The 72,089-nt window shown below is 41.2% G+C and overlaps 1 protein-coding gene across 1 annotated transcript; it reads right to left on the bottom strand.

The window, feature by feature from the left end:
- Nucleotides 1–19,693: 19,693 nt before the first annotated feature.
- WDR1 (WD repeat domain 1) lies at nucleotides 19,694–38,964 on the bottom strand. Its single transcript, XM_054295712.1, has 15 exons — nucleotides 38,846–38,964; nucleotides 38,468–38,589; nucleotides 34,544–34,634; nucleotides 31,623–31,770; nucleotides 30,048–30,228; nucleotides 28,139–28,216; nucleotides 27,404–27,484; nucleotides 27,052–27,285; nucleotides 26,141–26,228; nucleotides 25,113–25,269; nucleotides 24,400–24,487; nucleotides 23,292–23,402; nucleotides 22,623–22,796; nucleotides 21,370–21,514; nucleotides 19,694–21,081 (listed from the first exon to the last, which is right to left on the bottom strand). The coding sequence occupies exons 1-15, from the start codon at nucleotides 38,859–38,861 to the stop codon at nucleotides 20,972–20,974; spliced, it is 1,824 nt and encodes a 607-aa protein (XP_054151687.1). The 5' UTR covers nucleotides 38,862–38,964; the 3' UTR covers nucleotides 19,694–20,971.
- Nucleotides 38,965–72,089: the final 33,125 nt, after the last annotated feature.

The raw sequence follows: 72,089 nt of genomic DNA, 5'->3' as shown, positions 1-72,089 counted from the left end.
TTGCCCAATAGAGCAGTCATGTAATAGACCTCAAGGAGAGAAAAGTAGGAAATGACATTTCTACATTGAAATATATACAAAAAGAGTTACTGTTTTGTTTTTATATAAATATTTCAGAAACATTTTATAGATTATAAAATCATAAACTTTGCTTGCAGTGTCATGACTTTCTTTTGTATGAAATTCTTCCCTTTGACATGAACAACCATACACTCAAATTACACCAGAGTTTTTACTTCATAAAAAGTGATTCCTCATTTGTACTTTTCCATGAGATGATAAATGCAGATTGCAAACCTATTTCATCTCCTATTTCCAGATTAAAACTAAGCACAGTCCTTCAGCTTTGGTGGAAGATACCAGGACTTTGTCTGGGAGTGTTTTGGAACTGGAACTTCATGGATGCCAGAGTTACCATCAAGGTCATACTAAATAACAAAAAATAGACTTTCTCACTAGATTTTGCAAATTACTGGTTAATAAAGTATCTAATTCATACTCACTGCGGTTTTATCAATGAAGGTCTGAAAAGGTCATTTGTGGAATAGCCTGCAAGTTGTGAAAGTTGGGTAGAGCATTTTAGCATGTCAGATTCTCTAGACTTATAATTTTCTATGGCTTAATACATTTCTATATTTTGTGTATGGTAAAAATTGACATATTTTAATATATAACTGTAATCATGTTTTGCAAGGCCAAACAATATAAAAATACACAATTCACTTATATATGACATTATATAGGTATATTTTATATATGCATTGTATTGTATTGTAGATATATGCACGTATTATATATAAATGTAAATATATATACATGTATACATGTAAATATACATGTACATTATATACATGTAAATATATGTATTTTATACATTTTTATATCGCAGCTCCCAGGCTGCAAGCACTTGTTTTACCAAATAATAGTCCTGTCTCCAGTTTCTACCTGAGACACAGGAGTCCTTGAGCCAATTACCCATCCCAAGGTCTAGTAATAACCCCTCAAACCAACACAGTCCTCTTTAAAATTTTAATTTTCTCATTTACTGATGGTCTTGGGTTCAGAGATGACTAACGTAAACAAGCAGATGAACAGACAGTCTTTGGATGGAGTTTTTAAGATTCTATTATTTTTATTCTAGGATAGGAACAAGAAAGTAAAGATCATTTAGAAATGGTCCCCTTTCAAAAATGCAATGATCTTTCTGTTCACCTTTCACATCTGATTCCTTTATAGAAGCCCAGAAAAGCCAGACCCCACTCCTTTATCAGGTTGCTGTAAGCACAGCTTAATTCTCTGCTAAACTTTTGTCTGGCTGAGAATCAACCTCTCTTTATTATTTTTATTCTCTCAGCAAATTCTTCCTCTGCAAGATATACTCCTTTCTTTGTTAACATCTACTTTCTTTGTCCGTATCTTGTTCTATTGCACTAAGGCCTCTTCCAAGGGGAAAAATAATTTTTTTCCTGATTAATGCCAACTCCTGACAATTCAGGTACTTTGTTTGTCATGATGCAATTGTTAGTAATTTTTTTCCTGTAGTAGGAGTATTGTTTCACTGTGACTGAGGCAGTATCACTGAATGGGGCTTTTATGGGGCTTGGGTCTGAAGGAAAACTCGGGGAGCAGGGGAAAGTACAAATGTAAACAGATATTACTGCAAACCAAGTGGCAACACTAGACTGCTCTGGGGACCAAGACAGCAGTAATCTGTGAGGTGCTTCGCCTGGCTCTGTATTCAAGCTCAGGTAGGAATATCCTTCCTAAGAACGGCTCTTCTTTTTCCCCAAATCCAACTTCTAGGCAAGGGAATGCAAAAAAGTTTTCCTAGCATATTCAGCTCCCAGCTAATGGAACAGGCCACAGCACAAGAACTAGCACTGGAGAATGGAGTTGCCATTTCTATCACTTTTTACTGCATGCAGACCCATGGACTTTTGTTGAAGAGCTGTCATCGACTCAGATCACAATCTTTTAAAAGCAGGTTCAGAAATGCGATCATTTAACACTGTGGGAAGGAAATAATGTGGTGTGAATTCTCATAGCCCACCTTAAAATAATATATATGTCAAATTAAGTGCTTCTTAGTTGTAGAGTAACTCCTTATAGAGTTTCTAGGAGCAAAACTATACTGTAAATAGGAGAGAAACCACTCCCATTGCTACTTGTTCAGCTTTTAATAGGTTTCAATGTTCAAGTGTTCCTGAAGATTTGTGGCAATAAACTGCCAAATAAATTATTTAAGAAAAAAAAGGGAACACAGCCCTTTACTCTATTTGCATTGAAAATACACTTTCAGAGACGCTGCAGTCAGCAAAGGGCTCATAGGTGCACGCCTGACACTGAAAAAATAGGACCAAGTGTAAAAGTTTATCTGCCTTAATAAAATAATTCTTCATCCTCTGTTTCAGCTGCTGAGTCTATTAGTCAGAATGATAATGTCAAGAATATTTTACTGCAATGTTTTTGGAAGAAAGCCCAGGTTAAGAGATTAGAGCTTTGTACAAGCCTTGGCCACACAATTTCTCCCTGAAATGAAATTCTCTCCATTAATATATCTTATCTCCCGCCCTTCTTATACTAACAAGAAACCACTTCAGTGGTTTCTGATATCCTAAAGAACACTTCAGTGACTGTGTTGTGGTCTGTCCTCTGCAAGCAAGGCAGAGAGAGTTACCTTCCTAATTTTCTCCTGATTCTCAATGAAAATTTAGTCCAAATGAACATATTTTCAGAAATTTTCAATTTAAAGAAAATCTATCAGAGTGTTCCTGCCAAATACTACCAAACAAATGAAGTAATCCAGAAAATTAAAATAACCAATATCTTTGGTAGTTAATAAAGGGGTAACATATACCTGTGGTGAACAGGTAGAATGAATCTGAATATCAGAAAATGAGGAAGAACTTTACTGTGAGGGCAGCTGAGCCCTCGTGGGAACAGGCTGCCCAGAGTGATTGTGGAGTCTCCTTCCCTGGAGATGTTAAAAAGCTGTTTCGACACAATTCTGGGCAAAATTCCCCCTTCTTGAGCAGGGAGGTTGGACAGGTGGTCCCTTCCAACCTTACCTATTCTGTGACTCAGATCTACATCCATGTCTGCTACTTTCCTTGGGGCATTTCCATCACATTACATGTCTTGAATTTCTTTCTTCTTACACAGAGTAAATGGCACAAAATAGCAAATACAAACATCAAGGAAACAGAAATACCCTCTCCTTTTTCCAAGGAGTAATACAAAGACTACATATTAGTTTCAGGAAGCAACTGCCTGGAGAAGACCTTTCTTTTACCTTATACAACTCTGAAACTCTTGTGGCTTTATAGCATGACGTCAAAATCCTCTGAGTGGCTTTGATCTATGAATTGTAATCCTACCAGCAAACAGATCTCATTTCATTGTCTTCTCTTGTTAAAGAGAAATCTGCTGATGCCAAAATGTCTGTGACAGCCAAGGGGCAGAGGCAGCAGGTTCCTGTCTAAATTATTACCATTTTTGACCATTAGAATATTTCAAAAATGCCAGAAAACACTGGAAACAAATAAAGTTAGTGAAATTGTCTTAATCTGGTCTGAGACAGTCTTTTCCTACCAAGTATTTAGTATATATTATAGTTAAAGTCCACTTCAAGCTGTCTTACAAGGATAAATATTTTGAATGAAAGTGAAGAGCACAGAATTACAATAAAAAGGCCAGGCAAAAATATAAAATTAGATATTTTTTTATTTATGAACAGGAAATACAAATCTTCTGAATTGCTCAAATGCTGCTGTTCAGCAAGGAGAAATTTCCATGAGTTCACATTTGGTTGATATTTGCGTGCTTCACTAGGTCTAATTTGTATAAATGAAAATTGCTCTTGAAATAGCAACAGTAAGGTTAAAAGAGGACAAGTTTCAACATAATAACATGTTGGTGTAGGGCTGTCCATATACTCTGTCAAGAGGAGGAATATTCTCTCTCCAGGTGCACCAAGTAGCTGCTGTGACAGACACAGCATCAGAGGCTGAGCAGCAACAGGAGTAGGAAATTTCCACAGAATTGGCAGGTCAGATTCAATCACAAGACCTCAAAAAGTGAGTGTTGCTGGACAGAAAGCGTGGATAGTGAAGCTGGGAATAAAATAATTCCACATACAGACTTCTAGTGAAGCCCCTGTTGATTCATTAGCAAGGATTAAATCAAATTCTCTCTGAAGGGTTTTCCTGACTTTTCTCCAAGTGCCCTAAGACTCAGATCTTCAAGGAAATACCCATGTCACAGTATCTGGCAGCTCAAAGGCTGAGTCTGGTTTTATGTCTCTTGTTAATTAATTGGAACAATTTTCTAGAAAATGAGGGCTTTTGATAGGTTTTACATTTCAAATTTACCCCTCAGAACAAGCTTTCTGTGGAGCATCACAGCATCATAGAATACCCTGATTTGGAAGTGACACACAAATATCATCAAATCCAGCTCCTCGCCCTGCACAGGAAAACCTTGAAGCTTAATGCAACTTTCTTTTTTACAAGAGAGAATATGGACAAAAGGGTTGCATGTGCTGTGTAGCACTGACGCCTCCCTGGGTACTCCTGCCACACAAAGCACAAAAATGATTAACTTTCAGCCTGCTTCTCCACCTTAGGGCAGCACTGAGCCATCGTGGCCTTTTTCCTTTTGGCACCTCAGGCAGCTCAGCTGTCCATGTTTGGCACTGCAAAGCTCTGGGCAGATTTGCATCAAGGCACAAGAAGAACAGCATTTTATTTGTTACACGCAGACTGCAGAGCAACTGGAGGTGGAGCCCATTTTTTACCTTGAATGAATTTGTGAGCGTTGTTAGCTACCCTGTAAATTTCCTAACAAGAAAGAATTTACCTGGCTATAAACATGGCCCCATCTGTCTCTTACAACTGAGTCACATGAAATGAGTTCTCTTTTAAGTAGATTTGTATCTTACATATAATTATGAAGTGCAGTTCTGGAGAGAGACAGAAAGTGAACAGATCTTTTGCATTTGTACAACATTGAAAACAGCAGGGCCTTGGGTTTGCGAGTCTATGGTTTATGATTAATAATGAAATACCTAAGAACAAAAATCAGACCACATATGAATCCTGGGCCTATTGAAACCAATGGACATTTTAGTACTGGCATCAGTTACATAATGTCTTCTGCATCTTTTCTCACATTTCAAACAAAATGCAATCTTTCAGCTCAGTTTAGGAAGTGGTGGGAAAAGAACTCAGTAAGTCGCCAATTTGGAGATTTCTTTTTCTGGTTCTTTGTTAAAGCCAGTTAAGTGGAACCTATTACATTCAGGATGGTATAAACAATGATGAAAACATTACCAGTGAGTTTTTCTAATTAGGATTAGGAACAAAAAGTTCAAAATACTTGATGTTTGCCCTCTTGTCTCAAAAGGCTTAGCATTTGTGATGACTTGTGCTGATTTTTGTTTAAAAAGGAAAACAGAAAATGGAGTAGGTATCCTTTAGTCAGCCTCAGCAGGATCTAGCAACAGCTAAGTTGTTGAAGCAAAAACTCTGCAGCGTCTGTGATTCATGTGCACAGTGAAGTGGCCTGTTCCAAACCTTTACATCTTGTCATGTAGCTTACTAGGGACAATCCTGGGTGGAACTCGGCAATAAGGAAAAATGTTATAACATATTAATTTACTAAAAAATGCGCAAGAATCCTAATTCTTGCTTACTGATAGAAAGTCCAATTATTTATAATTGTAACTCTTACTCATATTTTCAGTTTAAAGGTTCACTACTGTTATGAGGAAAACCACAATACTGAATCAAGTGGCTGATGGGTTAAGGCTAACATGTGACCTACACCCAAAGAGTACTTTTGTTGCAAAATCAATGACCCTTTTTAACCCATAACCTGGCTTGGCATTGCCAACACATATTTCACCTCAGTACTTGTCTTAACCTTGCTCTGCCATGGTTGCACAAACATGCTGCAGCTTTCCCTCACATCAGATTTCTGTTGCTGCTTGTTCACAGGTAAGACCTCAAAGTTGTGCTCTGCTGTTAAGTTTTTGAAGCAGCTGAAAAACAAATTGCGCACTTGGACAAGGAACCTGGTTTGCTCTCAAGATACATTTTTTGGTGTTATTTCTTGTCATATCTAGATTATTGTTTTTATTAAGCTGTGTTCATAGCAGTGACAACAGGACTCCAATTAGCTTTTTAAAACGGTGCTAAACTACAAAGTGCCAGGACTTGTAAGGAAGACAGACTGATCCCTCATACACTGAGTGGAGCATCAGGAACCAGTGAGCTGTCCTGTCCAGATGGGTCACCAGGCTGCAGAAGGAAGAAAATGCTCTGATTCTTTTGGGAAAAGATTCTAATATTCAAGTCCTTTCTCAAGTTCGATATTTAAGGTGAACTGTGAGAAACATTTGAGAATCTAAGACATGGCAAACTGGATTGAAATCTGCAGCAGAACCATAGAGCACAGTAAGGCCAGGGAAGGCTGTTGTACGCAGCAGCAAGGCTTTTAGAAGGAAAAATCCTCCCCTTTTAAATGAATAACATGTTCTCAGGCAGAACTCCAATTACTTACTTCAAGATTAAGTTCAATTGACTTGCTGCTTGTTCATGGTTTTGATTTGGTCACAGATGTTTTATGTTGAGTGCTGTCATGAATCAAACTGGAACTAAGTAAAAATTGGGGAATTTTGGACTCATTAGAAAAATAATAATCTTTAAAAATGATCAGAAAAGAACGAACAAACAGTATGGTAGGCTGTACTGCTAAGGATCCCAAAAGGCAGTTCACAGTCAGTGAAGAGCTCTTTAAAGAAATTGGTAGATTCAGGAGGACCAATCTAGACCATGAGACTCTTAGTCCATATTTCCAAAATTGTTTTCCCAAACAAAAGAATTGAAAATCTTTTCATGAACATAACTTTAAAAAGGAAATAACAGTCCACAAATGGCTAAATAATCTCTTTGGTATCTCTAACATGTAATCTTGGAGTATACAGATTCCCAAGGTCAGTGCTGCTGAAATTATTAGACTTCCTCATAGACACTCAAAGAGTTGTCTGGGGATGATGAAAAGCATAAGTTTGCTTTTCAAAGAGCCAATGATGAAATTATAATAAAAATTCACGCATGAGCATCAGAAGGAAATATCTCTGTTACTGTAATTATGTCTAGACATGATCTATTCACAGTCCTGGGCAATTGGTTGTAGGAGGCCATGCTTGAGTCTGGAGTGTAGACAAGATGATCTCCAGAGGTCCCTTCCAACATCAACCACTCTATGATTCTCTGAAATTATCATACATATTAAAGGAGAATTATAAATTTTAAAAATCAAGTAGCTTTAATGGCTGTGATGAAGTTACAGTGAAAAGAACAGTAATCAAAACAAGTAAAATATTGCCTTTCTGTTTTTACTTGATCAATGACCGTGTTGTTTCAGTACTTATGTCAGCATAACCCTACTGAAATCAGGTTTTCCTGACACCCTGGGGAATTCTACATCCAGCCATTTCCTTGTATGGCAGTTTGTTACAAAATCAAGGAATCTCCTGTGTTGTAAAAGTAGGTTCATCCTTCATGCAGTGTTGATGTTTTCAAGAGGAAAAGACAGAATTATTCTGTCATCAACCATTTTCATTATGGACGTTCAAAGAAAATACATCTTTAGTCAACAAAAAACTTGCACATGTGTCTGCCAGGAAGGCATGTGACTTCTACATGTGTTTGTGAGTTTTGGATGAAAAAACAGGCCAGAACTTCTAACTCTAGGTCCCATTTCTGTACTGGTATATATTCTAAGCTGGAATCACCTTCTCCCTATATCAGTCAGAAAGGCTGCATGACACAGTTACAAGATATGGGAATTCTGCTAACCTGCAGAATTCTGAAAGGTTATGGGCAGTAACCTTCAGGTCTTAGGTAAAACCAACCCTTAGGTGAAACAACACTGCAGCAGCCATCAGTATGTGACATGTTGTTCACCTGTCCCAGTTAACCCACTGTGAGAAGACAGTGGCCCAGTCCAGAAGACAGCAGATATCAAGGAGCATTCACAATAGGCATTATGGACAAAACTGTGTCACTTTGGCTCCTCCACCCCTCACAATCCTCCAATGTAATCCCAGCAGACTTTGTACCCTCAGGCAATTTCTCAAGGCATGCAACACACCCAGGTCATGTCATGTTATCAAACTATGCCCCTGATGGGTTGCAACACAGCACTTGTATAACTTCAGACTTGTTGAACTCATCAGAAAGTGTAGCGCTTGGGAGAGGTACAAATCCAAGCACAGTGTGGTGTGGACATGAGCAAGCTGTTCACGTTCACCCGGCTTTATCTTGCTGTGTGTAGCTGGCTCTGCTTGATTGCAGTCTGTATGCAGCCATGGGGTTTTTGGCCTACAGGCTTCTTGGTCCTGGTGGGAACAAGAACTATTTCTGCTGGGGTACAGGAAGGGATCAATCTTGTTAAATCATGGAGTTATAGAATATTCTGAATTGGAAGGATTCTGAAAGGATCATCAGGTCCAACTCCTGGCCCTGCACAGAATCACCCTAAAAGTCACACCACGTGTCTGAGAGCACTGTGCTTGAACTCTGCCAGGCTTGCTGCTGTGACCTCTTCCCTCAGGAGCCTGTTCCAGTGCCCAACCACCCTGTGGGTGAAGAACCTTTTCCTGATATCCAACCTAAACCTCCCCCAACACAATGTCAAGCCAATCCTTTGGATCCTGTCACTGGAGGGTCCTGTCAGAGTCTGCCCCCCCCCCCAAGGAAGTTGTAACTGCAATGAAGTTTCCCCTCAGTTCCCTCTTCTCCAGGCTGAACAAACTAAGTGACCTCAGCCCCTCCTAAGCACCAGACAATGGTGTAGATTTATCACCTGAAAACTTAATATGTAACAAACAAGACATTCCTGGGTGAAACTTGAATGCCTTTGATATGTATCAGACCAAATTTGATGATCTAATAGTTCCGTGTGACCTTAACTTGGGTGAGATATGCTGCGTGGGGAGGTGTCTCACCAGGGGGCACTGGGTAGCCAATTACAGCCCACAGAAAAGTGGCCAGAATTGTTTCCTTTAGCAATTTTTTTTGCATGATGCATTACCATCTTCTCAGGTAATAAGTGACAGGGAAAGCCTTTTCTTGCCTAAGAAAAGAAATGACACAATTTACGAGAAAAAAAAAAGTACTAAGAGAGCACTGTGTTAAATAAGGTAACAGGAACGTATGATCATGTCAAATATTCCTGTAAAATTTACTGGCATGCAGCAATGATTGTAGTGTAGGTGTTACCTTAGGTGTATTATGGTGTAATACCTTAGGTGTATGTGCTGCAAACGAAACAGGGAAACTGTGATCATAGCAAGCAGGAGATTGTTCCACTTACATCTTGCAAATGAAAAATCAAATAAACCTGACTCAGTTGTCAGGATGTCATCAGCTGCACTTGATGAATGGCCACTTAGAGCACACAGGACACAATTTTGGCACAGTATCACCCTGGCAGAGCACCAATCCTGCTGTGCTCCTGAGGCAGGCACGTGTGACTCAGCAGAGACATCCGTGCTGAGTGACTGCAGGCTCCTCTTCTACCAAAACCATTTGAAGTGAGACCTTTTGTGCTGTGAATGGGAGGTGGGCACACTGTCTGCACATCTCTAAAGGGCAATCTTCCCAAAATACTCATGATGTTGTTGTTGGTGGTCATCTGAGCTCTCTTTCTCCTTTGAAAGGGCAAGTGCTAATTATAAACAAGACAAATAATTGAGCAAAAGGAGGAGCTAAATGGACAAATTAAAAATGCAAACCACACATACCTTCAATATCACACACTGCACTGCGCTAGCATACTGCTGGCCATGAAAATGCATCATGGAAGTATTTGATACATCACATATCAGCCAATAATGGACAAACTCATCTAAAAATACAGGAGGAAGATTTTAAGGTATAGAATTCCAGTTTTAAAAGAGTTCAGTTCCAATCTACATACCAGTAAGTGCAGTGTGGTTATTAAAGGGCTTGCCTAGATGGTAAAGAACAAGGATTTTATGGTTGAAGAATTTTAAGCTGATTGACTTGGACATAAAAGAGCAGCCAAAATATAAATTAGTTGATCTCTTTAACAGCCTTTCTCTTTAAGATTGTAGGTTCCATGGAGAACTCAAACCACTGTGAATTGAATCAGGGCCATTATGATTTATATATTAATCCCTCTTCAAAGTAGAGCATTTTTATGGAGCCATCATAATTTAATAATGTAAAGCTTAATAATTTAAAGTGAACTTCACAACACAATGCCAAAACAGACAGATATGTCAATATTCAAAAATAGTATCTATTACATTTATCAGAACCTGGCACCATTTAGAAAACCCCTCATAGAAGATGTTATCTTTGACACTCAGTTTACATTATCCAAACTTCTTTCCTCTTCCTTAAAAATATTCAGAAACTTTAAAATTCTTGGCAGAACTTGTATCAGTTTTAGTAAGTGATTGGCACTCTTCCTTCCTAAAAGCCAGTGTTGCACCACTGCTTCTTCAATTGCAATGAAGGTGCTCCAGAGGTTAATACTTATAATAGCTTCATGTCAAGGTGATAGAGTGGCTTGAAAGCAATAACACCTGGGAAAGTGACTCACCTTTCTGTAAATAATCACTCAAAGCCAGTCTTACATTTTTATGTATCACCAGGTACAAGGAGGAGACATGGAAAAAAGGGATAAAAGCCCATAAATGGGATATCCAGCTCACAGTGCTGGCTGGATGCTGCATTCCAGTACACTCTCTATGGATCTGGGAAAAACTACCAGCAAGAGCACAGGATGTATTTTATCTCAAGTTTTCCTTTCATAAGCCAGGCAGCTTCAGAGGAGAAATTGAGTGGTCTCTGCTGACCATCTGTTGCCTTATGGAAGAGAGTGCATTGATCAGGTCTTTCAGAACCTACTCCAAGGGAACAGGAAGAGATGGAATTACCTAAAGCATTTAAATTAAGTAGCTTCTGTCTCAGAGCAGCATTACCAAAAGTCTAGCAGGACTTGGTGATGACACTCTGAGACCCTCTAGGAACCAGTGCCATCACGTTGGAGCTAGTGAGGGGTGATGGGTGAGATCTTCTCTCAGTGGAGGACATGGGATGGGAGAGCAGACACATGGACACCCAGCCATACACCTGATCCAAGCAAGGGATAAAACATGGGCCAAGCAGCAATGCTTTAGAAACAGGCTTGATTTTCTTTTTGTCTGGAGGGCTGATCTCACTGAGGTCCTCTTCAAAGATACAAAAAAGAAAAAGGCCTTCAAAAGCCATGATAGGGCTGGAGGCTGGCAAAAAGTAGCAACTTTTTATACTTGCATGCATTGGAAGCCTTATTAAATGAAATTCAGTAACTTCTCAGAGAGGACAGAGCTATCTGGCTGGCTGAGCTAGATGTGTTCTCCTACATGCCATTAAAAAACTCTCTTTTAGTCACTTGTCCATATGGGTGTGCCACAACATCTGTTCTCTGCAGGTGGGCCACAGTTGAGATGAGGTTAACTTCTTTAACTTCTTAACAGCTGAAATAGTAGAAGCTGATAGCAGCTGATGGTAAGTGTCCCCCAAGCTCCTAGTAAATTTTCTGGACAAACAGAAGTGCCAGGTAATGTACACAGAACAGATCATACAAAACCTGTACCCAATCCCAATTACTGCAACAGAAACCTAATTGAGAAATGCAACTGCCTGTGTTTCTTCCGTAAAATGCGTATTTCTGACTCATGGAAAGAGCTTTGACTCTAGGTTATAACACAAATTTGAACTACGAACTTTCAAATAATGAAATGCTTATCTTCCGGAAAAGGTGGAATGAAACAGTCTCTGAAAAAATCCAGCCATCTCTAAGCAGTCTCCTCTGTGTGCATGGGAAAACTGCCTGCCTCTGTCCCCATAAAACCTCCCTGCAGACCCTGCTGCCCCCCCTGTGTGGCTCCCAGGCCATGTGCCCAACTCCAGCTCTCCCAGTGCCTCCACTGAATCTGTCATCTCTGGTGAGGGCAGGCACAGCTTCCCATCCCACAGTGCTCTCTCAGCAGGGACCAGGCTGTCAGGGGCCGAGTAGGGCCAGTTGGCAGCTTTGTCCTTGCTGTCTGTCCAGCTGCTGGGACACTGCCTGCTCACACCAGGCACACAACTCAAGCAGCCACATGTCATGTCCAGCTGTGCTGTGCTCCCTTGGGCCTAACAAGACAACCCAACTCAGCTGAATTACTTTGTACCCAGTGTGAGCCTCGGTTTAATTTCTTTTTTGATATTCCATAACCAGGTCCAGAGCAATGAGGTCACCCCTGAGTTCTTCTTTTCCAGGCTAAACACCCCCAGCTGCCTCAGCTTCTCCTCACCAGACTTGTGCTCCAGACCCTGCACCAGTTTCGTTGCCCTTCTCTGGACTCACTCAGCACCTCAATGCCCTTCCTGAACTGCAGGGTCCAGAACAGGTCACAGAACTCAAGGAGTGGCCTCACCAGTGCTGAGTACAGGGACAGAGTCACTCTCCTGCTCTTGCTGGCCACAATATTCCTGATCCATGCCATATGCCATTGGCCTTCTTGGCCACCTGGGCACACTCTGGCTCATGTTCAGTTGCTGTCAAACAACACTCCCAGGTCCTTTTCCACTGGGCAGGTTTCCAGACACCCCGCCCTCAGCCTGTAGCACTTCCTGGGGGTGTTGAGAGCCAAGGGCAGGGCTCAGCATTTAATCTTGTTGAATTTCTTACCATTGGTCTTGGCCCATTGATGCAGCCTATCCAGATTCCTCTGCAAACAGTGACTGGAGAGATGGTGACTGGAATCATCAAGGGTGGTAAGCCTCTCTCCACTGCCCGGCCAGAAAAGCTCATCTGAGAGGATTAAATGATGTTATTATCAAGGAAGACTGCTGTGTATGTACCCTCAGGCACAGCTGCATCACCAAGAACTATGCTGCTGGGAGATCTAAGTTAGGTCAGGCACTGCCTTTTGGGTATGTACTGAAGGCACATCCCTCACAGCCCTTGAGACCTTGCCTACATTGCCAGTGCAGGGCTGGCTCTGCAGCTTGCTCAAACCTGTCAGCTGCACTAGGCTGCCCCAAAACCCAGCAGCATTCCCCTGCCAAGCAGTGTAATGTACCCACCTTGAAAGACCTTCCCCTCATATGAGTCCTCTGTTGGCTCAGCTGGTCACTGGCCCTTGCACAGTCCAGCTGTGACGTTTTCTGTGCATTCAATGTTATCAGAATAGAGGCAGCAAAGCTCCAGCTCCAGATCTTCGTACAACTGATTTTGCTGCCTTGTTATAAACTGCTGTCAATCACTTTGTTAACCTAGACATTAATAAATCAAGTTGTGCTGACCACCATAAAGGGGAGTTGATTTAACTTGTTTTGTTGGTAAGTCATAGATGATCTGGTCACCTGACAAAGGCTCATTTGTTCATACTTTGTTACAGTATCAAAACCATTATACAAACCTCTACTGTTTTCAGCTGTGAGGTTTTCCTAACTGATCAAGCACCAAAAATGATTCTTAGCACTGTTCAACTCCTACAGTGACCACTTTTACAAGTGCCAAACTTCCAGTGCACACATCTTTTTCCACCAGGTCCTCTGTCCTGCCTTGCAGATTGAGGACTCATCACCTTGTCTTTGATTCAAATCAGACCAGACATCACTTTCTCTGCTCTTGTAAGGAAATACTGTCACAAAATTGCCCTTAAACATAGGCATATAAATACAATAAACATTTGTTAATACATATTTTACACTGCTTACCTTTTCATCTATTTCAATGTGGTCTAACAGAAGGTGTCCCTGTCCACAGCGAGGGTGATTTTTTAAGTCCCTTCCATCTAAACCATTCTAGGATTTTATGATTCTTTTTGCCTGCTTAAGTTCAATCCCTCTCAGTGGCCCTTTTCTATGTGGTAAATAATAAAGAACGGTGTTCATCGTGATGGTGCTACGCTGATCTGGGACGAAGTAAACCCTTTGCCAAGCAGCCCTGTTCCCTTGAGACACCGCCTTCTGCTGCGGCACCTCCCTCCCTGGCAGCTCTGGCTGGGCGCCGTGTGGGGACACACGGGTATATGAGCGGGGCTGGGGCTGTGGGGATACACCGGTATATGAGCGGGGCCGGGGCCGTGGGCTTCCTGTGGGGACACACGGGTATATGAGCGGGGCTGGGGCCGTGTGGGGACACACGGGTATATGAGCGGGGCCGGGGCCGTGTGGGGACACACCGGTATATGAGCGGGGCCGGGGCCGTGTGGGGACACACGGGTATATGAGCGGGGCCGGGGCCGTGTGGGGACACACCGGTATATGAGCGGGGCTGGGGCCGTGGGCACGGTGTGGGGATACACCGGTATATGAGCGGGGCTGGCAGGGGCTGTGGGCTGCCATGCGGGGATACACCGATATATGAGCACCGATACACAAGCAGGGCTGGCCGGAGCCGTGGGCTGCCCTCCTTCCCGGGCGGGCTGCACGCTGCCGTTCCACGCAAGGACTGCTAAATCATTCCCGAAGCAGAAATAGCTTGGAAGAGTCGGTCTGGGCAGGACAGCAGCGGGAAGCGGAGCGGAGATGCTGTCGGCAGTGCTGCTCCGCCACCTGGCGCTGGAGCCCGGCCCCGGCCGGTCCCGCCGGACACCCGCCCCGGGGATCGCCCGCCCCGAGCCTCCCCCGCCACCGATGCGGGACACGCCCGCACCACGGAACTATGACATCGTTCTTTAGCCCTGGGTGATTAATAAATATCATTCCCCTTTGCACAGGGCTGTCCTGGTGACTAAATTGTGTCCCAGAATGTGATAACTACTGGTTGCAAAGATGTAACTGGTACTTACCCATCAATTACAGGCACGTGGTGCGATTCTTGGGGTTGTCCTGTGCAGGGCCGGGAGTTGGAATTTGATGATACTTGTGGGTGCCTTTGAACTCAGAAAATCCAACTATATTCCCTGATTCTATTTTCATTTTTAATGTCCAGCTCTAAGAAGTACAAAATATTTACATTTATTATCTGATTAGGTGTGTTCTTAACCCCTTCCTTACCTAACATTTCCCTTTAACATTTTAATGTAGTGCAGGTGTTTCTGTAGTTGTAAACTGAGGCACGGCTTAGTCTGCAGCATGCATTAAAGATTTGGGTTTCAACTGCTTGGAAATGGATTGCCCATGAAGATTGTTAAAAATACTCAGCAGAAAGGACTTTTTTCCACCTCCAAACAAATGCTGTTGCTCCCACTGTGTCTAAATACCTTATGCTTTAACTTGGCTGCAGCTTCTTCCCCACAGTTTCCTATTCCTGGAACCACTGTCCCTGCCTTGTGGGTTGTACCTGGGTGCAATGGGCACTTCTAGAGTCTCTGCACTAAGAATGATGCTGAGAACCCTAAGGAGATCAGCAGTAAGCCAGTGCTGCTTCCCTGCAGGTCAGTGGGCATTTGAAGGGCCTTCAAGGCAACACACGGGGCAAGCCCCTGTGCTCTGCACACGTCATGCACAGGCTGCAGCTGCATGCAGGCAACAGGGTCCAGGAAACAAAGACTAAATATGCCCACCCAGAAATCTGGCCTGCCTGCAGAGCATGAGAATCCTGGCATTGACATTTATCAATACTTATTTGATTGTAATATTCACATCTGGCTACCCTGAGAAGATTCCTCCCTCCCATTTTAATGCCTGCAAGCTTTATAGAGTAAAGCAAATCAACAGGGAAACTCTGAGGCCTGACTGACATGTTAACTCTCAGGAAGTCACATCATCTGACAATACAGCCTGAATGATGTTGATAAGCCATGTTTTCAGGGGCTGCTAAATACAGGTGACTCCCTTGCTCATGTGGGACAGATTTGCTGGCAGTCACACATCAGGCAATTGGGAATGTCAAGCAATTCTGGCTATCATAGAAGAAGCCTCTTTTGGCGTCAGGGGTAAATTGGACTTCAAACTTCTCTGTTTCTCTGCAGGAAGTCAGAACTGACTGATCTGACTCAGAGGTGGGCACAGGCTGACTGCTCACAGAACAGGCTGGCTGGTCTGGGCCAGCAGCCCCACTGCTCCCAGCTCCATGGGCAGCACAGCAGCTGCCAGCTCACCTCCAGAGTGGGAACAGGGAACAGCTAAGCCTGGCTTCTGGATTGAGTTTCTCTCAGATTGGCTCAGAGAGCTAATGAACCGTGATCTGTAGAACTTCATAAAGATACATCCATCTATGAAGCTCTTCTCATCAGGATGTAACTGTTATTACAGCTCCAGGACTGAACATCACAGAAATAATTTTAATCATTACAGAATGATTTTAAAGTGGCTCTTATTCCTCAGACATGATGTGCTTTCTGCAGGTCTCAAGCAACAAGGCAACAAAACATAAAGTTTCTTCTGCTGTCTCTGTTTTAACAGAGAAACAGAGCAATGCTGTAGATATTTAGAATTACAGATATTTACAGATTTAGATACTGTAGATATTTAGAACATACAAGCTTTTTTTGCTTGAATTTTTCAAGGAAAAATGGAGCTCTCTTCTTAAATAAAAGAAATAAACTGGCACAAGGTGATAGAAAAAGTTTAAGTACTCAACACTTTCTGACTTTGGTTTTCAGAGACAGGCCTGCTCCCACACCTCTGCATGTGCCAGTGTGCTCTGGAGAGGCACAACCATCAGGAGAAAACAATGTTAGGGTGGGTTTACCTAAAAACTGGATGTATTCAAGTCCATAGGGTGGTGATGGGACTAGAGCTGTAGAACTGGTTGGCCCACATGATTATGAGATACTTAAAATATCATACATGAAACAAACCAAGTTTATCATGAGAGGGCTCTGATCACTGGAAAAAGACCTCAATTCTGAATAAAAAGAAGACCCAAAGAACAGGGGCTTGTTTGCTTCCGCTGCAGTCTCCAGAACAATAAATGTATGCTCCCCTTGGAATTTAATCCTAAATATTTGCAGGACACAGGAATAACCAACATGGACTTGTCACAGGCAAATGAGACTTGACCACTTGATAATTCTGCATCTCACTGCTGACAGCAATGCTGAGGAGGTGAGGGATGTGAAGCAGCACATCTGGGCCTCAGACAATGCCTCCCACAACAGCTTTCCTTAGGAGCTGAGGTGTGTGGGCTGGAAGAAATCAACAATTTAACAATCCAGCTAGGGGCCAGCAGATAACAGAGAAAATACTACAAGGGCATAGTGTTCAACCTTCTCCTGCTAGTAACTGATAATATAAATGTGTGGTCATGCAATATAGCTTGGAGTCTCAGGATATTAGGAGAAATTTAAATGGAACAGATTACTCAAAGAGGCTGCATGATCTCCATCCTTTTCAGTTTCTTGAGACTTGATTAGAAAACAGAACAAAGCTGTCTAGTATTGCCCATAGCCTTACAACATACTTGAGATGAGGCCTTTAGGGTCCTTCCACCCTGTCTATTAATTGGTGTAACAGACTTCATTCCTGCCAGCGAAAATATTGGTACTTCAAACAAACTGCCTTTAGTATGCAAAACACACACATTTATTCATTGCAGTCTGATGATTGTTATGGGTCCCATCCAAACTGAGATATTCTGTGATTCTTTCCCTGCTTAGCTTCATTCCCAAGTCTCTCTGGGAAGCTTTGCACCTCCAGAACAAACATCTGCTGTATATATGTGAACTTGTGACTTGTTCTCAGCCCAGCCAGTTAACTGCATAATTCTGCTCCCAGACCCACTGAAAGGCACCTTTTTCTCCTTTGTATGCTTTCATCACAGACATAGGCATGGGTAAATTTACTGTAGGGAACAGTTTTTATCAGCAAATCCTTTCTTGTGACACAATCATAAAATAGTATCTGCAGTGACATACTGGGTTCTCTGCTTAGAAATGTACCTCCAAAAATAATCAGTTCCAGGTAAAAGGATTCTACATTTTTGGTATTTTGCTTCAGAAAAATATTCACGTAATTAAGATTTTAAGGCTGCTACCCTTGGTCTGAGGAATTCTAATTGTTAAGAGCAAAAGCATTTGGCAGAGGAACAGAGGTGTCAGAGCATCTATTCATAATTCTATTGTATGCAACAAAACAACCAACCTCCATCTCCAAATAGATCAGTGATGCCCTTTATCTTTCCCCTCTACCAATTTCCAATTAAAGAATTGCATTTAGGATTTGCTGATACTCCACACAACAGCTGCTGGTAAATTTCTGGCTGACTGTACAGAGCAGCTTCTTGGAAGGCCAATGTGCTGTACAAGCATGGCAGAAATGGAACAGGCAGCCAGGATTAAATCACAGTAAAGGGGGAGGGGAGAGGAATGCCTGCATTACAGCCTTGTGAGGAATTACTGGTCACATTAGTTCTCCAAATCTACCCCTGCCCTAATTAAGCTGCATTTTCACTGTAAAGCAGGCAAACTGCCAGCCATGGTGAAGTGAATCCAGCTTTCCAGCAACTGCCAGGAGGAGCTAAAAAGCATGTTCATGTTTAAAACAGAAACCTTCAAGAATAAGGGGGATTGAGGAGCTATGTTTCAACAGGGCTTGAGCTAACATTAAAATACAACTCTTAAGACAGCAACATTTAAGGTGCTTTGAGGTTTTTGTAAGGTGTGGGGTTGGCTGTTGAGCCTGATTTTATATTGATGTCAAGTACGACCACTTCCTTTTGAAGTCACTACAATCTGTACAGACCATCCTTGCTTTTTTTCCTGCTTCTCTGTTTGAGGGCAGGCCAAGGGGTCTGAGTTTAGCACAAGACATTTGCAGTCCAGGGCAAACACAAGTAATGTAGGGGCCTGATTCAGAGCAGTACAGCCAGACTCCTTAAATCAGTTTGTGGTGTGTGTACACTGGTGCAACAATGAACCTGTGCTAAGACATTTGGTCCAACAGCAGAATACATTTTCAGTTTTCTAGCGAGGATTTGCTAGCCAACTACAAAGACCACATTAGCTCTTAAGGAATTAGAAGCTCAGGCCATATGCCAATAAACAAATCCAGTGGAAGCTGAAGCACGAGCAGCCTCGTGGCATCCAAGGCAGAGTTTCTGGCTAACAGGCATTCCACAGGAGCAGTACTACAAGGTCTTCGAGGAATCAAAAAAACAGCTCATCCTACACAGCACCTTTCAGGCATAGTGCACAAGCTCTGGTAACTGCTTAACTCCTCCTCCCTTCCCCCTGATAATTACTCAAATGACAGGGATTCAACTACACAGGAACCCACCGGGCAGTTCAATAGCAACTCTTCCAGATCAGGCTCAGGAACAATGGAAGAATTGCCTCCTGTGCCAGTCCCTATGCAACAGCAGAACAAGTTTTACGGGCTAAACACTGAGAAAATCTTGCTTATTTGGATCTTAAACCAAATATCAAACACATCCTTTTTCAAGACTTCTCTTGTCCTTGCATTGTTAGTAAGAATAACGTGCAAAACTGCTAATAGAGAGACACAGTAACCACAAAGAAACTATGGTGCAGAATATCCCACTTCTTGAAAGAAGAAAAAAAAAATCTATGTCAACTGTTCCACTGTAGATGTTGGTTTGCAGGCCAGGAGACATTCTGATCACTACTCCTAAAAAGAAATCAACATTTTTTTCCTTTTCAGAAGATGTTTCACCAACATTTCATTTTTGTAAGGCAATTTTTTTTTCAGCAATTGAGCAATAGGCCACAGTATGAGAAGCAGCAAAAGCATTTTATTTGCTGTATAATTAGTGTCATTAGAAATATGATTGGTAAAAAAAACACGCGAATCCACACAGAAAGGAAAGCTTAATAAAATCCAAAGACAACTGGAAAGGTGGTGGTGGTGGTAGAGACTTAGCAGAGAAAATTTTTTAAGTCTTCCAAGGTTCTAGACAGCAACAACTCTTTTTGGCCATCAGAGATGGTAACAAATCTTCCTACTACTTTGCATCAGAGTGTCCTCCTCCACCCTTGTTGGACTGCTAGCTTCAAATCACTTAAACCTATTGTGGAGTGTGAGAAGGGAACTAAACACAACATCAGGATCTCTTCGCATGAGGTAATGCTTTCATGCAACTGGTCTGCACATGCAAAGGCATAAAACTCACTGAGTAAACACCATCTTCTCAAAAATCACTTCAAGTCATAACAACACTTCACTTTGTTTAATTCCTGTATTTCCCAAAAGGTGGTAGAAGTACTGCATTTTTTAAACAATAACATGCTTCTCCTTCAAACAGAAAATATCTTTAATCTTTAAAACAGAATGATTTCTTTTCTCTGACATTGAAATGACGACAGTCTTAATTCATGGAAGTAACAATTGTGTTTCTGAAGCAACAAGTTGCCACAATGATTATTTGTAAACATTATACCCACAACAGTAAGTACATTAAAATCCCACACTTCCACCTTAAAATAAACCACAAAGATTTGACATGAAATACATAGAAAGTTTATTATGTATGTACCCCATCTTCTTATCTGGAGGAGAAAATCTGAGGCAACAGTTTGGTGCAGTATAGAGAAGCAAAGCAATATACAGTAGCTGCACACAGCTTGATTGGTTTCAGACCACAACTAAATACTCCTACTATGACTGTTAGTACAGAAATGTTCTGTAATTAGAAAAAATGAGAAGTATTACTCTCATGCTGTACAGTCTTACATTTCTTGGTTAGAAAAGAACAACTGATTGAGTTTGAATCTTTCGCGCCTGAACCTTGCACACCAACTTGTTTGGCTGTTGCCTCTGGAATGTTCAGCACAAAGGTTAAGCTCCAGACATAATTTAAGTGCTTTTCATGTGCAAACTGTTATTCGCTAAAGCTTTCAAAGTACATTTTATTACAGATATGAACACCCTGTAAAGATATGAGGATATGACAGCAGACCCAGAGGCCAATACAGATTTTTTTAAAAGAAATGCTATGTTCCACTGCAGTAGTTCTAGTCCCTGATTAGGTCCTTCCAAAGAGGGGGCTTATTTCAATTGTAGGAGATAGACCACTCTTTAACAGAAGCATCGTGGGATGTTGTTACCAGAGTATGTTCATCCAGCCACGCCAAGCCGCTGACATGATGTAGTCTGTGAGCATCTGTATCACAGTGCAAAGCAACAGAAAAGAGTTAGGAAGGCTGGCTTGATAAGGTAACTTCAGCACATTGCAAATATGATTTTTAGCTGGATCAAATACTACTGCTGGATTTTAAAAGTAACTACAAAAATAACAGAAGAACTCCAGCTAGTGTGGCTAGATAGAGATCAAAAAAGGCTAAATTACATTTGGAACATTCAAAGCCTGCTTACTGTTAGTCTACAAAACAGTGCTGGATCTCAAGAACTACTAACAACTTTCCAAAGTAGCATGTTGAAGTAAACATACCTGGTATCTTGACTCTGGTCTCTGGATCACTCACAGTCCAAACATACACCATCATGTCCATGCCTCCAGAAGCAAAGTGTTCATTGTCTGGTGACCACGCAATGCAAACAACTTTTGCATGGTGTCCATAAAAGACATTATGCTCCTATTTGAAAATCAGAGAGACAAGGGTTATTCCAATAGTTAAATCTGCTTCAGGAAATCACTAGCTTTCAATGTGCAGCATCAGAACAAGCTACTGCAAGACTCCAGACAATGTACATCTCAGATGGAGATGGATGCACTAAGTAAACCAAGTGGTGACTTCATTTTATGTGATTTATTTAAATACTTAGTAGGCAAATAAAATAAAATAAAAATTACAAATAAAATTTGTAAAAAAAACAAAGCACTAAGACATTTTTCTACGAAAGCATGATATGTTAAGGGCAAATGCAATTTAGAGGCTTCTAAAGTAATCCCACAGATGTTTCACAAGGAAAAATTATTTCAATTTTTACTTGGAAAATGAAATGGTTTTTGTGGAATGCCATCCTGGGTTTTTACTTCAGTGTTGTTTAAGTCAAAGTTTAAGGAGTTTACAGGCTGATATGCATTGACTGTTTGGGCTGAAATAGTGGAAATTGCCCATGTTTTGGTTTTTAGTTAAAAGACAGTAGATTGGCAGATAAAGCAAGATTCCCTGTCCTAGCATGTCCCTTTCGTATCTTAGTCCTTCCCATGGAACTGTGTGCCTGAGCCAGCAGAATTTCATTGCCAAGTCTGCTTTATTTATGTAATTGAATTTGATTGTATTGCATGATTCTTATCAAACTGAACCTACATTCTTGTCCATTTTACAAAAATGCACACAAATTCTCTAACAGATATATTTTGTTATTTCCTTTAAAAATCCTAAACTAACCAACTATGGTTCGGCAGATCCAAAGGAACTTTTTGTATTCAATTATGTCTAGCCTGTGGAAATCCAGCTCCTTCCCTATCTTAACTATGCATTTGTTATTAGATGGATTTCAGTGCTTTCCCAGCAGCCAACCCATGCTGCACATTTCCTCAACTATTCTTACATCTGGAGGGTTCACATAGGCTGCTCTAAATACCACTACTAGCCCAAAATAGCAGGTAAACAGACAGTCACAGAAACATCAAATTTACATCAATGATTTACAATTAAGCAGCTACAACAGACTTAAGACATGGGCTGTCAGTCTATTTGTTTTTAAACAAAGACAACTCTCCACAACAGTTCTTACCGCGTAGCCATCAGCAACACTAAAGACAGTGACAACTTTGTTTGCATCACAGACTGCAAGAAAGGCACCATCGTGAGAATATGCCAGGTCAGTAACAGGACCTTTCGCTTCCAAAGTCTTATCATCGCTTTTTAAAGAGGTTCCTTGGATTGAATACAAATGGACATTCCCATCCTGCAAATCAACAGCAAAGAAGGAGAAAAGGTAGAAGAATCATTTTACAATAGAAAGAGGAGTTCCTTAAACATTTTGCATTAATTCTGTCTGGTAGTGCTTATGTTAAGAAAAGGTTTAGATAACCTGTCATTTATGCTGGTTACAATCCACCAAAGTGCGGAAATGAACCCATTTTCTATAATTTGCCAGCTTCAAGAACACACTGGATAAAAACAGTTTGGCAATTTCAAAACAGCAAATAAAGGAAAGAAGACTTAATTCAAGAAAAAGTGAAATAGACTTTAGGTGACAATTAGGCAGATTAGGTCACAATTGTGGCAGAACCTAGGGTATGAAAGCCCAGGAACACCAAATACACACATATTAACAATACTGATGTTGTTACAAATTGTCACCTACCATTTCTCAACACAACACACCTACTATTATTAAATGCTTCTGTTACTGGCTCCAGTGTTCACAGTAGCACAGATTTAGGAAATGCAACCTTACCGCTCCTCCCACTGCTGCTGTACTTCCTGTGGGGTGAATGGCTACAGCTTCTGGCTCATAGCCAAGGTCATCAATTGCAAAGCATTTTTTCTTATCTTTCATCAAGACAATCTGCAAGCAGAAAACCAGAAACTAAGACCCCTTTTCAAAGTACCTAATATAAAACTATTACTTTAGTAATAGTAAGTGACACAAATTCCCTCTAGTTACTCAGATGTTTATTGTAGTCTCATCTTAAGGGAACAGTTTCATTCTTAAAAAAAATTGAAGAAATGCCTACATGTGGTGACTAACTAATCTGCTGTACTGCAGTATTTGTGTGTTCTAAACTACACACAAGTGTAATTTAGTGTAGGGCATTCTCCACTGCCTTCAGCTTTGCTTCACTTAGTTTGAATGTGAAATAAGCATGGACAAACCAGTATTTTTAGCAATGCTTACTCCCTTCCTTGTTCATTGTTAAAGGGAGGGAGGCAGGACCAAATTAGTAGCAAGTTAATGCTGCAGTCTTAAACCTTAAAGGCTATTTCCTATCCAGTTCTATGCTATGGTATTAACTCACATGAAAACAGGTTTGGACAACACTATCAAATGTTACAAACACAAAACCAGCACCCATGCAGAAAGCATAAATTATTAGAAGTTAATAATGTTTTGATACAAGAGAGCCTCAGTGAAATGTCTCAGTTTTCTGTGATCTGCATACTAGTGGCACATGAGCTAAAGCTGCTTATGCTGTACAACAACACTAGTTAATTGGATTAATTGCAAAAAAATAAAATGCAGGATAAAAACATCCTTTTGCCAAAACTGTGTCACTGAACAGATCTGGCATGAGTGTGATTCTGAGGTTTAACCTTCCAGCACAAAGCTGTACTGATAACAAGTACAGATGCATCCACACAAGGGACTTTCTGAAATTTAAATGTGAAATAGGTCAGGATGCAGAGACAAGGGTTATCAAGTATCCTGCTGAATTATGTTCCCTATAGGTCCTATTAGGAAATTCTGCAGATGTGCAAGGTAATCCCACATGAAATAGCTAAGTGTAAGCATACATGGCATTATTAACACAGCAATAGCTCATAATCCAAATGTTAATACTCACTTGTCCAATGCATAAAACTACAGTATAGCCACCAGGACCCACAGCTAAACATTTTGGTTGAACATCCATTTTCACAGCATCCTGGCCACTGGATAAGGATGTGCCAAGGTGAAGAAGCAGGAAAGACAGAGCAGGAAGAAATTATTCCATGTCTACCATTATTTTAAATTGCCCGTTCAAATAATCATCCACTAATCATCAAGAACATGCATAACTTAATTTTCTTATCTTTTCTTATCTAATCAGCAAAGATTCCTATTGCTTTGTGTTTGAAACTTTACTATCTTGATCAGGTAGTATACCTTTGAAATGAAAGTCAGTGTTACTATACTACAGTTTAATTTTTAAACTAACTAAATTATCTTAACAGGATTCTTTAAATTCTGGTTTCCATGAAGAAACAGTGTCCCACTCCTCCTAAACACATTTATCTCCACTACCCCAAAGCAAATACCCTTCCAAAGCCCTTACATCACCCAATTCAAGACAAGTCTCCATTTAACCCATGGAAGGGATAAAACAAATTGAAAAGCCTGGGATGCATTTCTCATTGTCAGAAAAAAGCACAAGGTTGGTACAGTAATCATTTCTACAAGTTTCCATGGTAACATAAAACCTAAATAAACTCCAGCATTTCCATTTACCATATAAAATCAACAGCACTCTTGCTGTAAAACAATTCTAGTGCAATGAAAGGCCACATTTTAACTAACCTGTAATCTCTCTTGCTAAGGTTGGTGTAGCGCACAGTGTCATCCATACTGCAGGTGACCAGCTGGTCCATTTCATCCACTGCCATTCTAGAAACCTGATTTGTGTGGCCTTTCCCAGAAAAGCCATCATTCTCTCCAGTTTCAGAATCCCAATAATGTGCATAATGGAATTAAGGAACATTTGAAGATACTGGTGCAGTCAGATTCCACACCATTAAAAGTTACATAATTGAGAGAACAGCTAAGGTTAGAAGGGACCTCTTGAGATTTAGTCCAGCCTGCTGCTCTAATTGGTGTCAGCTACAATAGGCTGCAGGACTCTCTAAGGTTTTGGGATCTCTAAGGATGGACACTCTATAAGCTCCATGGGCAACCTTATAATATTTATCAAGTGAAACACTGATGTTCTGTAGCAAGCTAAATGACCTGCCACAGATGGCAGCAAATGCTGGAGTAATTAGCATTAGTTCTCAGACTAGAAAATACTTTTTAAAGAATTTTAGATAGAAGCCCTTGTAACACTGGCTTTCCCTCATGTTATATGGTAACATCATGTGAACTAGTCACACTGTATTACAGGTCTGAAAAGAAACAGGACCTATATTTATAGGAGCTTATCCCAACATGACACCATTTTAAAGGCAGGAAAAAGGACTGTAGCTTTAACTATAAGCTTCAGAATGCTGGAAATATAACTTTCTGCATATTTTGTCATAAGTTGAAAATATGTATTGCTGTTTCTTGATGTTCAAGAGGCTAATTTATATATTTACTTGCTTCTCCATACTATCAAGCTACCTTATCATGTAGAAGCAACAACTGAAAATTAAGAGCTGGCTTATATTTAGCAGGAAAGTGTGAAGGCAGGTATTAAAACGGGTATTAGGGGAAAGCAAAATAAACTTTAGACAAAGTATTCATTTGTGTCCAATAAACTTTGTCTTTGGCAAAGCTTTTTTTTTCACCTCTCCTAATGAGCTCTCTCAGACTAAGACTAGAAAAAAGTACCAGCATCAGTCAAAGGATATTAATATGACCATCATTACTTCCAGAGTAAATATAGGACTTCCCACCATTTTTGTGCACCGTAAGACACTGAATTGATTTACTATGACCCTGTGAATGGAACATAAATTATTACTGATGAGCAATTTTTAATACATACATACACCTATTCGAGAAGAATGACAGGTTATTCAGAAAACAACATGCTATTGACAAGCATAAAAAGTCACCCAGTACAAAAACCACTATTCCACAGTCATTTAACTGTTCTAGCACTGCTATTGCTATGTCCTTGATGAGAAACAATAAGCACCATGGATGTCCTTATTAACCTGATGAGCCAAAATACTTTCATAGCCTTTTCATCACTGCTTTTCAGGCACTTTATGATTCAGGGAAGAGGACTAAATATGGTCATGTACCCACACCAACTTCCAGAATTATAGCAGTGATGGCAAAAATCTGGGACATTGTTTCTAGTTCATGTAAAAATGTAAGTTCCCATGAGAGAGAGAGTCTAGTGTCAGTGAACTCTTTAAATCCTAAAATTAAAGTTCAATTGAAAGGTAACCCTAATCACCTTGTCCACAATACACTAGTTCTGGGAGAATAAGACATCTCTGGTAGTTTTCTATCTATGCTGCATTTCTTTTCTCATCTCAAGAATGCTTAAAAGCTGCAACAAAAGGTAAGTCGATAGCATAAATTAAAATGAAATAATCAGTCTGAGTATATGCATAAAGCACAGTGCCACCCATGTAAAGAGTAACTTCTTGATTCAAGAAACAGTCACATACAGCTCATTTGGCAATGCTAATTAAACAAAGCTACTTTTCAATAGCTACTTCACAATAGCTTACAATTCCATCTTTACAACTTCAATCACTGAGTCATTTATTGCAGAAACTCATGCAGTAAGAGAACTTTAACCTACCTTTATGACACGTAAAGGCTTATTTGGATTGTTCTTGTCCAAGTAATTGATATAGCCAGACAGGGAGATAGTCAGTAAATGGTCTTTCTGCCACAAGCAACCCAGCTGCTGATCCAACACGTTTGATCCCATGTTAAAAGTATTTACAATAGAATTAGCACCAACATCCCAGATTTTAGCAGTTTTATCTCCAGAAGCAGAAAGCAACTGACTGCTGTCAGGGCTCCAACTAATCTGTAAAAACAAATGTCACCACAAGACAGTAAATGCATTTCTTAATCCAAGACTTTGCAGTTCATTAACTGGGTAATGAAACACTATGCATCATCTGCACAAATTAAGTGATACTTACAGCATAAATACCTCCATCATGTGCTTTGCCTCCACCAAGAGCACACACTTTCTCTCCAGTCTTCCCATCATAGACGAAAATCTTAAAAGAGCACAAAGACATACAACTTAAAGGGAAAAGCAGTAATAGATAAAACCCCAAGACAGTATCTGATATTTTGATACACTAGAGTCCTTCAGGAGAGGCAAAAGCTATGCTGCACTGAATAATTAAGACTAAATAATTGAGATGAAAATTGTAAATAATCACAGCAAGTCCCCTGTACTTTGGATCCAGACATTTGAAATTCTGGAAAATGTTACAGTTTTGACTCCTACTGTGATGGCAGCTGCTTAGCACTTCTGTCATGGGAGTCCATCCTCTGAGAAGGACAAGCTACCTACGGTAAGAATCATTGTCAACCTGCCCTTATCAGTAGGGAGTACACATGGAGCTGGGTTGCTAGCTATGAATTCACCATTTCAGCTAGACCTCTCAGGACCATAACATACATATTCCAGAAGTCCAACATATTCCTGCCAAAATAACTTGTAAGAGGATACTAGGGAGATGGACTGGGGAAAAAACCCAACTAAGAATAGTCTGGTTATTACCATTTATAGGATAGTTAAAAGTTTCAACTTGTGGCATAAAAAAGAAGCAACACGGGTTTTACAATACTAATCTTATTCCCAAAATGCACAAGAAAATCTTCTCATGCTAAAATCAGTTCTAATGGAGTTCCTTGTGTTTTACCTGCCCATCTGCACTAGCTGTAGCAAATCTGTTCCCATCAGGAGAAAATCTCACACAGTTCACAAACCGTGTATGGTCCTGTAGAAAAAAAGTAAGAATCAGCAAACAAAGAGAGAAGAGACCATTTTTAAATAGAAGACAATCTACTAACAATAAAGTTCTCTTACATGTGAACCATAAATTAGCTGTGTAGGAAATGTTTGCTGTAGAGAATTGCTACGAGGCAAGTTTAGGCTCTATCTGAAGAGATTCATGGGGCCAAGAACAGTCCAGGAAAGACTGTGACATCATTACTGCTGTAGTTAACACAACTCAGTGCATACCAGAAGAATGATTACCCAGTTTCAGGGATAAGCAGTGAAAAAAGTCAGATGCAGCCTACAAACATGAGATTCTTCCCCAGGGGTGACTGATTTCTTCTGCAACATTCCTCAGATTTCAACTCTCGCTTCATTGCACAGTGATTTTATACACACAAAAGTATTATATCCTTCTTATTGGAAAAGAAAAAAAAGCACAGACATGAGGAATAAGTTACTATTTTACTAAAACTCCATTCCTGGAAGATTGCATTAGTGGTAGATCTGTGAAGTAATAAGGCAAGACTGATGTATGCTCCCCAAATAGACTATTTACAAGTAGGAGACTATTCAAACCACGCAAACTAAAAAACACATGTTAAATAGGGAAGCACCACAATGAGGCCAAAGCTCCCATGCAGAGAGATTTGGGAGACTATTTTTAGTAATATGGAAGGCAGGTTCTAACCTACTTTCACCAACTATACCTTTTTCCCCCCGATGATACTGCAGGCTAATTTAAACCATATAACAGCCCATACCAGAATCCCATATATCAAACCAAATATCACTTTAAAAGGAAGATTGCATCACATACCAGTGTAAGCAGCACTGGTAAGCAATTTGGACTTCAGAGTTCTAAAAGAACCAGCTTAGCAAAATGCAAGTATCAGCTTAAGTTCAGAAATATATTAGGCAACTACATCATTTCATTGGATCGTAGAGCTCAAAACAATTCCTTTTCTAGAATTGGAATGGAATCTTTACTAAAGTCAGCATATGAAGACTACTCAAGGCTCATGTGTAAGAAAATAAAAGGCCTACTACACCGTTTTTAAAACTAAAATACAAACTAAACATTTTCAATCGACTACTGCAATAACATCCAACATCTTTACAACTGTTTTTTTGCGGCAAGAGGTCTCCTGACATCCAAACAGCTGCAGAAGCTTGCGGCTTTTTATTTTCTTTGGCCTTAAGCAACAATGAATACCTTCACTGCAATAGTTCCAGCCTTTGTTTCACGTAAGAGATTGTAACAAATAGAATAAGAAACAAAGTTAAAAGGAACATGGAAACAGAAAACTGATCACACAAGTTACATATCCATTCCATGAATTAGAAATCAAGTTATGCTTTCAAACATCTACATTCACCCTAAGTGGCCCTGGGATTTCAGATTTGAGCACTCTATCAAATTGGAAAATTACATTAAAATCACCCCATTTCTTGAATCCTTCACCTTGGAAAGCTTCAAGAAATTCTACACATCTGCACTGGGAAACAGCTCTGAAAGCATCAACAGAGCCAACGAAACAGCCTACTTCACCTCTTCCATAGTTTAGTGACAATGAAAAAAGAATATTGGAAAAACTGTTTCAGGTTCTCTTTTCAACCAACCATTTATTTTGGTTTTCTTGGCCTGAGACAAACTATTTTACGAAGCATGTAATATTTAGTTATACATGGTTTTAAGAAAGCCACTTGACATCAGCTATGCTTCAAAGTGGGGAACTGAGAACTTCTGTTATAACAGCTAGCTTGATAATAACTGCAGACTTGGTGGAAACTGCACAGTTTAAGGGAGACACATCTAAACTTCAACTCACGCTTAGTGTAAACTTGAACTTGAAAGGCGGTCCCTCGAAGAAGGCAGCGCAGTTGTCATCGCTGCCCGTTGCCAGCCGATATGGTCTCGTTTGCTTCATGTCCACGCTGTTGATCACTTTATTGTGCCCAGTAATCTCACCAACAGAAGAGCCACTATCCCACAGGAACACTGCTCCAAATCTAGTGAGAAAAGCACACAATAAATACAATTCATAAAAGTTACACTGTAGATTAACTCCTTGAACATCTGCAAGCTGCAGATTTGAGTGCACTCAAAGAAAAGAAATTAGGTCATCTCATTAATCTCATGCAAGCGCATCATAGTTCCCTGAAGATTACTTGAGATCTTGCTGGTGAGAGATTCTAATCTTCAATAGGAGACATTTGCTGAAGGGGACAGTCAGGTTTTGCATATAAAGCTTCTAAAATTGAGAGATCCAATGTATATTCCTCACTAAGACTGTTGGTTCATAAAAGAAAGCAGTAAATTATTCCATCTGCCTAGCCACAACACAGACTGCAGAGAGCTGGGATAACAATGACATTGGATCACAGTTATCTGACTATTTAGCCTAGATTGGGTACCATCACTTTTAAAACTCTCCCTCCTTAAACCTTTAAGCTATAATATTTGTAAAAGCCTTTTTGACAGTTCTTGCCTTAAATCACTTTAAAAAAACCCCAGTATAATCAATACTGAGTCACTAAAGCACCAGAGCATTGCTATTTGAAAGGCCTTCTTTAGAATCCAGTCAACAATATTCTAGATTGAAAGTGCATTCACCTAATAGGAAGCTGGCCATGTTTTTGAAGAAGGAGAGCAAACTCACACTGTATCTACCCACAGGGCAATGAGGCAGAGGGAGCAATGGAGGACAAAGAGTCACTTTCAAGGACACAGTACATGACAGGAATTAAAGAATGGTGCAGGAGACTAGGGAACAGCACCACATGATATTTTTCAGCCCTTTAGGCATAAGACTACCTGGTCTGGATTCTGCTTTAAAAGTTCTGACAGTCTTTGAACATTAAATGGAGGACTCAAACCTAAATCAGCATCTCATTTAGTCAGGTAAAGGACAACTGCTTGTTGTCCTTTCATTAAACTACCACAATAAAACCTAAAAATACAGACATGTTACCAAAGTAGAAAATTCAGATACTTTTTAACTCTTATTCAATCAATTGAATAAGACTATGAATCCAATAAGCGAAGGAAGAGGGAAAAATATCGTTTTCCCATTCCTGCTCTATCAGAATTTGACAAGAAAATCCACAAAACAGCTATCCTTGAAAGTAATACCCACCCACCTCTAAGAAACAAGTCTCATACAATTTTTAAACTAATCAATTGTAACAGAATTGTATTTTTCAACTAATTTAAAGCTGTCAAACACTAGACAAAGAAAATATCATTGCAGAACAGCACAACTTGAAGTCAAGACAGGGAAAAAGCATTGACTTCATTCCATTGAAGAATTAAAAGTTTTCTGCAAGGATGTTAGGATGCAGAGGTTTACAGTAAATTAATGTATGTATGTATAAAAACACACTAATACAAAAGAATTACTCACTTTTCCCTTCCTTCTCCAACCACAGCAATTCTCTTGCTATCTTCAGTCCATGCAAGGTCCTTTATTTTTCCTGCAAATGGCTGATACTCATACTTCAGTAGGTGTTCCTTCTGTGTAGTATCCCAGATTCTCAGCTTTCCAGAGACATCTGCCATAATAAAACAGAATATAACTATTGTTCCAGCATGACTCAGTCACATGACTCATCAATCTGCCAGAGTAGAGATTTGCTGCTACACTGAAGACTTGTACTAGGGACCTACTACCTTACCCCATTACAACTACTACAAATCTCTTTATTTAGGAATGCTGAAGACTATATCCATTTCAATAAATTAGGTTTTTAACCAGGTATTACAATTCAAGCCACACAGCACCAAATACAACAGGCTCAGAAAGCATTTGCAGACACATGAAAAAACTGCACAGTAAGAGAGCAGGAACTTTAATATTATCAGCTGGTATGTGATAAGTATCTGTTACACAAAGAAGCCAGCCCAGGCCCCTGCCCAGCAGCCACAACACAGCTCAGTGACCCTTCACTGGGAAGTAAGCCACCCTACCCCTACAAGGGATAAGTGCAGTGGGCAGTGGTTGATGCATTACAATCTGTACCTTCAAAGGAGATCTGTTTTGCATACAAATACCAGGCATATGTAATGTACAAAGAGATTTCTGCCCACACAACTCAATTCATGCACACCAGTGTACTTTTCCTGTACAGAAGCATGTACACACTTAATGGTGTGGATGCCTGCACTATCTGGAATACTAGACAGGAATGCAACAGAATATTCAGGAACAGCAATGTCAAAAGCAGCAGACATGGCACAAGCAGTTAACAATTTAAGACTTGAGATAATGAAAGCTCCCTGGGTCACTGTTTCCACTGAGTATTGTAAAACCCAAGAGCTATTCAGAGCAATTACTGTGGTGCAGGATTGTCAGGATTGTAACCGGAGGAATTGTTCTATACACAGACAAATTCACACATCTCTAATGAAACCCACACAGCAAAGTCTGTGTGTATTGTACCCTTCGAAAAAGCCACTGTTTCAGAATAAACCACGTGCTAAAATATGCATCTTTCACCTCAGCAGAATGCTTCAATTCTGTTCACCATTTAGTGGTGCATCCTCACAATTCAAATCTTTCAGACCTGGTCATAGACTCATCTTCACTTCTGCTAAAAGGACAGATTCAGAACTTTATAAAGAGAATTTGTTATTGAAGCAGAATTTTAATGTGGACTTTACATCTAATTATTTTCTCCATCTATAAACAGATAAGACTCAGAGCTTTAACTTTGCAGTATATCCCATTATTACATCTGCTATGACTGCAATAAGAGAAATTACCATAAAAGCCAAAAGCATAATGCCAAAGGTCTGTCTCATAAAGCATTAATGCAGGTTGCATGGCTAATGCAGATTTATAGACAGAGGAATGAATCTTACATGTTATACTTAGAAACAGCTTAAACAGCCTGATCATCTATCTTCAGACCCCATGCTCAGCAGTATCACAAAACTATTTATAAATGACACACAGAAGATGCTTTTTAAGGGAAATACTGCAACCTAAACTCTTTCACTTGGGTAGGACAAAAATTAACCAAATACTTCCCTAGCACAGTATCTATTACTGTTCTTTTACAAAGGACTGGAAATCTAAAAGACTACAAGAAAAAATTAGATAGTTATTCTAAGTATTAAGTGCTGCACAAACCTAGAGCACCAAGTTTGTAGAATACAGAATGCAAACTGGATTTTAAGAGGGTATTCAATTTGACACACGGTCCACACACAAGACTGAGCCAAGAAAATCCTGGCTGTGGTCCCTTTCAGACCAGAATGTGAGAAAAAGGGAAAAAAAACCTCTGCTATCAGTGTTCTTAAAGGTTCCCTAGTATTCCAAACATACTTAGAAAATATCAGAAAACTATATTAGAATTTCTGAAACCAAGAAGGACAAGACATTTTACACTTAAAAAAATACAGTTCCCTTGAAATTGCTGAAAGTGAAACTTCCATTCCAAGACCTTAGCAGGAATCTGTGCTTCATTTCTAAGAGGCTCATATTCTGAATGTTTTATTTTCAGATATATTACTTTAAAAATATACCTATTTGGGCACATTACTTCCGAAACACTTTTAATTGACTATGGCAAGCACTAAAATCTATATTTTAGCTGCAAGTCTTTGAAAGAAATACAAGTTACAGTATTGTATTTATCAATATTCTTCACTGTATACCACTCCTCCAGAAAAAGATATCAATTATTTGATGCAAGCTTCTATTAAAAAAGGTTTGTTCAGTTCTTTGGTAGTCAAAAACTCCTATAATACAGGAAATTCACACTGTAAGAACTCATGTTACACATCCTCAGACTATTGATTCATATACATTACATGAAAACTGAGACTCTGCCTCTTTCACTGCTAACTTGCCAAGGAAAGCTTTTTTAGATCATGCTAAAAAGTAAAAGTCATAAATGTAGCCAAGTTTGGTCAGGGAGAAGGGAAAAAAACTGAGTACACGCTGTTTCAGAATCCCTCTCCTGCCTAGAAAGTATCAAAGTTTATTAACATCACAAACAATAATCCAGTATTTCAGAAATAACTTTTCACTCTGTTGCATTTACCCAAGTCTTCATCACACTAGGTATTTAGGATTCATTTCCAGGTTCTTTATTGAAGTACTACATTTTAAAAAGACCAAGAATGTCATTAAGCTCACTGAGTAAGAGGATAGAGGAACAAGGACAGAAATCATTCCTCCTCCAAAGACATGCACCCAAGTCCACCAAAGCACATCCCCTTGACTGTATTTTCCACAAACACACGTGAAGTGCTACTGTGGTTTTGCCAGTAACTTTAACAGCTCTGTCCACACACATCTCATGCACATGGATACTTTACCTCCAGATGCTATGTAGAATCCACTAGGAGCATACTTGGCAACTACAACCTGGTGGGCATGCTCAGTGTAGATATCAGCAATTGCAGGATTCTATTTTAAAGGGAAAAAACAAAAGTTACAAAGTTGTACTTCCTCATTTTCAAAGGAATAAAGTCAGAAATTCAACAATAAACTCAAAATTTCTCCCTGCACTCCCTTCTCTCCAACTCTGCCTTCCAGCCTAAATTGAGCAAGTGTCTAAAAGTGAGAAGTGCAGCACACATTGCAGAACACTGCTGGTACCACTGAAGCAACACACTACTTTCTAGCAACTGACACAAAAAAGGATTTCCTCTTAAGGAAGTCTAAAGTGCTGGGACCCTTTCTTCTCCAATACCTGCCAAACAGTAGAAAAACACTCTCCAAAATAACAGGCCAAGCATCAGGCTTTTTTAGAGCTAGCCCAGGGATAAAGCAGTTAGCCAAGTAGAATACTAAATATGAGCTGTGCTTTGCAAGACACATCTAAAATTCTACTGTAGTCAAGCATGAAACTTAAGCCTGCAGTCAACCACAACACATGGCTGTTAATCATCACCACGTACCCAAAATCACTCACTAACCAATGAGATGTGCTAGGCTTGCTCTTTCTTGATAATTGCAATCTGCTTAAAAGCCAGAAGACCTGTTATCAAGAGTTGTACAGGAATCCTGAAAGAAATTCACTGCGACTCCATCTAATTTTATCTCTCCAGTCTAAATTGTTTTCAGACATAATATTTCAGATATTTCAGGATGGACAACAAAATGAACTCTGTGTCTCAGCAAATCAGTAGTATAATACAACAGTGGCACCACACAAACCAAAAAAAAATGACATCAAGGCAAAAAACTGCTTTCATATTAGTTATATAAAAAAGTCATTCTGCACTCCTCTCAATTACAGTGTATCTATGCTACAGTAGTAATACACTACTCTTTAGAAATATTTTTCTACCATTTAACAGGCTTGCTCCAGCTCCAGAAACTTGACTCATATGATCAAAACAAAATTCCACTTTAACTGCTATAATTAATACAGATTTATTCAACTGAACCAGAAAACCACCTGATGTCATGGTATGACTCAGCCATCCAATCAGGAAAAACTAAAACACCCGCTCTGTGTTAGAAAGCGGCCTCCTGCTCACAAGAGTTCTTGCTGCTGCAGTACTGTTACATCTCAGGAGACAGAATTCAGCTTGCTCATGCAAAAAGGAACTCTTTTTCATTCCTGCTTTCATGCATTGCTTGAGTGCATTACAGCTCTACTTAAGTCACAACCATCTGCACTTACAGCATGCACATCCCTCTTCATTTTGTGTCCAACTGGATTTCATCTGAACAAGGCAAGATAATGTTTTCCCTATTCTATATCTGCATCACTACATGGTCAGGGAGCTCAAATCCCACTGCATGTTGTTATTAATGGCATGGTAGGTGCTCTTTTACAGCAAGAATCTCCAAGAGCCCAGGAAACTAAGCTGAGAGACTGACTTAAAGGGTTACATGAAAGATAAAGACCCAAATTTAAGATATGGTAGATAGGTTCCAGAAACCAGGCAGTAAGTCAGGGCTGTCAAATTGAACATTATTTATTCAATAGTATTATTTCTGCTTGTAAAGTCAGTTTTCTAACTTGCATGTTTTTTGTATCAGGCCCAACCCTCAAAAAACCACTTCTAAAAAGATATTTAAGGAGAAAATTATAGTGTGAGCTGAGACAAATGTAGTACCTAGATTAAACCAGCAGCAAGCTTATGTGGCTTATGTCAAACACTGAAACCAGAGCCACATATGAAAGTGAGCAGTTTCAGTTCCAAGCTTCAAAGTAGTGTTAGACTCATGAAGATAAAATATTAATGAAGTATGAAACCTTAAAAAATATCACTACTCTTTCTCACAGAGCTTTTCCAGCACTGCTCCAGAACTACTTCTTGTTAAAGGAAGTCTCTAGATCATGCTCAGAGATCAAGCATTAACCCTGAATGCTATATTCATCTGATTAGCTAACGCTAGATAGCTTTAGACTTAAGGAGAAAGGTGATCACTGCATTTTGATGACCTTTTTATTTTTTTTAATTAGAGCACAACCATTCTACTGGAGAACTGCTCATGGAGGGACTACACACAGACTTCCCCCAGCACGTAATTTCGTAGCTGCAAACTATTAGAGGCTTCTATATGGTGCAAAGAAGGTGCAGCTCTCAACTGAGAGTGGACACACTTGCAAGTCAGGTTACAAACTGCAACACTCTCCAGCACAAAAGCCGTATAACAAGGGTTGGTCAGTTTTTGTGTTACTGCTACAATATATTCTGTAGTCACCTGTCAATTATTAACAGTAGCAAACTCCCCTTGTCAGCTGGGTAAATCTGCCTATCAGCATGAACTGCACCATAAAACCAAGGATTCGGTGACTTCCATTCTCACCTTCCCTTGAGGGTTTAAACAGCTTGAATTTGAATTCCCACAATCCCACCTTGCCTGTTCTCAGGTCACCGTGTCCCCTACACCCCTCAGCTCATGCTGGGGCTCACATTTGGACTGGACTAATCCTCAGTGAGCTGATTCAGGTAAAGCAAATTGCTTTCTTCCGATTTAACCTCCCAAACAGGGTCAGGAGAGCATTAATGACAGTACAAGGGAGAAGGTCAGCATTCACGACTTGGTCAGAAACTGTAACGTAAGCAGAGTGGCTCTTCCCTCTTCTCTCATCACACTGTGTGCCATTACAGGGTTTAACTGGGGCTTCTGGTTTCAGAAACTCGAACTTTTCTTGATACCGAGAGAAAAACACGATTACAAAGACATTACAGCGACACACTGAAACCAGTTACTTTCGGTTTTAAGTGGATGAATTTAAAACTGATAGCAATCAAGGAATCTGTAAGGAATTAAGCTATTAGTAGCACTTGTCTATTATGGCATGACAATGAAGAAATGTCTGAATTTAGTGGGGATGATGAGACAAAACAGGGAAACAGCTCAGTTTACAAAGGTGATTTACAGGAGCAGCCATAAACAAATCCATTGCTGTGGAGACCTAGAAATTCCAGAGGTATGTCCTGCCCCTCCCCCTGCAGCCCTTCCTGCTGCAGGCCAAATCTGCAATAGGAAAGCAAACCTAGGGGAGAATTTGATTTCTAAAGAACAAGCAATCTCTTTGAAATATTTATGTTTAAAAACCAGTAGTAAGACAGTGCCTAAACAAGCAACAATTCCTCCATGCTTTTCAAAGGGATGCCATCTTTGAAAAGAAATCATTCAAATAACTCTCTTAACATTTCTCTAGTTAGCACCACAGAAAAAAACCAAACCCAAACCTCCATACTACTGAAAACATTAACTGGGGCATTCTAACATATAATCGATGAGCAAAATTTCCTGTAAGCAGTGCTGAGAACTTGCACCCAGCAACTCAAAACTGTTTGGATTCCTGGAGTTGGGGCTGGGTGGGGGGGGAAGAAGCTGAAGAATAACACGTTTAAAGATACAGGTTTGCAAGTATTTACACGCTTCTCTGACAGCATAAGGGCCCCGAACAGCAAAGAGGGAAGAGTTCATTTATTAGGCAAACACAACACTCAACTTCATAATAATGATACCTAAGAAGATAAACAGGGCCAACCAGAACATACCAGTCTCTCATCTCTTAAGTCCTATGGGAAGAGGGAAAGAACTGCACATTTTGCAGAGATTTTCTACGTGTTTTTACAGTCGCTGCCTATGGTTTTATGCCTGAGTCATGCACTCATTTCCCCGCTGCTGATCACGGATCTGTGACCTCGATTGAAATCGCCAAGACTGAATGAAGCACAGGCTGTTAAAGGAGGGGCAGGGAGACAAAATGAAACTTAGCGAAAGCTCCACATTAGAAAACAAAATAAATCAAGGTACATTACATCAATGTTCCTGATGACGACACATTTTCCATTGGTGTAAAGAAAATTGTTGCCCTTAGGATCGCCTCCAATAATTTTGGAAACGCCTCGTTCAACCTGTGGAAGGCTGGCGAACACTTTTTCTACGGGAAAATAAAAGGGAAAGAGAGATTAAAAAAATAATAAAAATTAATTTTTAAAAAATCAAAATAAAAGGAAGGCGCTTAGTGCCTCCCAGCCGCCGGCACACGCCCTGCCGTGCCGGCAGCCGCCGTCACTTGTTGCTGCCAGCGGGCAGCGAGGCACCGCCGGCTCCGCGCCATCCCGCGGGGCCGCGCCAGGCTCCGCAGCCCGCGGGGCTCCCCGTGCCCGTGCCCGCCCGGCGCCCCCGCAGCTTACTGATCTCGTACGGCATCTTCGCCCACGGGTGGCGGTGGCGGCGGCAGCAGGCTCGGGCAGGGAAGGGCGGCGGGCGCGGCCGGGCCGGGCTCTGAGGCTCCGCTGCTGCCGCCGCTCAGCCCCGCTCGGCCCCGCGGCGCGAACCAGGAAGCGCCCGCACCGCGCGTCGCTCTCCGCTGCCTTTGACCATATATAGTCAACTCTGCTCGCGCCGCGCCGCTCCCCGCCAGCCCGCGCCGCGCGCCCTCCCCCGGAAATGCCGTGGGCTCGGCCGGGCCCGGCGGGGCCGCGCTGGGGCGGCCTCGGAGGCGGCCCCGCCCCGCGGGGAGCTGCGCGCAGGGCGGGCCGGGCCGGGCCGGGCCGGGCCGGGCCGGGGCCAAGGCCGGGGCCGGGCGGGCGCCACTCGGTGGCTCTGACCGGCCTCGGCCTCGGCCGCGCCGCGCGTGCGCGGGGGCCGCTCCCCGCCGCGGAGCTCCCGGGCGGTGCGCGCGCGTGCGCGGCGGCGGGGCCGCTGAGGGCGGGGCTGCGCGCGCCGGCACCGCCTTGTCCCGGGAACGCCCGGCGGGAACGGGGGAATATCCGCGGGCATCACGGGGGGACAGCGGCGGGAACGGGGAATATCCGCGGGGATCACGGGCGGACACCGGCGGGAACGGGGAATATCCGCGGAGATCACGGGGGGACAGCGGCGGGAACGGGGGGATATCCGCGGGGATCAGGGGGCACCGGCGGGAACGGGGAATATCCGCGGGGATCGGGGGGACACCGGCGGGCACGGGGGGATATCCGCGGGGATCACTGGAACACCGGCGGGATCCGGGGGCACATCCGCGGGGATCACGGGAACCACCGGCGGGCACGGCGGGAGATCCGCGGGGAGCCCGGCGGGACGGGACGGGCAGGGGCAGGCTCGGGGGCTCCGCAGTCTCCAGAGGAACAGTCCGGGGCGAGCCCTCCGCCCCCGCTGCCGGCTCTTTCCCGGCGCCGCTCTTCGCCCCCAAACGTGGCAGCCCCCGCGGCGTCCCTTAGGGCGGCTCTGTGCGGGCTCTGGCGCAGCGGTCGCTGTCGGGATACCGGGAGTGTGCCTTGAGCTACCGCGACGGCAGGGCTTTAGTTTTGGAGGGGAACCATCGTCCTTGTCAGCAGGGACTGACTCGCCAAAGTCACCTCCTGCGGGAGAGGCTATGTGGGTCCCCGAGTTCCTCCTCTTACAGAGCTCTTGGGAAGGTAATTCTTGCCCACAGTCATTATTTCCTTTAAGATCAGTCTTATCTTCATCGCTTTTATATTTACGATTATAATATCCTATAGTTTTATACCATTCAACTCCAGATGCTGCTGAGGTGCTTCACAAACAGTTAATTTGTCACCTGAGTTGTCCCCTGAAGCCAAGTTGGATGACTGTTTAAATTAAGCTGAACCACGTACAGCCATTCATATTTCCTATATAACTTTGGATAAATTGAATTCTTTTATCCCTCCAATATATCTATCAATATTAATCATGTGTACAATCAACTCATTTGTAAGTGAGCGAATCTTTCCTATAGGACGGGACAAAAGCATCAGGATAGCTGGTATGACAGGACTGCTTTGCCCAGCATGTGAATACAGAATATAAAAAGAGCAAAGCTTTTGGTGTGCTCTTGGCCCACTGACCTGTAAAACAGGCATGGGGGACCCCTGTGGGATTCTCCTTTGGGGGCTGGGAGAGCAGGTTGAGGTGGAAAAGCTTTGGGTTCTCAAATGCAAGAACAATCAGTATTGCAGTGCAGGGGTGTAAAGCCTTTCGTGCAGAGAGGGGTAAGCATTTCAAGGTGGAAGGATGCTGAAATTTCTCAAGAGCCTGTCCTGAGTTAGTTTATGCAGCCATGCTACTCAAGGGGCAGTGAAGGCTACACTTAACTACAGTGGGATTGTTGCAAGAGATTTCTATATTTTTCACTTCTGTGCTAAATGTATTTAGATTTTCCCTTATTTGGTGTTCAAAGAGCTGTATTTTCCTTGAATAATTACTATATCCCAAATAAAAATCAAGTCATCCATATGAAACCAGGCTTGTTTTTTTTTTCTTCACCTCCTAGGATCTTTTTAGAAATACATGAATCTTTGTGTACTTATTATGTCAATATTTCATGCTAAAGACAAAGCAGTCTACATTGCCCATAAATTTGGGGTTTTTTGTGCCCCAAAGTTGTATTATATCTTTGTAGTTTTTTTAAGCACTGACCTCTGCTCACATCTTAAGATTTTCAATATAGATTTGATATTTACTTGAAATTATGTAGCTGATGCATTATAAATACCATATTCACTAGGTTCTCATAAATAGCCAAATAGTGGCTGTGGCTTGGAAGTAGCAAGTATGCCTATAGAAACTCCTGTAAAAAATACAAAGTCAGTTTCAGAAGATTTTTTTCCCCTTTTTTATAGGTGCCTCAAGTACTTAAGAGATGAGAAATCCAAATCTGGATCTTAATAAAACTGATGGTACTCTTGATGTGTCCGTTCTTCAGACCATAGAAGGGAATTGAATCAATGAATTGTTACTTTTCCCTTTGTAAATATTTGATTTAGTTTTTAATTACTTGCTTAGCAAGTCTTAGCAGTTTTTTGTTGTTTCCACAGTTGTCCTTGTACTTTAGGTCTTGAGGTTTTTGGAACAGAGATCTTCAGCAAGCTCAAGTTCAAGTGCTTGCCCTCCTGGGGAACCACAGCCAGCTCGTACTTGACTGCAGATTTATTAGTAATACTTGAAGTTACTGGTCCCAGATGTCCTACAGCTCTTCTCTTGAGTGACTGAGTTGGGATATCTCTGCTGTGCCACTTGGCATTGATGTACCTGAGGAGATATAAAAAAACCTGCAATTCTTGGCCTGGCACTGGGCACGAATGAAGGCATTTATCTGTTATTTGGAAAACCTGGTTTCTCTGCATCTTTTTCAAGAGTGCTTCATCTTCATAGCTGTAATTACATAGTGATGTCCTGGACATCATACAGAGGTTGCTTCAGAGAATGCTCAAATGTTATTGCTTATTTATTATTTACCTAGTGGATAGCAGATACATGCATAGCTTTTGAAACATGTGGTGATTGATTTCTATTCCGAAGGCTCTGTTCTCCAGGCCTGTAGGTATTGACCATTAGGCAGTGATATCAAAGATGTTCACATATTGAGAGTTGAATACCAATGTTATTCCTAAGGCTCTGGGCCAGAAAAAATGGAAATGTCTGTGATGGATGTGTATGTACTTACAGCTGCATTTCAGAGCAGTAGCTAAGAAAGTGATGAAAAATCAAATTTTATGCTTTTGCACTGCTCCGCATGTCGAATTTCTAAAATTCTTAGCAACTTTTCATATTTTTTTTACCTTTTAGCCTTCTTTGCTGACTAAGAGGCGACTTGAATACTGATGAAAACACGCCCCTTAAATTTGCAACTCAGCAGTATAGCCTGAGGCACGTGTTAACAGCTCCTTAGAAAGTATTTCACAGTATTTTGGTATTTCCACATCACTTAGCATAGCATTGCATTTATATACAAGTTTTGTCTGATGCTGAGTAGCCATCAGCTTTTCTAAAAGGAATTTAGGTAAAATACTCTTTATGCTGTGGTTTCATGTTTTTGTTTTTTTTTTTCTCCAAAGCTGCAGCTTTTGTTTCTCCCTGTTTTGAAGTCTAAATAGTGAAATCTGTCCCCAGATATCAAACAGAAATGGTACAAAGAGTTTGAAATGAGAATTAATCTTCCACATCCACGGATGCTGCTATTATGGCATTTCATAATGCACCAATTGTGAATATGAAGGTTATTTAGGAATTAAATATATTTAATAAATATTTATTACTTTTTATTGCAAATATCAAGAATATAAATACTCTTTTTTAAAACCTAATGCTTATTTTTAATTCTAAGCAGATTTGTGTGGAGTCAGTGTCAGAATGCTGATCATCAATTCAATGAAAAAGACAAACTGTGATAAAAATTTTCGGAACCTGGTATACTGAAATACACTGAAAGCTAAAAAATACGATAGCTTGAGTTACTCTCTTTATAAAAATACTATGACAACATGATAATTCAATATACAAAAATGCAAACATACTAAGATTTGGTACAAAATTCTGTTTCCACTGACATTTGTAGGATCAGAATTTGTTCCAGATGGTCAAGATCAAATTCCCTCCTTTTTAAAATAATGTCGTTCTGGGCTGCTGCAATCCTGCACTCATTTCCCCAGGCTACCCCTTATTCCACGGTCCCTTGCCCAGATACTGGCATTCCTGTGTTCCCGTTCCTAGATCTGAGACCTGAACTCGGCCAAACCAAATGGAAGAGTTGCCAGGTTGGTTTTAAATTAAATGAGTATTGGCCTGTTTGACAGGACTGTTAAATGAGTGCAAGAATATTGCAAAATCAGCAATACAGTTTTAGATCAGCTTCAGCTGTTACAGAGCTAAACCTTGGTTATTTCTCATTTTTACAGGTTCTTAGCTTTGTCAGAGACAAGGGAAAATCTGAGGCAAAGTTTGGATATAAGACAATTGGAATAGTAACCACACGTGCACTTCACATGCCCCAGCAATCAGGAATGGTTGCAGAAGAAACACCCTCTCTCTGACCTCTGTGTTTTGGAAAGAGCTGTGGGAGCCCTCGAAAGTCAATGCCAAGTAAAGGCTGTTGGCACTTTAGGCTGAGGAGCATCTACGGACCTTTAATTTCTGTGCTCCTCTCCAAGATGTATAATGTTATTCTCAGATGGGCTGAAACACTGCATTTAACAGATGTCAAAATACTGTTGTTAGTCCCTCTTCTCCAGAAGCTACATCCCTTTTTATGTTTGAATCAATTAATCTTTAGCTGGAACTAGTAATACAAGGATATGATGTTATTAAAATAAATCCTGCTTTGGCAAAGGTAGTTCTTGTCAGTACCATTGAAAAAAAATCGTTTTTCTAGTAACATCAGTGCAAAGAAGAAAGGAAAATTATATGTAAATTTGTGGGGGTGGGGGGAACCCACAAACACAAAGCCCTGTTATATCAGCCCATTCTGCACTTTTACCAGTAATACAGTATTCTGTTTAGGACATCTTGTCAGGAAACGTATAAGAAATAATCTGAGGCGATGACAAAATAATTAACAAGTGGGGGAAGGAAGCAGTTTTGATCCAGTTAAATTGCAAATACAGCACAGGCTCATAAAAGTGAATTTCACAGCGATAGGCAGTAACAAGTGGTCCAGAGGGAGGTAATTAGATCCTTCTCACCCTCTTAAGGGGGCAGACATTGAAATCAAGAGGCAATTGATTTAGAAGAGATAGAAGGAATGTTGCATAATTAACCCATGGAATTCTTTGCCTTAGGCTAACTTCCAGTCGAATTCCTTTGCTGAATTCAGTCGCTTACAAAGATAACACTTAAGATGTTATTACATTAGAATACTCTGTATAATTGCCTTAAGTAAGAAGAAAAGCAATTGTTTTCCTGGTTAAAGACATAAGGTACTCACCACCTGGGAGGACATGCAAACTTCCCCATGAGAAACATTACCTGAACATGGTGTGTCTTTGAGCACCAAGCTTTCACTGCTGTCTGCAGCGTTATCTGGGTTGTGGATTACTTTGTTTTACTCTATTGAAAATGATCCTGCCTGAAACAGCTGTAATGGAGCCTTGGGAAGCCATATATACTTATACCTCCCTATTTCACAACAGCCTAAACCAAATTAAACGAGGCAATTTGCAATTGCCAAAAGTGTCGACCAGTTAAAGCTTAGGGGGCTTCTAAAAGGATCTTTTCCCTATTTGGGATTACAAAACAACAGTTGTCAGGTAAGGAATATTTGTCACAAGGACTGCTGTGCTGTAGATACTCTGCTGTCAGCAGTGTTCCCACGTCTGCTGCCGTGCACAGAATCCATACCTGCGTCGCTCCAAACAAAAGGAATACAAAGCTTCTAAACCAGGAAAGCTTTTGTTCTTCCCAGAGGCAGATTATAGACTGTCTTTTAGTGAGACACAGCTACAAACAGAACCTATTCTTTTCTAAATGCTTATTGTTGATTTGATCTGTCAAGAAAGGCTGTACTATTTGGTTACAGTGCTGTTATCAACACGAAGAGAAATGTGAGAGTATACTGGAGACAGATAAAAACGAAGTTTCTCATCATACAAAGATTTTAGCTACTAAAAAAAATAAAATTGACAGCATTATGACCAAACAAACTTTTAAAAACTTCAATGACTTCCAGCTCTCACTTATGTACCTGGGATACCCCTAAGGGTTAGACATTATCCTTCATTTAATGAAGCTCTTGATGCCTTATACGGGAGATGCTGATTTTTCACATCAGCATTTTATTTTGGATCGTGGTGCTCTTTCCTACATGCTGTTTGTGCAGCTGATATTCAGCCACTCCATTTATAGTTGTCACGTTTTGCTGGTGCCCCAGCCTCTGCCCCCTGTAGCATGCCACTGATGCCACTGGCAAGAGGCAGAATAATTGTTTGCATGTGACTGCCCACGGGAGGACACAGCCCTCGGGATGCAGTGGCTTTCCCATGCCATTCCTGGACTTGCTTGGATTCGCTGTGCTCTGGTTTCTAACAGCTTGAATCCAAACTAAACTTGTCAAAGCTGAGCATGTTAAGGAATGCCATTTAGGCCTCAAAACAAGGCTGCCTCATTTTCAGCTGCTGTGAACACACTCACGTTTCCTCACCCCCATTAAGGGAGGGTATGGTGTGCATGTGGCTCCACCATAAAAATCAGACCTACAATAGAAACAGCTTAGAGTAATTACCTCGAGGCATCCACATGTGAAAGTGTTGATCTTCTGCCTTCTAATGGCAGCTTATGTACAGTTAAGGTTCCTATAACATAGTTAAGAGCACAGGGAATATTTCTTATGTCTTGGGGCATGAGAAGTTTCTTCCTTCTAACATTAATATTAATCCTGTGCTGGAGAATATATTACTTTTCAAGAATAAAATCATAACACAGTTTCTCCATTCTACATTAACAAGCTCTTTAGAAGTTAGATTTTGTTCTCATTAGTAGAGCAGAACCATACTCTTAATTAAGCAAATGAGGCAGACAAAGACTAACATATGCAAATTAAAAAGAAGCCTGGTAGGCAAGAGGAACAAAAAAGAGGCAAAAGACTTCAAAAAAGCAGTAGTGTCAGAGAATAATTCATCAAACTCCAGGGAACTTCTGAAATGGTGAAGAAGGATTGCATCAGAAGATGCGACTGTGTCCACAAAAAGTTGTAATCCCAAAGCTTTACTCTGGAAGAGGGACTGTCTCATCTCCACTGTGTAAACCACCACAAGGTTCATTTACATGGGAGATTGCTCAGTCTAGCAAAGGGAGCTCTCAGTTGTGCAACATTTATGAGGACAGACTTGAATTGAGCTGTAGACCGGTTAGTATCATTTTCCACGTAGTGAAAATCTGATTCCAAACTATTTAAGTAGCCTTCAGAGACCTTTGTTCTCCATGCTTCTCTGAGCTTGATTTTAAGTAGAGTCTGCCAAAATGACCCCACTGAAAGGGGAATCAGAGCTTCTTAACAGAGAAGCTCCTTAAGTGAGATTAGATTAACTCCATTTGTAACCAATTTATTAAATTACTACAGTCGGGCTATTCAATGTGTTAAGTGTCAAGAAATTCTTCCCATTGAATAGGATATAGTTCTAATTCCAATGGTTCTAAAGCCCATTTTCCATAACTTTAGGTCCATGAAGTTCAAAGATCTACCAATTTAATAGTTGCCAGGCAGGACAAAAAGAACACTTCTTTTTTCCCTATTTCAGAATGCTTTAATGCCCATGTAAAAAATGCAATAAAAAGTGGGAGAAGAAAAATCAAATCCTGACAGGAAATTTCATATGGCTTTCTTAGCTCTATTTTGTCTGTGTGCAGACATTATGATGGAATTGTTTTTCCAATTGTGAAGTTATTTATGCTTTGGAAGTGGATTGCTAAATATAGCTGATAATGATCCAAATTTATCCTACAATTTCTGCATCATATGTGAAATAAACAGGGCCAGGAGACTTCTTCTCCTTTTTAATGCCTTTATTAAAAGTGATCAGCTCAGGATTGGGTGGCTCAACGGGTCTACAGTCTCCGTCGTCTTCCCGGGCGACTCAGAGGAGGAGGATATGCACAGCTCTGTCCGCAAGGGGCAGAGCTGGGGATCACGTCCTCGTGGGAGCCTTTAGGGCCTGCTGATCCCGTCAGATGGTACCTTTGCTGGCTCAGTCAGCCTCGTCTCACCGCCGGGGTCGTCTCTCTTGGTCAGGGCGAGAGGCTCTGAAGGTATTTTGCATCTCTGCAGGTTCAGCATTCGGCTCTTCACGTCTAGACATCACTCCAGTCTCTCAACTCTTAGGTGGCTCGTTGTTTTGGGGTTTTCTCCGTACACCGGGGGACCCATGCTGCATTGTGGTCTTGGAGTCACTTTGCATAGCCCCCCCCACCTTCTACTGTTCGGGAAGGTTCCCACCCTTCTGGGAAAGGTACAACTTAGCCTCGGGCGAGGCTCTGCTGATACAAAAGGAGCGATTAGCCACAACGACTCGTGATTACAATAACAAAACACGAAGAACTTCAGCAGCTACCCGTGGTCTGGCTGCTTTTTGTAACTTTTTCTCACAAAAAAAATATTACCCGAATTTTGTTCATAACAATATGTATTGACTAGCTTTTACAGAGTCTAAAGAACCAAAAGCTGAAATCATCAGAACTGAACAGTCAGGAAAACGATGGTGATCTATCTTACTATAGAAAACAAAGGCTTACATCCTTAAGGGAATTAAATGTCTAAATCCTGTTTAAATTGCCTTCTTTCCACTGAAACAACAGAAAATCAGGCCTTTAAATAGAACTTAAAACCTACATCTCTGTGGTGTTGCACCAATGTCATCATCTGCAATATCTGTGTATATAATGGAAACACCATAAGGAGATATTGGACTGTTTTATCAAGTCATCTATTGACTGTTGTACAATCTGTGGACATCTTTGGGCTACATAATAATTTTAAGTGGAGGAAAATAACTTTTGAAACTGTTTACTTGTGAGGTAACATATCTTTGAATTACTGTAGGCGTACACATTTTTTGTATTACTCATGTTAGCATACAAAAAAGTATTTTTAGTTTTTAGTAAGAGAACTTCCTGATTTTGCTGATGATTTTGGCATGATTGCTAATGTTAACAGGTTGTCAGGCCTGTCCTTAGAAAGGAGCCTTAACAGCATTTACTGGTGGGGACATTAGAGTGTCCTGGGGGCCTGTTTGATAGATAACAATTAAGTGACAGTCCTTATTAAAAAGCAAAAATTCTAAAAATAATTGAATTTGTGACATAGAGCTCTTCCTGTTCTCAGTCAATTCTTCACTTCTGTCATAAAAGAACCATGCAGAATCACTTGTTGCTGAGAGAAATGCTCTATAATAATGATAACATTTGTTTTAAGCCAGAATTAATAAAAAATTGGTCTGCTGATTTCAAGAGTTAGATCAATGAAATTAAATATATTAACAAAGGACAGAGAACTGCCAATAATGCCTTCTCACATGTTTATGCTTCAGTATCCTCTAAAACCCACAGTAGATTGAACTGTAGTTCCTTTGTAGGGAGTTTGTTTCTTTTTTTCCCCAACAGGTTTAATTAATTCTTCTTCAGAGAAAAAAAGTTTTGGGTTTTACCCTTTGGTTCTTGCTTAGAAAATCTGTGTGGTGAGTGATCCTGTGTTGTTTCTTGGCCCATATGAACATCATTTACTCTGCTCCTGACAACTTCCTCTAGAGAAAAAGCAGACAGAAATTCACACATTCACTCCATTTAAAATCCTGCTGATGAGAGGCAGTTAAGTGAGATACACTTATTAAAAAAGGAATAGCTTTGACTACCAAGTAAAATAGGGAGTCAGAACATGAAATCTGTTTTTATATAAGCAGACTGTAAAAAAAAAAATCTATCGCTTGCGCAGCTCTGTGAGATCCACTGATGAAAGGCTTTTCCTAAATGCAGAGAATTATAATATAAAGTAAGCTGTCAAGAAATATTGTCATGCTGTAGAGATCACAAGCAACCCGTGAAAGAAGGCTTCATGTCAGATGTCATTCAGAGGCCTTTGTGAACATGGAGTGACTCTTGCTGGGCTGGCAGAGCTTACCAGGGCTGGCAGAGTGTCAGCAGTGGGCTGCCATTGCCCCAAATACACAACTGCATCAAAGATTTCCATGGTGCTGACTGAGGGCCTGATCTGTATCCTTCTCTGACTTACAATAGCTATTTGATAATAAAAAGGTTTGCATGTTGGATAAAAACATGATTGAGTGACCTTTGGAGATGGTCTGGTCCCATCCTCCCTGGGCAGTACAGGCCCAGAGAGTACAACTCTAGTTAATCCAAACAGACCCCAGATTCTGCCAGAACACTATTTACTCTTCAGCAAACCACGCATTAATTGCATGCAGAGACAAAAACATGCAGAGGTACATACCTTATTCATTCAGGCCATTTAATTCAAGAAGGTATTGTAAATAACACCAGATGTTCTTGAAAGGCTGATCATCACATCTGAGTTATAAATAAATGTTTATTAATACCTAGGTAATATTGCATCCAGGTTTGAACTGTCAAAGCCTAGTTTCAGTGAACTTGCTTAAATGGAGGATGTCCAGAGGGTGCTTAACTCAGAGACTTGTGATACAGGGTCACAACACAAACATTTCAGGAATCTAGAGTAAATCACTCTTGTTGCTTTAATAGCAAGACTAAATTGTTCAGAGGATGAATTTTCACCTTGTTTTGCATCACTGTTGTTTTTTTCTTGCATCCTCATGTGCTACCCAGCTTTTACACACATAAAGGAAAGCAGTTAAAAGTGCATTATTCCCCCTCCTCTTCAATCCAAATTACTCTGGCAGCACATCCAAATTTAATGTAACACTCTTAATCTAGGGCAACCAGTCCTCATTTAAAAAGCTTTTAAAATCACTCACTTTATGAGGCCCAAGATACCACAGTAAGTTATGTGCTAAAAGCTTTGGGTTTGTGGTGTTTGTTTGTTTGTCTGTTTTTCTGTTGCTATTTCAGGAATGTTGAGGTTTTATGGTCTAAAAACATTTCTGGCAGATGAAATTGTTAAATCATTCAGATGCTGGTTCTCTTAATATAAGAACAGCCATGACCTCCAGTGCATAAAAGCCATTATTTAGTCCATCAAGCTTTGCAGCACTCAGATCCGGGAGACAGTGACAACCCTGCCACAGCCAAATGTGCTGCTGTACTGTGTCTTTAAAGAACCAGATACTGTCACAGGACAGTAGAAGTGTGCTTAACAGAGGGGGTTTTGCTAGCCACAGCTTTCACATGTTCTGTGAACCTTTAGAGTCACAATGACCAATATTTTTGAGTCTCTTGTTAAAATTTGCAAAGAGTAGAGCTGTAGAATATATGTAATATAGAGCAAACAGTTCTATGAGCCACCATGTGGCCTCTTCAGGATGCTCAGCTCATGAATTTTTCATTAATATTTTCACAGGATTTCACTAGCCTGTACATTTCCTGCCCCCTTTCTGATACTTATTATTTACCTGAAGAGTATGGTCAAAAACAAGCACATCAGGAGTAGCAAGGGCCCTCCTGTTCCAGTGGGTGAGTGAACTCTGCCAAGGAAGGCTTTCTGGTGATAATGGATGTCTGGATGTCTTCCAGACAGGGGCTGTGCTAAAACTGATGTAGCATCATTTATGCTCTTGAGAAATTTATTGACTGAGCACTAATACATTAATGTCCAGAGGCAGGTTTAGAGTTGAGTCAAGAGAAGATGACTGCTCTGCTGCATCAGGGAGATCAGCAGAATTTGAAAGCTCTAGGGAGAGGCTGCAGTTGTTACACCTCACCTCTGACTGTGCTCTGTCTTGGAGGTGTAGTCTAGAACTGTACCCAGCACCAACAAAGGCTTACAGTCTGCCTTTTTCATCTGAATGACTCATTCTGAAAGCAGAAAACAGAATGATGCCACTTCGGCACCATCTTTTAGACTGCCTTTTTTTAGGCATCTGATCCAGTGACTTCATTCTATTGATTTTGGGAAGAATTGACTATGGGAGTCCTTTTTTTCTGCCCCACTGCATTATACAATATGGGACTATAGGACTGGAAGTGATCCTGTATCAGTTATGGTCCTTTACTGTTACAGACATGGTACAATGAGTACTCCACTTTAATAACAGCTACATTGTGGCTTTTCTTTTCACAGGAGCCCTGGGAGGGGAAAAACAAGAGGCCTGACAGTCCCTTCTCAGCCCCTTGGGGACCGTCCCCACACTGCCCAGGGTGCCATTTCAGCCCTTATTTAGGAATGCCCATCCCAGCCCCAGTGATGCTGGGTCCAGTGTTCTTTGCCCAGGCACAGGACCCCTGAGTGAGGCCCCTCCATGGGCTGAAGGCTTGGCCTGGTCTTGGGCTGTTCCCATCCCCAGGGAGGTGACAGATGCCCAGGGCTGAGGCTGGCCTGGTGTCCCCAGCTGCTCAGGGAGCCCTGATGAACCCTCTGGGGATCTCTCACCTGGCCTTGTTGTGCCCTCATATAATTTTTGTATCCTCTATTGCATCTGGAAGACTGTTTCACAAGCTCAGTTTACTCTTATTCAGAGCATTTTCCCCCCTAATTTTCTACCCTAAAGCTGTTTATTATGAGCCTATAATTAGTGACAAATTATTCTCTCACTTTGGCAGAATTTTCTTTTCATAACAATGCAATGATGTATTTGTAATCAATGATCATATAAAATTCTCAGTTCTGCTTGGATAGATTAAATAAGTCAAGCCACCCATATGTGATGGAGTCTCCAAATTCAGGGTCATCCTGGCCATTTTTCAGTTTATGTCTCAAGTGTGACTGATTGGAATGACATGCATTACCCCAGAGAAGAAATGCTTCACACAAGAACATTGATATTTTCCTGTTTCTGCTTGTAATACTGCAGTTAAAACTCCCAAGAATCATCTTTGCCTTTTTCAAAGTTTCATTATCAGTATGAGGTATCTTGTTATTTAGCATATCTGGTTCCTCTTGCCTTCAAACCATGAGATTCCAGCTTAAACACCAGTCAGTGTTGTAGGAGCCCAAGGACACAATTTTCTGGTTTGTACCTGTTGTCTCCTCTGCTCCCTCATGCTGGCAAGAAATGGGACAAGGAAGAAAGCAAGGAGCACAGACAGCAAATTCCCAAAGAGTTCAGGAAAGTGACACAACACCCTAGGGAAGGCTGAGCTGTAATTTTGAACTGTGCTTTGTAAAAAATATCAAGATAGATAAACAGAATGTTTCTGATCTCAGGGAAGTCTGTAACTGTCTGGAGACCACCTGTGGGCCTCTGCTGCAGGCTGTGGAGACACACTGATTTCTGTACAAGTGACATTTCACATTAGTCAGTGCATGAATAAGCACTGACTAATAAGTACATCTTCCTGAGCTTTGCAAGCCTTCTATTTGTTTCTTTTTTTTTTCCCATAAATGTAGTTTCATAACTGGCATCTTAGCAATTTCAAAAAACATCCTAACTGTTCCCAGCAAAACTGTGTACAGGATTGCTGCTGCTCTTTCACAGCAGTGCAGAAGCAGGAACTTGTAATCATGACACAGCACATGACTTTGATCTTAGTACAGAATGCTTTATGTGCACACACAAGAAATACTTTAGATAAACTCAAATTATCCTTTTTTTTATATGTACCAAAGGACCTTTGAAATTTGGATTTGCAATTGTTTGCCAGAAGTTCTACAGCAACACTCCTGTGCCTATTAGTAATTTCAGTACAGACTTCAGTATTTGAATATTACAAACAACAAAGCAAGGCTCACTTTAGACAAGCTTGTCCATCCATCATGCTCTTTTTATCTGCTTTTTACCTGAAGCATTCGAGCTCAGACAACACAAGTACAGATCCCTTTTTAATACTGAAGTGGAAATTCTGACATTAGAACTTTCCTTAAATGGCAAGATTGAGGTCCTAGTCTCTTTAGGGAAAAGAAGATGTACTTTCTACACTAAAGTCTTGGCAGAAAAAGTTTATTACGCTAATGATGGAACTCATAACACCTGAGTGCTAAAGCCTGGTGTACTCTTTCTATACTCTTCTCACTACATTTTGTCAGCATTCCTGTCCTCTGTAACACTCTTTGCACCTGTAATTCCTCCAGGAACCCTCACTTAATAGCTAACCATCACTTTCACACCAAGTCTCCTACACAGTGCCTAAGAAAGCAGCCTTCAGTATGGAGCTGTGTTGATGCTGTTTGGTTTTGGCAGGCCGACAGAAGGCTGTTGAGTTTATCCTGGGGCCTTTCCTTGAGGGACACTCATTTTGGTTGCTTTTCAAATTGCGCACGGACACTGTGTAGTTGTGACAGTTACCAGTGCTGTGGTTTGCCAGAGGAGAGAGCCTTGAGAGAAGAAGAGAGAGTCTCGAAAAGAAAGGGGGAAGAAACAGATTTCCTGTGGGCTCTCAGTGTTCATGTGAGTGCTCTGTGTATTTGCCATCTGTGCGTCTGGGCATGAATATAAGGAAATATATAATAGATGTGTGCCCTGCACATACTGGGAACACATCTCAGCCTCCCTCCCGGTTGGGCAGGAGACACAGATGTGCAGCCTCCCCTTCTGGGCTGTTAGATCCAGCATGGAATACTGGATGCCCTCTAACAGTGATCCTTACACTACTGATTGTAGTGCTTCCAAACGAGAGAGCTGGCCTGAACCTGGTGAAATACACTGAAAACTGGGTATGTTGGAGCATTGCAGCAGCACCTTGAAAACATTCTAAGCATAAAGAACTTTATTTGATGGATCTGACTTTGGGAATTTTTTTTTTAAGTATCCATGCCATGTCCCTCATATCTTCCCCTCCAAGCTGTGTCTTCCTTGAGTTTTTCCCCTGCTTTTGCAGCATCTGTCAGCTTAGTTTTGGCATGTTTTGTTCTTTTGCACTGCACCTGATATAATCCTGGTCCATTTTCTTGTAGTCACTAAATTTCCCAAATTATTTTTTTCTCCTCCAATTGCAATTCCTTTGATGGTATCTCCCTTCCAAAATGTTTATAAGTCCTTCTTTTGTGTTTTGGCCTTCAAGGGGATCAATTTCAGCAAGCTTTGGTGTGTGTGCCCACACTTGATGGCATATGGCCTGCCTTTTGATGGCTTTGACTTTGAGGAAGATTTTTTTCATTTTTTTTAAGTATCCATGCCATGTCCCTCATATCTTCCCCTCCAAGTTGTGTCTTCCTCCTTGGCTTCTTCCCCAGCTTTTGCAACATCTGTCAGCTTAGTTTTGGTCTGTTTTGGTCCTTTGCACTGCAGCTCATTTCCTCACAGACCTTTTTCTGAAGGCAGCAATTCTCCCGAGTTTCTGGGTTATTTTCAATATAATTTCATTTGATCCTATCTTCTTTCCAATGTGTTTGTAAGGTTTTCTTTTTGGGTTCACAAGATTCCGTTTCCCCTCCTGAAGGGGATCTTTTGATTTCAATGGGGACTAATAAAGCAACCTTTGGTGACTCTCCCTGTACTTCATGGCATGTATGTTTAGTTTCCTAAGTGAAGGCAAACAGCAGGTTTTATATTTTCAAAGAAAGATGAGTCATTGTTAAAGGAGCATTTATTTAAGGTATATTCTGACTGTGAAGGCAGAATTATTGGAAAAGGACCAAAACAAAACACCTCTACATGCTGTGTAACATCATTATTTGGTCTTTCATTTAGACAGACACCATCTGAGAAACCTCCCACATATCAGAAAGCCTGACTTCTCTGCAGGAGTGGGCAGAGGCGATGCTGACAGGCAAGCAGGCACCAGGGAGAAGCAGCTCTCACTTCTGACTTTGGTTTCATCTTACTTCCAGGGCATTTCTACCAGAGATACAAAATTCTTTTAATTTTTAAGAACTGTTTCCCTCACAGGTCTGTGAGATTAATGGCAAGTGTCAGTTGATGCAGAAATGAGTCCAGGATCATCTGAAACTGTGCCAATAGTCTAAAAATAAATGGAGAAAGGAGGGGTTTTTCTCTTTTTTTTTTTTTTTTTTCCCTTCAGAAAGGAGTCATGCAATATTAACTTCAGTCCAGCAGAACTGTCTGCCTGTGAGCAAGGGTGCTGAGAGATGTAGATGATTCAAGAACATGAAGTGTGTCTGAAGCAGGCAAGTGCCCAGAGCACAGAACTGAGTGAGCAGTTTGGGAAGCAGCAATTCTGCCACGAGGTCAGTGTAAATTTGAGGGAACAGGTTTTCCCTCAGTGTTCTGGGCTAGGGATTTTCTGCAGGAGCCATGGCTTCTGTAGGCACTCCTGAGTAGGCATGTAGCTATCTTGTACCCCTGGCAGCAAAGCACAGCAGGATGGAAACACGAGATTTCTTCCTGGTGTTCAGGTCAGGTCAGTCACGTTCCCTGCAGCACTGCAGGGCTGAGTGTTCCACTCTCAGGAACCACACCTGAAGTGCAGGATGTGCAGGAAATGCAGGAAATGCAGCCTGTTGGCTTGCATGGAAGGTGAATTATTTGGCCTCTCTGAAGGAAGCAGAAGAAAGCTCACAATGGTTCTTGTTTAGGGCTGGGGGAAATATGAGTGTTCAACTGTGTTACCATGACATTTTGTTCTAGCAAACCAGAATCTCTACAGCAAATCGGATAGAGTATATGAAAACAAACCCTGTTGGTTAAGCTGATTCATTCCTGTGAAGAAAGAAGTCCCCATGATGACTGCTCTTGTACCTTTCTGGGAATAGGCAGTGAGGCTGGAGAGGAGAAGTTTACTAGATCCCTTCACTTGGCTACAGAAATGAGTGAAGAAGACTGCCAGCACTTCAGATCTGGCAAAGTTAATGTAGTCCATCCTTATATGGGTCAACATCATGGGTTTGCATCATTGAACCAAAAGGAAAAAAATCCTTTTTAGGAAATATTTAATGTTACACAAAAAGGTACACTATGGCATAAGGATTATTTTGAGAATAAAAATAAACATCATGAAACTAAAGATATAGTTTGAAATGCTGCCAAAATACTGTTCTGCCATTCTGCTTGTAGATCAAGGAACATTAGTAAATTAGTAAAAGAAGGAGTCCTTCTGAAAAATCAGCAAGAGCATAATGAGATTGTCACAATTTTATGGAAAACTATCCAGAGGCAAAATGGAAAAATCCACTGTGACAGCTGAAGAATGTCTTCTTTATGTCTCAATGCAACTTATTTGAAAATGGAGATATGTGGCAGGTTATGCCCGTTAAGCAGATGATAGACAACTTGGAATTTTTCTTACAAGTGGTTCAGTGGTCCCTGAGAACAATAGCTTCTGGTGACATCTGATTTATGAAAAACCTAATCCTTGAAAACAGCTAAAACTGCAGCTAAAAACTGCAGATGGCAGTCCTGAACCTCTGAAACCACTCATGGAGATTTAACTGAGCACTCTAATGATTTTGACTATCTATGTGTGTCATCGCTGTGAGGAGAAACCCTGATCAGCAGCTCTGGACACCACACACCGACAGTGAGAGGCTCAGACAGATGGAGACAGAGACAAAGGTGAAAAGGGAGCTGTGTTTTACCTGATTCACACAGAGGGATAAAGGCACAGGGGAACTAAGGACTTGTGGCACTCTATTCTTGTGCTAGCAGAAGTGTGTGCCAGGCTATCCAAAACTAAGGCAAAAACACGAGCATGGAGCTGGATCTCAGAGCTGCTTGTGAATTGAAAGCTGCTCTCAACATCCCCCTCCCCTCCCCTTCTATGGTTTGTAAGACCAGATTTTCTAAATATATAAATTCTCCGTATTGGAGTAAATGACAACCTCTAGTCCTTGAGGATTCAATGCAAATATTTCCTGGAGATAGTAGTCCTCTATTCATCTACACATCACTTTTTTCTACCTTCTTAGAAAAAACATTATTGAGAAGGTACCAGATAAATTGGATACTTATTAATTTAATTTTTTCCTCTCTTTAACATTCATCCACCTTCCAGCTGTGTAGGACTGGTTTTTATTTTTAATTCATCAGTGCTTTTGATGATGTAACATTAATAGACTATTTCCAGCCCCTCTGGCTACATCTGGGTCAGTATGAGAAAAGACAGGAGAATTTCCTTTGCACCTTGCTGGAGGAAGATAAAGGTGTAACCCTGCATATGACCAAAATGCTGCTGTGACTGAAGGAAGTCTTTCACCGCTCTCAGAGAAAAATGCAAAGCATGCTGAGTGTAAGGACATGCTGCCCTGTGCTTCTCCAGCAGCACCAACAGCAGCACAAGTGGAACTGGAGCAATGGGAGGGCCTTGCAGCCTTCCTGCCTGTGATGTGAACAGGCAGAGATACCTGCCCACATAACCTTGTGTATGTGTGTACATATATATATATATACACACATATATGTATACAAGGTGCATATGCATATGTATATGAATGTATATATGTCACAGACATATTTTATTTTACGAAAAATCCTTTTGCTAGGATTTTTCTCCTGAGAAGCTGAGAGGCCTCAGAAACAAAATGTAAACAATAATCATCTGCTGCTGTGGAATGCAACAGGTGCATCTTTGATTGGTCTCATGTGGTTGTTTTCAATTAATGGCCAGTTGCAGTCCTGCTGTCTAGGACTCTCAGGTCAGTCATAAGATTTTATCATCATTCCATTCCTTTCTATTCCTTGCTAGCCTTCTGCTGAAATCCTTTCTTCTATTCTTTTAGTATATTTTTAATATAATATAAATAATAAAACAATAAATCAGCCTTCTGAAACATGGAGTCAACATTCTCATCTCTTCCCTTGTCCTGGGACCCCTGTGAACACGACCACATATATATCTCAACATAATGCAAGGGCTATATGTATATGTATATGTGTATGTGTATGTGTATGTGTATGTGTATGTGTATGTGTATATGTATGTATGTATATATCTCAAAATAATGTAAGGGCAGAATTGCAGCATGTTATCCCTTCTGGCTCAAGGAACTGAGCCTCCCTCCATGACCCTCTCTCTTTATGCATCAGTCCGCATCTGGAACAATAATACTGAAAACAGGCTGAAGAAAAGAGCAAAGCTATTTCCAGCAACAAGAACGGAAGGTTTCTATTCCCAAGCATCGCGAGTGAGAGGCCCCTGCCAGCAAGGCAGCAGGGCAGCCGTGCCGCGGAGCTGGCCCCGGTGCCCAGGAGGTGCAGTGCCAATGACACCTAGTGTCAGGAGCCCGGATAGAGCCTCCAGAGCAGGAGCTGCTCCACTCGGCTTTCTGCACGAAGCCCGTTTATTGTATTTAGTCTTGTTCTCTAAATGGTATCACCCTCCCTCTACTCCTTGTCATAATCCTTTTGAAAGATTTTTCTATGGGATATTTTTCCTATCATTTTCTATCGGATGTTGGATTTGTGGTTGAGCCTCCATAGTCCATGGCAAAGCTCTTAACTTATCCTTCAGCTCTGTTCATTAATCACCTGCCTGGGAGTGCCTGGGACAGAGGTGGGACATGCAGCACATCCCCAGCTGAAGTTACAAGGAAGAGTCATGCTTGTTCAGTAATCATCTTGTTGATGACATATTCTTTCTTTTACTTGGTTATAGAAATTATGACCTGCTGACAATCTTGCTGGTCTCTGCCACCTATTTTATTGTTGTTCTTATCTATTTAATCTGTCACAAGCTAGGGAGATAAGACTCATGTTTCCCATCATTTAGAGTGTCAAGGTTGACCTCATGAAGGATGAGGAGGGAGAGCTTTGTCTCTAGAACTGAAGAAGGGGATTTTCCAGCGGCAGAACTACCACACAAGACAAGAGAGTGCTGGGAACCCATAGTCTCTGTAACCTGATATATCTACCTTAAAATGTCTAAGCAGTAAAGTCTTTTTACTGTATGCTCAGCAGAAACCTGATACCTCCTGTGGGACTCTATGCTTATCTTGCTTGCCAAGGGAAGAAATGTCTCCAGCACAAGAGTTTCTGCTTGATGTATCATAACTTTGCTTCCTTTGCTCCTGGAGATGGGCAGAGCATCTGGTCAGACTGACTCGATCTGGTAACAAAAGTACATGGATTTCTTGGGAGTTTTACTTTATAGGAATTATGCCTAAAAATAGTAAAAATGAAAACTTTAAAGAAGTGAAAATAGCAGAACAACATATTGTACTTCTGTTTATATTTACCTGACACAAATTTAATAGGCTTGAGTCATGTTATCTGTGACCCTCTGGCAGAGACCCTAATTTCCAATGCTCATCCCTAACAGTGACCTTGAAGGCTTTTTGAGAAGGTCAGGATTTCAGAGATCACCATTATCTGTGCTTTGGACCACATTAAGTCAGTGAAGACATAGGAGGAGTTTGTCAGTCATATATAAACATTCCTAGACAATGGAAATTATCTGGCTGTGGGGATCTCTCTCAAAAACACATTAAAATCTGACTCAGCCTCTTGATGAGGATATATTTTAGTCTCATTAATAGAGTACCACTGTGATACACTGATAATGAGATCAGGTAAAAAATGGGGACTGTAAATAGAAGCATAAATGGCAATGGCAAAGACTTACAGTTCTCCAGGGGGCATAGACTTTTTCTTCATGTATGATCAGAGTGACCACTTCCATTTAATAAATTTTTTTGCTCAAAATCATAATTTTTTCCAAATGTTATGCCAGTAACATAAGTAAACAGGAAAAATGTTAGCCAGTTATGGTCTCAAGTCTTCTCTTGTAAGCAAATGTGACACAATGGAACAGTGAACTCAATGAACCAGGAAGGACATATAAATTCAGTTTAAAATGTTCTTGAAGTCTGAAGGTCTCTGTGCCTCAAATTTCAGAGGATGTATCATTAATCAGTGCCTGTCTGCAGGGACAGTCCTTGTTCAGAATGACAAGATTCAGCAATCGCTGCAGTCACTGTTAAAATGTAGAGCCAATTACATATAAAATATTTATAGTCTTTGTCTGTATCCCTTTTTACTGAGACATGGAGATATTCCAGTAGATTTGATTTTTTTAAACTGATGCTCATTCACTTGCCAATCTCATCCCTTGTGTTGTCTCCTGGGATCCTAGGCTGAGTTTTAGGATTTTTTGTCCTTCTTACCAAGAAAAACGGGTGAGTTTGTATGTCTGTGACACTGTTCCCAGGGGTATTCCTGGTATCCCCAGGAGTGTACACCTGGTTTCCAGGAGTCATGAAGCAGCAGAGATGTACTCTGAAACAATTTCTCAATAACTGCTGTTCACTGTTCTTCCTTACAGAACATACAGGCAATACAGACAATTTTTACTGTGTTTGTAAGTAGTTGGCCTTCTCTACTAAGCTGGCTGCATTTTAAAATTTCTGTTATTAGAATGACATTATATTCTATTATTGGTTAGTGGGCTTTTTGCACCCTTTGCGGAAATGGCAGCTCCAGATTTGATTGAAGAAGTTTTTGTTGCAGCTGCTAATCTAAATGCAAAGTGTGAAGCTGCCTGGTCCATGCTGGGTAGGGACACTGCCTGGTAGCTGGTGTTCCACTCTTTCTAGTAGGACAAAAAGGACGTAGGTATTCATCTGACATTATTCTCCCTGTCTGGCACTATCCTCACTTTCAACCCATCTCTCTTTCTGGCACAGGAATTAAAATCTGCTATACTTTTATGTAAATTGCTGACACAAACATTTTAACTCCTAATGCAATCCAAAGGTCATGAGAACTCTTGTACTGGGTGCTGTTTGCAGGTAGGTGTGAGATTGCTCCCCTCAACAAGGGCTGTTGCTGCCAGCCATTAACCTGTGGGTGGCTGATATTTGGAGAGTGGAATGGGAGAAGTGTCAGTTTAGCCTTAGTTCATAATGAAGAGAATAATGACAGCTATGTGTTTCCCTATATTACACTGCTTGTTAATTATAAATTAATTCAGGTTTCCAAGTTATTCTGAAAAGAATGGGACAATTTCATTTTTTAAGCCTGATTGTGGTGACAAATATCAGGATTATATTGACTAATGCTTAGTTATATGTTGCATGTCTTAAAAGCACCCCTCCACAGGGCAGATTAAGACAGGGAAATATTGCTAATTGTATTTCTCTGAACAAGGAACAAGTTTGCTTAATTCTCTTTCTGACTTTTTGATTCTGTTAATTTATCAATTTTTAAAAAATTATTTCTTTTTAGTTATTAGCTAATAAAACATGCCTTATTGGAATATCCTATAATACAATTTCCTGCTATATGCATTCAAATTTTTAAAGTAGTTAATGAACTTTGTTGTACCTTACATTTCTTAATATTTAATAGAAAAGATGTGGTGCAGGTAACTTGTTTTCCTATATAACTGTTGAGTGTCTGATCCATTTTCAATTATAAGGAAAATAAAAGACTCATATTAGGAAACAAAATCCATCTTGCTTATGTTGGAGACCCTAGGTGAAAATAAACCAGGAAAAGTGGCAATTGGATCACAGCAAAATTATTAACATTATTCTTGGTATATTTTTTGTAAAAAGCTTTTGTGTTCCTTTGACTGAAATTCAATTAATACAAAAATACAAGTAAAAAAAGTCTTGAGGTGAAAATATTCATGTTAATTTTGCAAAATCAAAAACTATAAGATAAGAAACTGGTAGATCAAATATGCTGAAGCTATATGGAGTGACAAGACTTTGAAGGCTCAAAAATCTTAGATACAGGAGTCTAACAGAGACCAATCTCCATTTTGCTGGTCAATAGTGAAGATCTTGCACACATGTGCACGCTTTAAATATAAACTGCAGAAAATGTTTTACACTCTAAAAAGGATGCTTGCCAGAGGTGATAGAAAACTGGAGGTACCTGGGAAGAATCCAGGCAGTCCACAGAGCTGGTCCACAGCATGAGCCAGAGAGAGCAAATGTTCTGAAGGAAAGAGTTTGTGCTATAGAGTTGAACTCACTCTATGTGTTAATCCTGGAGAGCTTCTCAAGCTATTCCAGTCATTAGTTTTTCACTGGGGAACCATGAATCCACTCCTGTCCTTGTGCTGTGTGTCCTGTGCTGTGATGCAGAACATCCCTGGCACGGCAGTGAATGGCTCCCTGGCAGCTCAGGTGTAACACACTGGTGCCACCAAGCTTCTTATTTTTTGCGCTTTATCCTCTCGCTGCTGCCTTTAATCTGTCGCTATTGACCACTGCTCCGTGCTGTCGCTCAGACTCCCGATTGAAGGAAGCTCCTCCCTCCTCTACATCCCGGCTTGGCCGTGAAAGCCTTTCTGTTCCTCCCCTCCTCTAGGTTAAATACATTTTAACCATACCCACAGTCCTTTGGGCATCTTTCCTCCCTTGATAAAACTTCTTTTCTTGCAATCTCACTGGGAAGTGTCTCTCTTCACTCCCTCTCACTCAAAACACAACACTCTCCAGCATCTGCTGCTGTTTCTCCTTTTCCCTGTTTCCTCAATCACTTTAAAAGCCTCATCTCTGTCTTGAAGGTCTTTGTAGCTCCATCTCGTTCAGCAGTCTGATCTCCTCTCTCACCTTGCTCCCCTTGCTCCAGTAATGGCTCCAGTCTTTCCTTCAGATTGTTTTCTTCCTTTATTCCTCTCTGCAGGACTTTTCCCACATTGTATTTTTAGAGCCAGACCTGCCATCAGAGGTTCAAAGCTTTCATAAAAGGTATCATACTTTCATGACATATTTCTGGGAAGCTGTCAGACCCTGTATAACTTCATACACGACCACTTCTTTAGCTAAGAGTCTGGTATAAAGACTTGAATCTCTGACTGGCATCTCCCTGTCTGACCTATGGCCACCTGCAGGACTGCAAGCTTGTCAGGGCTGGCTCTGACTCTGACTCTGGTATTTTTTATGAGCCTAACTGCCAGGCTTGGCAAGATACTTTCTGAGAAACCTGGTTACATATTGCTATAATTTTAAAGACACAAGATAAATTTTTTTTATTACACTGTATACTCAAGCAACCCTTTTAATGTATAGGGTGACATATCTTGCTCTGTTGAGATAGCAGTTGGGAATGCAAGTGCAGATGTTAAGAACAAATTTCAGAATAAATATCCTACAGCACAGCTGTGGCTTTGGTAATATATTTTAATAAAAGTTCGATTTTTTTTTTCTATTAGTGTTCCAGAAAAGGAGCTGAGAGATCTTTCTCTCCCCTGTATTTCAAATACCTCTAAGTTTGTGTGAAGTCCTGTGGTGTTTCTTGTCCATTGTTTCCATTGTACCTGAATCTCATAGCTGATGACATGGGCTTATTAAGAGGGATGATGGTCCTCGCTTGCAGCATGAATGATGTCATTTTAATTTATTAAAATATTGTCTTTCATCACTTTTCCTATCAGCTGAATGTGAGATTGTACATGGATGTTGGAGCCTGGTGACAACTGAAGTACAATATCCAGTTGTGTTCTGCAGTCTAGGAAAGCATTAGTGTTCCCCCCATCTGTTCTCACTTCTTACATTGTAGTGGTTTGCCTACCACATAATATTAAAATTCTGATAATCCCCAGCAAAACACAGACTGAATGTTTGTTCCTGTTCTTATCATGTTCAAACAGACTTGCACGTGGTTCTTACTTTGCCATCACAAACTGAAATAATGCACTCTGATTTAGCTGCAGCATTCCCATGTTACCATGCTTGTACCTGCAATGTGCCTCATAAATCAGCACTAAATGAAAATTAAATTGGATGAAAACTATTTTATTTTTGTTTTATTTAGAAACAAATAGGAATTTTATCAACAGATGTGAAAGTCAACATTGTACACAGCTATGAATGTGGAAGAGCCCAAATCTAATATGTATATGTATATGTATATGTATATGTATATGTATATGTACATATAATAAATTGATTATAAGTAGTTTATAATATATGAGAGTTATGTCTATTAAAGAAGTAAACATGCAATGAAATATTTTCTTTGCTAGCTGCTGTAACATAATTATAAAATCCTGTCTTTCCCAGCCTGATGAGTGGCATTCCCAGAGCAGTATGTGTTGTTTGCTACATGACAGTAATTGTGAACAATAAGTCTGACTTTATACCGGGTAAAATAGGGAGCTCACTCTCAGTTAGGAGTATGCAGCTTCAATTCAAAACAATTGTGTGAACTGGGGTGAAAAGGGATCTTCTCTTTTCTCCATTCCAGAATTGTTTTTAAACCTTTTTTTCTCATTATACAAATGCAGAAAACATAAGGTACTTAGTGCATGCTCTTACTGCTGTGAAAAATCAACCCATCTGTAAACATGGAGTTAAACTCTGTGTGTATGAGAGAATATGTATTGTGCTTCTCCTGCCAGCCCAGAGTGTCATTAGCTTGGTCTGATCAGACAGACAGTGCTCTGTGTGGGATTATAGCATGGGCTTGTGAGCAAAAGTGGGACAGAGGGGCAGAAGGACAGAGCTGTGTAATCAATGTAAACACATTTATTATATAAACAAGCATATCTTCTTGATCCAGATGGGTTTTTCTTATGGACAGGTGGTGGCATGGACTTCCTTTTGGGCACATGGGGTCATCAGGCTGATCTGGTTTTTGAAAATATGAGAATTAGGTTTGTGGCTGTGTTCTTTTATTTGTCTGGGTTTGCTGTCTGTTCTCAGAGGAGTGTGCACACAGAGACTGATGAGCCGCAGCAGCCCTGCCTCGCTCCACACTGGCGCCAGCCGGTTCCCACCACTGCACTGAGCTCTTACTGGGGCACGGGTGAGACACCCCAAACACAACAATGCTCTCGTGGCTCAGACATGGAGTCAGTTTGGCTTAAAGAGTGTTCAAAAGCCAGGTCCTGCAGGTAGACTCCACTCTTTGATGCACTGTTTGCTCACTGCTCATTTTAGACCAAACCAGCCTTTTTAACATGAAGGTATTTTGCTGTTAATGGTGACGTACAGTCTCACACAGCAGGGGCATCATACAGCAATGGCACCATGTAATTCAAATCATGGCTTATCTCACCCAAGATTAATTCTCCCCAGTGTGCACATCAGATTTCTCCATCCTTCTGCCTTGGGGAGAAGTGCCACATTCTCAAAGATGAAAACTGTTCCAGGCACTTATCCACATTCTCTCATACACCCATAACCATCCTGCTTCAGGATGTGTTCCTGTGTGAAATTCCTGAGTAGGTGTATCTTGGAAAAGTCAGAACAGGTTCTTGAGACACAGCAGTATGTGCATTCTGATTACCCAAGGATGCTGGAGGGACTGAGGAGCCATTGCAACAAGGCAGAAAGCATCTCATTGCAGATGGGGAAGGTGCCATTCTTCATCTTGACCATAAATTAACTCTCAAATTAAAAAAGGGAAAAGGTTTAGTTGTTTATTGTTTCCATGACAACGTCCAAGGTACAGGGGTGACTGCAGGGCTAGGTCCAAATACTAGATTACTCTCATAGCCAGTAAACAAATGATACACAGCATAGCAAACTGCAAAAGCCAAAACCAGCCCTCCACACACTCTCTAATATGATGTACAGCAAGACATGGAATGTGGTATGCAGCAGGTAAGGGAACAAACAAATCAGTGTCAAGAACAAGTAACTCAATATTGCAATGAGCAACTGCTAAATAGATATAGAATTAGTTCCCTCTACCATGCTCTGATCAAATCTGTTACTCTTATGAACACTAAGTGCCCTGTGTTGAGTGCCAAGAAAGACTGTGATGGGCTCACCCTGAATGTCAGCTCAGCCTCACAGAGCTGCTTGCTCACAGCTCCCAGAGGAATAGAAGAAAGAACTGGCATGGAAGAAATGAGGAAAGTCATGTTTTGAGATAAACTACAGTATAATAGTAAAGGGTTATAAAAAAAGGAAAGGATTAAAAAAAAAAAAAAAAAAGAAAAAAAAGCAAAACCAAACCAAATAACCCAAAGTGATGCAAAAGGAATCACTTCCCACCAACTGACTGCTGCTGATGCAGCCCCTGAGCAACAACCCCTCAGACAGAAAACTCACCACCTCACATTGCTGATGTGAGAACATCAGATGTTCTGGAATGCTCCTGGGATCAGTTGGGGTGAGCTGGGGTCAGATGTCCTGGCTGTACCCCCGCCCAAACCCTTGCCCATCCCCAACACTCCGGTGAGGGCAGTGTGAGAGAGAGAAGGCTTTGTGCTGTACAGGCAACCCATCTCAGCCAGAACCCACACACTACCACAACTCTGTGCTTGAGGAGTCTTAGGGTTTAAATCTGGATTTCCTCTTGGCCACAGAATGAGTAGGGTCTTTGATGATGTCAAGAGGAAATGTTAGAGCCCTTCCTGAGATTCATACAGCCCTGACTGGATCTTGCAGAGAAGAACAGTGTCAACTCAGCGCCCTGCAGCCTGGAATCTTTCCTGGAATCTCTTGGGTCTTCATCCAATGTTGGGAAGCAAAAAGGCAGGTTTTGGCATACTCAAAGGGGCAAAGAAAATCAAATGTCTGCTTTATTGCCTGTTATCTATCTGTACAATGAATGTTTTCTTTTTCTTTTGCATGTCACATTCGATATTGCCTCCCCTCAGCCTGGTGGGTGGTGTGCACCAGCCATGATGAATGTGGATCAAAAGAAATCCTTTCAAGCCTAATCAGTTTTATTCCTTAATTGACCTGAAGGATGCTAAAACAAATATACTAAAATTTAGCTGATAATTTTTGTTTGCCTGCTATGCTGTGGTTGTTTTGAGGAGATTTCTTGAAACACTAAAATGTCTACTAATTCAGAAAACCATCCTTGGTTTGAAGCCTGACAAAACAAACAAATTAGGACAATTACTGCAACAGGAGTAAGTGCATAAATTTTGAAGCACATGGAGTACATAAATAATTTGTCCATATTTTAGGAATAATTATGAGGACATGAAACTACCTGGAAATGAGGGTAAAATGCAATATAGATTTACCAGAATAGATGGCACCAGGCTGTCCTGATAGCTCTTCCCACTTTTCTAGAGAAAGGCAAAGATATGAATCCCACATGACTTTCTGTAAACACTACATTATCATTCTTTTGTGAAATGTGCTTAACATTTCTGTAGAAGTCCTTAAATTTTAGATGGATTGATGCTGTCAGGTTTCATTAATCAAGAACTCTCCTAGTAGCCTTCCTGTAGCCCAAAGGCTACGGAGAAGTACTATGGAGAAGAACTAACTAAGGCATAGAAGATGGTGTAGAGACCCAGAGAAACTGGCTGTAAGTCACAGGGTGGATCAGGTGCTTCCTTCCCCTCCTGGATGGGTCATTACAGAGGGGAGCTGGTGTGAGAATGGATGGGGAACTGGTGAGGAAGGAGGGAACAGCGGGCTGTGTTGCAAAGGAATGTACCAGGACATGGAGCAGTGGCCAAGGGAGCTCCTTGAGCATCATTCCTAGGACTGCTCATGTTTGAAATCTTCTCTCATGACTCTGACTCAGTAAGAGCTTAAAAATGAAAATTCCTGATTGCATTGAACTTGGATGCTTTGTGAAAACAGAAGAGGGCCAGAATTACATAAAGGAAGAACTAAACAACCTTGACCACTGTACAGCTAGGGCTGGCATGAAATTCAGGGCACAGAATGAAAGTTTTATACTCAGGGTCTGGCAGATACAAGTCTTCCCGGAAGGTCAGTGTTCCATTGCAAAGCAAACACAAACAAGGACACAAGAAGAAGAAAGAAGAAGAAGGAGAAGGATATAATTTTAAATTGCCATGGAAAAAGTGACTGTAACTCCAGAACATACCAGGACAAGCATTTCCAGCGGTGAGAATGGTATGGATCTCAGTGAGAGGGCTTGGAGAGATTCCCCAAAGATTGTCTTGGCAGTACCACTGATGTTCCAAAAGGACCAGAAAAAGAGAGAGGCTACTGAGAGAGCTGGGGAAGGGGAGGTTAAAAGGAGATCTGTTTTCTGCCTGTGAACTCTTGTAGAAACTCCCCAGGTGAAGAGAGGAGGTATTAAAAATAAGAAGGAAGGTGGCACAAAAGCAGAGGCACATTTCCTTGTCATGAAGATACTCCAGAAAGATTCTCTTTAGTTTCTGTGCTGGGTCCCTCTGTGCCTTGCCTGAAAGGAGAGAAAGGAAGCAGATTCTTGGCTGTCTGTCAGAATGCTTCAGCCAGGAGAGTCTCCCCAAGGAAAAGAGTGGCCTTTGAATCAATGCTTGTATCATGCTAGTCCCTTTAGCTGACATTAATCTGTTAGGGTGGGTAAGAAGATTTAACCATTAGGCTTTTGAAGCGTCTTAAAATAATCCTGATTTTTGAAAATGCTGTCAATAATAGAGGAAAGCTGGATAGAAAAGAAAAATATCTCTTTTTATTAAATACAGATTTCTGATCAAAATAGTATAATCTCTTTTAGAGATATGACTGCTTTTTTAACATTGGACATATAGTTGTAATTATTTTTCTCCTTAAAGATGTACAATAGGTTTTTGGCTACTTATACAAGAATGAGTGTAATGAAATGTCTGAATTGCATTCTAACACCTTCACACATCCCCTCATTCTTGCACCAGATTATTGTCTTTTTCTGTCATGATAATTACAAATTCTCTGAACCATGTAAACAGTCATTGACTATTTGGAAAAGAAAAAATTCTGTTTTGAGAAAAGGACAAACAAAAGGTCTCCAGTGCCAAACCTTCCCAGAATGATGCAAGGAAGAAAGACATGGTCTTCCCTTCCTTACCTTTTCAGAGCATTTTTATTTATAGACATGGAAGATTTGCTAGATTATATAAACTGGTACATGGTGTGAAATTAAAGATTGTCTGTTTTTGTGGCTTTGAAACTATCATTTGTATGATGCTTATAGGTGGAGACAAATAGTGAAGAGGTAGAACAAACTGTCCACAAAATTGTTAGGTAATAGAGCTTTTCTCAAACATAATTGCAATTGCTGTAGTTCATTAGTCACAGTATTTGCTTGAAAAAATAGCAGTCTGCACTTATTTGATAGAAATAATTGTGGCAGAGATTCTCGGCTCTGTAGACAAATCAAAATTTCCTTTTGGTATACAGTAATTAGTTTTTGAAGCTCTGCATTACTTGGGAGGAAAAATCCAGTCACTGGAATTTCTTGTATTCTTGTCTGTTGATGTCCACAATTAATTATAAGTGCATTCTCATCCTATCTGGATCAAGAAAAATCTAAAATTTAAAAATAGTATAAGTGACACTAGGCCCAGTAAAGGTCAAAATCTTCATTAGGTTCTTCCTGCATTACACTCTTTTATTTCCTTAAAAATAACACATAACAGAGGCAAGTTTTCAAGGGGTGTTGGAGGGAAATTAGCCCTACAGTGACCACTGCTATAGCAGAGTAGTGACAGAAAGGCCTGGAATCCTACAATGCAATGAATTTTACAGTGGAATTACAGTGGAATTTCCAAGTATCTCATGAAGTCAGTCACAGCCTTGAGGGCTCTTTTACCTTCTGCAAAGCATCAGCACTGTAGTAGCACTGCGGTAACAAGAACAAACATCACCTTTCTATCCCTGCTTTCTTCCTGGGAGATGAAATATTGATTTCATTTTTGGCCAGTCTGCTAGAGCAGGAATGGAGTGGATGAGAATAATTCCTCCCTGCTCCTGAAAATAATAAACTAGGTGGACCTAATGCTTAGCAAAGGAGCAGTTGGCCAGTCACAAGCACAGTCATTCATTCATTTGTGCCCTTTTTTAGTGCCTGTCCAGAAAGCCACTGCTAGGGTGGACATTATGATTTTTTTGATATGAAATCAGTGATCAACACTGGGGGGAAAATGTTTTTGTTTTACATGGGGAAAAAATGGTTATGTGGCAAGAATCCTGCATACTGACCCACTGGGAAATGGGGTTTTGCATTGCCATACAAAATAGGTATGACAGATTAATTAGTGCTTTGAGAATTATACTAGGGTTGATAAGTCTAAGATAAAAGCTGCACAAGAAGGCTTTGTATATTTTCACTGGAGAATATTCCATAACTGAAATAAACCACTGCCACTTCTTTCTTTCATGACACCATCATCTGAGTTTCATGTTTAGAGCAAAACTCTGGAAAGGCAGAAGACAACTTCAGTGGAGATGGGTGTTCTTCAAAAAGCTCAGAGTTTCTGACTGTGTCTTTTTCATGTTGTAATTTTTCATCTCTGGAGATCCCAGGTACCTCCCACGCAAAAATGGAAGGGAACTCATCCAGCCATTGTAGTCACTTGGGTTGCCCACAATACTTTTCCTTCCCAATACCAGCTAACAAAATCTCAGCAGGTGGTGGCACACAGGTGACAAGTGTGAGATACGAAGTGAAGAACTGAAGGCCAGTTTATGCACTTCCTGATCCTGCATGCTTGCTTGGAGCAGGGCATTTTGCAAACACTACAATGTGGCTGCAGCTTACAGTCTTTGGGGTATAAAAACCCAAATTTAAGAGACAGAATAAGGCACTGGCTTGTAAATCATGATCAGACCCATCCTGGGATAATAAACAGTCACCAAGACAGTTTCTGTCATAACAGATGAGCAGAAAGAGATATTGCTGCAACAGCAGCTCTTGTCTTCCTAAGTAGCCCTAACTGCATATATGGAAAAATCCAAATATTTCTAAGCAAAGAGTAGGAAGTAATACAAGTTCTTTCTTCAATAGTTTAAATGTAGCTCATCTGTGCCCTAATGAGTTGTCCAGACTCCCAATTCATGTTATTATCCAGGAGCAATGTGGAGTAGGTGTAGTAGACAGGGAGAGGCGCTCGGAAAATCTCGCGATGTCACGGAAAGCAGCAGGGTTCCTCTCCCCCTAACTTCTAGTGATAAGGGATCACCCAAGAATGTAGTTCCCCCCTAACATTAGTAACTTTTACTCCTTGCTAACCAATTACAGTAAGGTAAGACCCCCTGACGTAGAGAAAAAACTTGCAGAGTATAAAACCCGACGAGACGGGACAATAAAGGTCTTGAACCGTCCACCATACTGGTGCTAGCGTGTGTTCTTGGCCCGAGTGACCCTGGAGAGTTTGGGTTGCCGTGCCGTTTCCTCAGAGCCAGGTCGCCTCGCCTTGCATCAGAAGGCGACAAGTGGTGCCGAAACCCGGGATCGAACCAGTGCCCGGGGAACGGGGATCACCTGGAGAGAGGACGGCGGCTGCACAGCTGGCCTTGTGCAGCGGAGGGGACGCCCTCGAATCATGGAAGCGATCGCAAAGGTAGTAAGTGAAATGCATGCACAATGGGGAATCGATTGTAAGCTCAAGGATATGACTCTCGCATTGCCGAGATTGATTAAGCTGGGGGCTATAGAGAGCCCCGTGGATATTTTACACCCGGAGGTGTGGGATAATTGTACGAAAACCCTGGCCGAGGATACCATGTGTTCAGGCTCGGGGAAAGCCCTAAAATCGTGGGGCAGAGTCATCCGGGCTCTGCAAAAGGCTCGACAAGAGCAAGAAACCTGGAAAGCTGCCAGAAGCTGTTTAATAGCCACTCCGCAGTTAGGGGTGGGGGCAGCGACACAGACCACCTCGGAAAGCGATCAGATTGCAGATGGGGATGTGCGGGGGCTAGGCGCGTCCCACCTCCCCTCGAGCCCGAGCCCAAAACCCCCGGGAGACCCCCCAGCCCCCCCGCGGAGCCCGCCAGATCCCAGCCCCCCCTCGGAGCCTCTCGACAAAACCGCGGCCCCTCTACCCGTCCCCCCACCGCCAATTGCCGACCAGACGGAAGAGGCAGAGCAACGTGCGCGGTGTTTTTGGGGGGGGCTGACGGAGGAGGCGCGGGAAGCGGCGGGACGGTCAGAAACTGCCCGGATCGATAACATCTCTCCGCCGCCGTATGGGCTCGAAGATGGCGGCCGGCCGCATGGTCAGGGCGGAAGAGAAGAGGGGACAAAGGGCGGAAGTGGGATCAGCCCGCTTAACATTGCATGCGCGGGAGAGCGGGGAGGGGGGACGGTCCCTGCGGTGAGGGGTGAGACCAATCAGAGCGCTCTATTCAAATTAAGCCCGTATAAGGCAAGGACCTCCCCCAGCAGGAGGCGGGGAGACCCCAGGGGGAGGGAATGGTCCGCCCCCCGCAGGAGGGGGCGGGGTCGGAGCCCGAGAAAAAGGCAGAGCAGCCCGGAAGTGCTCGATCAGTCGACTTCCGACTCCGACTCAGACTCGAGCCGGGACGAGTCCGAGAGGGAGTCGGGGAGCTCCGGTTCGGATACTAGCCCTAACAGAGGGAGAGCAGCAGCATACAAAGTCTCT

The sequence above is a fragment of the Melozone crissalis genome, unplaced genomic scaffold (assembly GCF_028551555.1).
Source record: "Melozone crissalis strain CALT ecotype California unplaced genomic scaffold, PUWL_Pcris_2 ptg000006l_1, whole genome shotgun sequence".
Lineage (NCBI taxonomy): Eukaryota > Metazoa > Chordata > Aves > Passeriformes > Passerellidae > Melozone > Melozone crissalis.
Note: the sequence above shows the minus strand (reverse complement) of the source record. Positions and strands in the feature narration are given on the sequence as shown.

What these genes read in the sequence shown, in the direction of transcription:
- WDR1 (XM_054295712.1), bottom strand. An exon ending in GTTGGAGAAGGAAGGGAAAA is followed by an intron (nt 30,229 to 31,622) that starts GTGAGTAATTCT and finishes TTTTCTCACTAG; the next exon opens with ATTTGGAGCAGTGTTCCTGT. An exon ending in ATGATGGAGGTATTTATGCT is followed by an intron (nt 27,286 to 27,403) that starts GTAAGTATCACT and finishes TTGTTTTTACAG; the next exon opens with ATTAGTTGGAGCCCTGACAG.